The sequence below is a fragment of the Mustela nivalis genome (genome assembly GCF_964662115.1).
Source record: "Mustela nivalis genome assembly, chromosome: 10".
In the NCBI taxonomy this organism is placed as follows: Eukaryota; Metazoa; Chordata; class Mammalia; order Carnivora; family Mustelidae; genus Mustela; species Mustela nivalis.
The window spans coordinates 7,479,988-7,549,503 of record NC_139029.1 but is presented as its reverse complement, the minus strand read 5'-3'; the positions used below and the strand labels follow the sequence as shown (position 1 = coordinate 7,549,503).

At 52.1% G+C, this 69,516-nt stretch overlaps 1 protein-coding gene and 1 long non-coding RNA gene across 2 annotated transcripts; both read right to left on the bottom strand.

The window, feature by feature from the left end:
- Window positions 1–9,499: 9,499 nt before the first annotated feature.
- On the bottom strand, window positions 9,500–10,659 carry LOC309842417. The gene is made up of 2 exons (XR_014299638.1): window positions 10,113–10,659; window positions 9,500–10,008 (listed from the first exon to the last, which is right to left on the bottom strand). It is a non-coding gene; the product is annotated as an uncharacterized lncRNA (long non-coding RNA).
- A 6,756-nt stretch (window positions 10,660–17,415) lies between these two features.
- DISP3 (dispatched RND transporter family member 3) lies at window positions 17,416–66,322 on the bottom strand. The gene is made up of 21 exons (XM_082686320.1): window positions 65,891–66,322; window positions 46,384–47,488; window positions 45,290–45,509; window positions 36,857–36,993; window positions 35,837–35,971; window positions 35,390–35,550; window positions 33,995–34,134; window positions 32,897–33,045; window positions 32,531–32,692; window positions 31,503–31,664; window positions 29,353–29,466; window positions 28,397–28,533; window positions 27,115–27,299; window positions 25,167–25,297; window positions 24,919–25,091; window positions 23,812–23,938; window positions 23,095–23,240; window positions 21,064–21,223; window positions 20,400–20,513; window positions 19,752–19,918; window positions 17,416–19,123 (listed from the first exon to the last, which is right to left on the bottom strand). Exons 2-21 carry the CDS (start codon window positions 47,483–47,485, stop codon window positions 18,761–18,763), a joined length of 4,185 nt encoding a protein of 1,394 aa, XP_082542446.1. The 5' UTR covers window positions 47,486–47,488; window positions 65,891–66,322; the 3' UTR covers window positions 17,416–18,760.
- Window positions 66,323–69,516: the final 3,194 nt, after the last annotated feature.

The following is a 69,516-nucleotide window of genomic DNA, read 5'->3' as shown; positions in this document are numbered from 1 at the left end:
CTCTGTGTCCCCTTCAAAAGGTCTGAGATATGGATCTGAAGAATGGAAATAATTTTAAATAACTTTCTGTCTGCTGGACTGTGTGCCTTCGCCATGGGGCCACTGATCATTGGGTGGTGGTTTTCGTAGGGTTACATGTCATAAGAACAAAGACAAGAAATAACACCTACCATCTCCTGAGGGTTACTATGTACGATGTATGAATAAGAATTATCAAATAGCCCACATTTCATTTAACAACACTATTCTGCTTTTTTCTCTTTTACATTGCAAGTTTTGACCTCCTCAGGACTGCTTTTTTTCCCTTCTGTGCTGACTAATGGAATTCCAATATCGGGTCTTGAAGCTGTAGGTCGTTATAACTGCTGGTGAAAGAAATCTCAGCAAGATAAGAGGTAAAAAAAAAAAAAAAAAAAAAAGTCTCCATTTTCCCTGCAGCTATAGGAAAGCAGATTCTAGTCTGCATGAAAAATCCATCCTTGCAAATGTTATTTCGAACAAAAGAGTTTTATATGGCACCCTGACTTCAGAGATGGTTACAATACTCCTTAGTAAACAGTTCTCACTCTTAAAGAATCCCCCGTAATTCTGATTGACTGTCTTACTTAATAATTTATTACCCTGGTGATAATATATAAGTGGATATTTCTGTTTTCTGGAAGGCATAAATACTTGTGAGTTGTCTTTGTAAAACCAAAGGAGGAGATGAGCACTGTCTCTTCTCCTGCATGAAAAAGCATGATCAAACCCAACACTGTTGGAATTCAAATTTAAACAGGGAGTTTGAGAGAACCTTGTCTCATTTCAATTAATAGGAACAGAGTGCAGAGTTTTTACCTGGATTATCTTATTTAATCTTCACAGCTACTCCACTAGGTGGGGGCTATTTCATCTCTCTTTCACAGGTGGGACAATGAGACACAGTGAGACTAAGGTGCCAGGGAACACACAGCAGGTGGGAGAGCCAGGAGTTAGAGTCAGGCTGGCTTAGAGACCACAGTCTTAGACTGAATGCTGTGTACCTGGGGGAAGGCAGTTCTACTTTGTGGTAGAGATGGTTTGAGATGGTTTGAGATGGTTTGAGATGATTCTGGAAAGTAGAGGAAGAAGAAACTGGGGACTTCTTGAGTATCTAAGCATTCAGAGAAAGGGAGAGGAAGACCTGAGAGACAGGGCAGTTTTGCAGAGCCTGGAGGGAAGGAATAAGCACAGAAACAAACAAACAAAACGGAGCAGAATTTAGAGAGTGTTCCTGAGTCAGAATCCAGGAGACTGTAGGGGAGCAGGGGAGTGAGAGGGGCTCAGGAAGGGGCTGGAGGGGCTCTGAGAGGGACTTACCTGGGTTTGGTGGGTGAAAAGGACAGGGACCTCGAGGTCGATGCACTGACATAGTACAATGGGGTGGTGGGCACCGTTTATAAGGAAAAAGAAGTGAGTGGTAAACCCTGGACTTGGGCAGTTTAGAGACCCTGCTTCGAGAAACTTTGTTTAGAGGAGCAGCCAACACACTGGGTAGAAGAAAAGGGAATAAACAGGAGAGCTCACTAAGTGCTCTGACACTCTGCCAGGCTAATTGGGCAATAACTGAGGCCCAAAACCTGGAACAGACCAACTTGTACATTGCCTTTTCCACACAGTCACTCCGGCCAGTAATGAAAGCTGGTACATTTAGAAATGGTGGGCCCCGGGGGCAGTTCTTCAGGTGTTAGCTATAGTGCTTGTTTGTCGGATGTGCTTAGCCTTCTAATTCCTATGGGAAACGACCTCTCCAACACCACCCCCTCACACACACACACGCACACACTTCTAGTGATCTTTCACTACCTAACCCAATATACCTAGATTTAGTTGCTTAAAACAACCATTTTATTATGATTCTGGATTCTGTGGGTCAGGAATTGGGGAAACATGCAGCAGGGCTGGCTTGTCTTTGTGTATATGATATATGGGGCTTTACAAAGTAGGACTGACTCTAGGGGCAGGAATCATCTTGAGGCAATGTCATTCACATGTCTGGTAGTGGTGTTGGTTGTCCGCTTTAACCTCCCCTGTCAGTCAGAACACCTGCCCTTGACCTCCCTAAGTGCCCTGGGCTTCTTCACAACACGGTGGCCTTGAACTTCTTAAATTGGGGCCCAGAGCTTCAGAGATGAGTGTCTCAAGAGGTTAAAAAAAAAAAAAAATGAAAGCTGCCAGTTTCTTTCTTCCTTTTTTTTTTTTTTTTTTAAAGATTTTATTTATTCATTTGAGAGAGAGAGAGAGAGAGAGCTCACACAAGCCAGGGAAGAGGCAAAGGAAGAGGGAGAAACAGATTCTCCATTGAGCAGGAAGCCTGATGTGGGACTCGATCCCAGGACCCTGAGATCATGACCTGAGCCCAAGGCAGATGTCTAACTGACTGAGCTGCCCAGCTGTCCTGGAAGCTGCCAGTTTCTAAGGGCTGGACCTGGAATTGGGGAAAATGTTACTTTTGCCATATTCTAGTGGTCAAAGTAGCCACAAAGTGCCCAGATTCAGGGGAGGGGACATACCCTTGCCCGTGAGATGGAAAGAGAGTCAACGTTACACTTTAAGAGAACATGTAGGATGAGACATATTGTGGGAGCCATGAATGGAAAAATACAACCTACATATACTTAGTGTGGTTGTCAATAATGGTGTTCTTCTAGTCCGGGAGTATGATATTTTGGACCTATAGTGACCCTCTTGGCTACTGGTAGAATGATTCTAAGCTGACACATGCAGAGCTGAGAGTTGGAAAGAGACAGAGTTCTATCGACATTGCTTGATCCTCTGGGTAGAGTCACGCGCCCATCCAGGTCTTCTCCAGGATTTTCACGTTTCTGGCACAACTGAAAGAATTCTTAACCATAAAGCAAGGGAGACAGAGATGAGTGTAACACGAAGGTAGTGTAAGGACCAAGATTTGGGGCTCAAGTCTCATTCTGTGGGGGAGAAACTTCCTCCAGAAGGAGGCAGAACACCTTCCAGGAGAGAAGTAGTGGGAGACTGCTCTGGGGAGTTTCCATCTCCCATGGAGTATATCACCCCCATTTCTTCCTCTCTTCTCACCATGAATTTATCCCCCAAAGAATCCAAGAATCATGGAGATAACCTAGAAGTTGGGCAATTAAAGGTAGCTGCTTTCCATTCCTGTGACACTGAGCAAGTCACTTAAATCTCTCCTCACCTCACCAGTCTCATCTAAAATGTGGAGATCATAGGGTTTTGGGAAGTTTAAATGGGGTGACACATGGGAAACCCTGAGCACAGTCCTGGGCACACTGCAAGCTCTTCATGACTGGAACCTATTACATGAGCTCTTTGGGTGGTCCGGTTTCCTCTAATGTTGACACAAAGAGGTGTTAGCACAGAGGAGTTTCCTCCCCTCTCAGATAGCCTCGGCTCTGCCCAGCCTTCTCTCAGTGCAGCCTGTGGAACTATTAGAAATGACAAGAGGCTCTCTTACAGATTTATATGTATGGGCGCGTGGTAATTTCCATAACAAACACAGACACACTCGGGCGGGGCACATATTCCTCCAAGGTCCAGGAGCTGCATAGGGAACACCTACTAAATCAGAATGGGTGAATAAAGCCCAGATTGTCTTCCTCCCTTTCCCCATGCTAATGAGCTGATCTATTTCAATTATGAACCCAGTGGAAGGGCCTGGCCATGATGGAATTTGCCAGTGGCCTTGAAACTGAAGTAGCAATGCATACCCAGAGACTGCATGGAGCACAGGCATCTTTGTGCCTGTGCACTCCTCCTGGGTATGACCAGAAAGGTTTCGGGATAGCCAGGGCCCAGCAGGCACTTGAAGGGCCTGGCAAAAGGGGAAGGGAATGTCTGGAATGAGGTGAGTAAGGCTCGCAGAATGCACTGCTGTCCGTTCCTTCTGGAAGAGTTAAGATTTACCTGAGTGAGCTGTTATAGCATTTAAGCCCTCTCTCATTCAGTTGGTAAATTTGTGACTAGTGCTTGTGACCTCAAGTCCTCAGTTTTCCCATCCTGAAAAATGGACATAATATTACATGCTTTCCATACTTTTTTGGGATTTGGAGAGGACAAAAGGAGATTCAAAAGAACATGGAAAATTAAGGTCCTAGGGCCATTACAGATTCAGAGACTTTTTGAGCTAGAAAATCATGAGGTTCAAACAAACCCCCTACTTTACAGTTGAGAAAAATGAGGCACAGGGAAGGGAAAGGATCTGCCTGACATTCTCAAGTGCATTCATGAATGAGATGAGACCAAGTTCCGGAGGTCCTGATGCTAACTAAGTCAAGTAATCTTTAGTTTTTCCCCTCATTGCTCAGTTTGCTCCCTTCCCGGTGGTCATGTTGGATGTCAGTTCCTAAGGCTCTTATGCCTGGCAAGATTGGGTAGAGCATGGGCTTATGCACTACGCATTTGTAGTCTCCCTGGGTCCTCCAGCTGGTCTGGGAATTAATATCCCTGTTATATTAATGCTCTAAATATCATATATGTTGATGTTTTTATTCACTTCATAATTAATAGTGTATAGTCTCCCCCATTGGCATCCCATCAGCATGAGCCTACAATTCCCACTGGCTTGATGAGGCTGTTTCTCAGATGACGAGCCATGAGGAGTGGATTAAGTGCTCTGCATGTCCTTCCTCCCCAAGTGGTAACTCATGAATTGAAAGAGTGAGAAAAACTGGCATCAAAGAGGTAATAGATTCTATTTCTAGATGAGACAAGGAGCTCTGAAGCCACCATTTATTCATTCTTTCAATGGCAAATAAACCATAATATGTGATCCTGTGCATATTCTCTCATAATTTCTCACAATATCTAGTGTATGGCACTGGTTACAAGAGGGACTGGAGAAAGGGAGTATGGATAGCTCAGAGAAGTGCATCCTTAATCTTGGAGATTAAATTGCATATGGTGGGAGGTGAGAAGGGGTTATCAACACCATTGTCTCCCAGTGAACCATTGCAACAGCCTAACTTGGTCTGCTAGCTTCCTCTCCTACCTACCCAGTCCATTCTTCACATAGTCAAAAAAGTAGGTTGTTTTAAACACAAATCAGATCCCTCCCATGCTTATGATCCAAATGTCTTATATGACCCACAAAGCCCATGTTGTCAGATTCCTTCCTACTTCCTCTCCTAGTTAGAACAGTTCTCACTGTCACCACATAGCCCGTTTCCTCTACTTACTTTCTTCATAGAAATACAATGAATGGAAATTACCCTTGTTATTGATACATTTGGCTCACTATTATTTATCCAGGACTTAGCACAAGGCCTGGCACACTAGGCTCTCAATAAATATTAATTGAATGAATGAATGAATTGATTGTGCACATATGTTAAAGGAAAGATTCTAAATGACCTTGCTTTTCAATCTCTCAGAGGGGAATGTATTCTTGCATCTAGGTTTCAGAAAGAAAATAAGTTGCATCCCAGGGGCTCTGTCCTTCTACCCATGCATTCCACTGACAATTCTACATATGAGAAACCCCATTTACCTGGGCATTCCCTGAAGCATGGGTCCCTTGGGAAACACCTGCATTGGAGGAAGGAGGTGGAGGTAGAAGGGAGGTAAATGTTGGGTGTTTTCCAAACCAATCTTCTCATCACACATACATTTTTAATGCTGTCAGAATTTAATTTGTTATACAAAACTGGAAGCAGTAGTGTTGTGTGTAAATAGCAAACTGTGGGAAGATTGCTCTCTGCAAATACGTTTTGCCAGACCAGTGTATCCGCAGCAGGTTAATGCATGAGTCGCTGTCCCCAGTGCTGAAACAATAGAACCAAGGGCACCTGGTGTTCACCACCGGGGGCAGGGGCACCTCTGTCAGAGGTGCTGAAGTAGCCTCTGAGAGCTACCAGTGGCATGCGGTCACCAAGCCCGGCCAAGGTTGGGTCACTGCAGTGATAACTGTTGGAAATCATAAGGCTGAAATATAATTCAATTCTAATTTGGCATCTCTTGAAGTTAATCCAGGAGCTTCTGCGACAGCCATCCTATTCTGTTGTAGGGAGGGTATCAGGGCTACGGGACGATAAGAAATTTGGCAGCTCCAAGGGGCATGTCCAGCCTCAGGCGTTGTCAGCCACATCAATAATGTCATGAGGAAGGACAGAGGTGCCACAGATCGTGGTTCACAGCTGTACTCACCATGACATCTGTCAGTTCAGCCTTACACTGCGTGGTTTGAAGCAGAGCCTCTGCCCGAAGATCCCATGCCTCATTATCCTCATTTGCACAGTGGGAAAGTATGTTTCCATTTCCCTCAAGATGGAGAATAAAGCACAAGTTTCTGAATTTCATGGTCCTTGAGAAGTGAATGACAGGTGGTGATTTAAATTATGGGCTTATGTAGTGGAGTGGAGTGACCATTTAAAAATACTTATTAGTCATTTTGAGTAGTAGCTTGTATAAAGCACACAGATCTTCAGTATACAGCTTGTGTGTGTGTGTGTGAATGTAACCACCATCCATTTTTTGGTACCTTCTCCTTGTGCTGCCTCCCGCCTAGGGTAACCCTTTTCCTGACATCTGTCACCATTGATTAGTTTTTCTTGTTCTTGAACTTCACATAAATGTATTTACTCTTCTGTGTCTGACTTCTTTCATTCATCATTATGTCTTGAGATTAATCCATGTCACTGCATATCAGCAGTTCGTTCTTTTTTATTTCTGTGTAATACTCTTTTGTGTGAATAAACCACAGTTTATTGATCCATTTGAATGTTGATGGACATTTGGGTTTTTTCAAGTTTGAGGCTGTTATGAATGAAGTTATGAACATTCTTGTGCATGCCTTATGATGGACAAAGCACGCATGTTGGGTTTATGCCCAGGAGTGAAATTGTTGATCATGGTATATACATATGTTTCTAAAATGGTTCCATCAAGTCACAGTAATGTTTTGGGGGAAAAAAATGATTTCTACTTTCTGATTTTGCCTTTCTTCATTCTTTTAATCAACAGAGAAGATGTTCTAGGGAAGACTCTGTTTAAATAATGTGGGTTTAGTTTTTTCTGGAACATTTTATTGATCAATATTGATTCAATGACTATTCCATATTAATCTCTTCCTAGAAACCAGAGACATTCTTCTCTCAGACCTTTCTTGTCTTTGGTTATCACCTTGAATGACCCCTGATATGGAATGCGAATGAAGTGATGCAGAGCTTAGAATGAATAACCTCTCCTTGTTCCTCCACACCCCAGGTATGACATGTCTGAGAGAAGAATCTGGTCAAGAAGAGCTAAGAGCATGGTATTAACTCCCCTCCCCCTAGTGCAATGGAGGAATCTTGGGAGTTCCATACACTTAAAGCCCAGTTAAAAATCTGCAAGCAGTTTTATGTTCCAAGAATGGGATGGGGATAGGCAGCAGGGGAAATAGCAAGTGCTTCCTCCTTTGTTCTTTCCCATTCTTGTCTTTTCTGTAGATTTTATGAGATTTGGGAGCACTGTATCTACTGTATCTACTGCTAGTATACAATGTTTAGATAATTTTGAGATTCAAAATCAGACTGTATTATAGACAGCTCAACAATCTCAAGGGCACACAAGGATTATTTTACAAATTGTCCTAAACATTGATCCATTCATTAGGAGACCCAGTGCTCACAGTCTGCTTCACCTCCCTGATCATTCTCCCTGACCTTGGGGTCATGAGATGTTCCATTACACATTTACTCCTCTGTAAAATTTCTCTCTCTCAGTTGCTCTATGCTCTCCTTCTTAAACACTAGGTCTCTGTCATTCTTCTCACTCCTTTCCTCTAGACTTCTCGCTTTTCCCTCTCTGCTACTCCTCCCACTCCTTTGGTCTGGCATACCCTTTGGAAAAAAGATTTCTGGGTTCAGAACAGCCAAAAAGGCTGGTGAAAAATAAAATGAGACTCCAACTTTCTCTTGAGATGGAGCTAAAGTTTCTTATAGCCCCTTTAGAGGTAGCAATAGAGGTGGGTAATGGTTTGTGCTTTATGAAATGGAAGCAATCAGAGCTATGCCAAAAGAACCCAAGAACTTCCACCCTGCCTTTCTGAGTTGAGGTTGGAGAAGCTCTTGGCTGAGCTGAGAGTTAAAGGACTTGAAACTTAGGATGAGGAAGGATAGTAGAACACGTTTTTGGTATACCTTGACTTGGATCCCTTTGGCTTAGGGAGTTCGGGGTCAGATAGGCTTGGTGGGACAAGAGAGGATGCAGTGTTCACCCTAAGGCCCTGGGAATCTTGGAGGGTCTCATGGGTTCTTGACATGCCTTTAGGGAGTCGCTGCAAGACTAGGATTAAGAGTTTTGCCTGTATCAAGGTTATTTAACTTCTTTATCAGCCATCAAGTCTATCTGCAGGTCATACAAAAAGTGACCTCCAAATCTGCCATGACTGCAGGATTCTCCTCTGGCACATCCCATCCCTCTGGCCTGAAGATGGTCACTGTCAGCACTTTCCCTCTCTATGTAGATCAATAGGGCCCTTGGATATGACCTCAAGTTCAATTATGACTTCAATTATGGAATAAAGAGGCCGTTATTGCACACCTACCTCTTATTAAAAACACTGCACTGGGGGGCTGGCAGAGAATGGACCTGGGGGAAATCATTAGCCCACTAATTTGAAATCAATTTAAAGTGCATTTGCTTAATGGCTTAAGCATAGTGAATTATCTATAAATTGTTAATTTAGTTGAATGTCACACCAGATTTTCATTTTATAAATTGCATTTTGGGGTTTGTAAATGTATGTGTCCTTTCTCTCCCCTCCACCCATGCTTCTCTTCTTCTAAAACAAAGCTTGATAATCTATCTTCTGGGATTCAACCTATAACAGGAGGGTTGAACACAACTCAAGCCATAATAGGAGGCCTTGTGTGCTCCCACTCATTCTCCAGGAACACACTGCCCTGTGAACGAGTCTGGTGAGTGACGTATGGCCCCATGACCCCCATTCCTCCAGCCTGACAGTCAGCAAAGCCCCCAAAGCAAAACCACTCAGCTAACCTACAGCTGACTGCAGATGCAGGAGGGAGACTTTAGGATTGGAAAAACCACCCAGATAAGCCCAGCTTAATTTAATTAGTTTACAGAATCATGAGCTAAATAAATGGCTGCTGTTTTAAGCCACTAGTTTCTGAAATGGCTTATTAGGCAGCAATAGATAACTGGTATATTGAGACTCGGAGAGCTCATGCGGCTTTCATAAGGTTGCACAGCTATAGGTGATGGTCTGGTTACTACACTATGGGGAAAGGACGTGTCCCAAAGTCCCCCTGGGCAAGGGTCTCAGAGTCCCTGAGTGTGACCTCCGGAATTCAGTGATCCAGGGTACAGGGTGGGAGGAGTCTTACCTCAGCTTCGTTATTTGCTATGATACCTTGGGAGAAATCACTTCACCTTGCCGAGCCTCAGTTTTCTCCTCTGTAAAATAGGTGGTAATAGGTCTGCTTGGCAAAGTTAGGAGAAACTGGTGAGACGGTGGCTTGTGAATTGCATAGTGCTGTACACATTTTAGGGCGTCTCTCTTTTTATTGTAATAAAGTCATCGATGCTCTCTGTCCCCTTTGATCCTACCTGCACCACTGAGGCACACCACATCACTGCTCAGTGTGGAGGCAGATGCGTGCGGGAGAAACTGACTTTGGAGTCAGACAGCCTGGGTTAGAATCCCACCACTGGGTGAAGACAGGTGACTCACTGTTTTCTTTGAAAAATGGGGATACAATCCTCCTTTCAGGGAGGGTGGTAGGGAAGAAGTGGTTTCAAGGCATGTGGAAGGGCCTTGGCTATATGTCCGCTTCCCTCCACCCCTCCCTCTCTCGCCTGCCCTGCAGAATTCTACCTGTTCTCACCAAGGCAAGGCAGATCTGCCCTGAAGGCACTCTGACAGGCAGAGTGTAGTGACTGTTCGTGGAAAGCCTGGTCAGAAGCCCATCTCCTCTCCCCACACAGGCCAGAGAAGTACAAGCAGCATCTCTGTCAGGTAGGCTTGTGTAGAACAAAGGCTCCACTGATCTGCTGAGAAAACATGTCCTTCACCTTGAGTCCTTTTGACAAGAGGTGGGGGAGGAGGTGAAGGCAAGGAGGGATGCAGGGTTGCTGGAGAGTAAAAGCTGTTTTACTTGCAGAGAAGCACAGCCTGGACTTCACTCTGCCCCGGTTCCGATGAGATGGTTCCCGTTTTACAGGTAGGCAGATGGAGGCTTGAAGGGGCAAGAAATTAATTCAGTCAATAAAAATTTACAGCGAGCATGCCCTGTGCCAGGAGCTGGGGATTTTCAGCCTTTTGTCTTCACGGAGTATGCCCTTGTGGGAAGAGAGAGACAAGTAGAAGATCACTAAAAATACAGGGCAGAAGCAATCCAAAGTGCTATGGGGTCACATCCCAAGATGACCAGCCCAGCCTTGGTGCACTAATGAGGGCTTCCTGGTGGAAGCTGAGTCTGAAGGATAGAGAGGAGCTATGAAGATGCATGCAGTAGGGGAGGAACGTTCCAGGCAAGGAGGACAGTCTGAGTGGAGGCTGGAGGTGAGCCACAGCACCACATGCATCAGGACCGAAAGTTTGGTTCGGCTGAGATCTGAGGTGCAAAGTGGAGGCAGTAGTGTGAGATAAAAGTGGGGAAACTGCCAGTGAGATCCTAAAAGAACTTGAAGAACGTTCAGCTTTATTCTGAAAGTCATGACCAATGCTTCAGTCAGCTACTGTTGCAATAATGCTGCAAAACAAATTTCCCCAAACTCAGTGGCTTAAAATAACAGCCACCAGTGTCAGTTGAGAGTCAGGTGATCTATGCTGGGACCGGCTTTGTTTGGCTCCAGACTACAGCTTGTGTCGAGTCTACTCCACCTTTCGAGTCTACTCCACATATCTCTCAGCCTGCTGGAGCTAGTGGGCTCCCTGGGGCATGCCTTTCCCTTAGAGAAGCAGAAGGTCAGAGGGCAAGTCCCTTCGGACAGACGTATTTCAAATCTTTGCTTGCTTCACTCCTGCCAGCATCCCAATCAACAATTCAAAGGCATATGGCTAGACCCAGCATCAATGGGACAAGAAAACACATTCCGCCCACAGTTGGAGAAAGACTAATTGGGGAGCAAATAGTTCCTGTTTATTGAAGTGCTTTGCATCTCTAAGTACATAAATGCTACCCTGAGTTGGGAGAAATCTATTTTATAACAATGCTGATGGTCGTGATGATGGTTTAGCAGGTATTGCTATGACCAAGCCCTTGGCATTATATTACCTCATTCAAAATGCAACAACCATGCACCATGGATTATTCTATTTAATGGATGAGCAAACAGGTTAAGATAGAGCAAATGACTTGCTCAAATTCACACAGTTAATGGAGGCAGAATGAGGACACAAACCCGAAGTTCTAGGACTCCACACTGACACGGCCACAGAGCCCAGACCCAGCCTTTTCCTATCACCCTGTGCTGCCCCTCCCAAGCATTCCTTCTGCATGCTCAACTCCAAGGGGGAGAGGGAGAGGCATCCAGGCAATACCACACTCCCAATCACTTCCAAGGCTCTGATTAAACTCTTTGGCTACAGAGCAGGTGACTACCCCATGTTTCTGCTTAGAGAAGGAGGAAGCGAGGGAGCTGCTGGCCACACTAGTTCCCAGCAGTGCCTGGGTTCAGACAATCTCAGCTAATGTTTGTTGATGTCTTTTCTGAGTGGGGAGGTACACCCCTCCTCTTCTTCCTCACTGCTCTCCCTGCCTCACTCTGCCTTCCTCCAGCCCACCCTCTGCCCTGCAACCAGAGTGAGCTCTCTAAGGAGCAAATGAAAGCCACATCTCTCCTCTGCTTAGAAAGAAGAAGAAGAAGAAAAAAAAAAAAGAATCATCTAGGTACTACATTCCTGCAGTCAAAAGAATCCAGAATGTGAGAAGATTTATAAAAAATCTTCCTTCAGTTGTTGTCTGCCATATGCCTGGTACCAGCCCCCGACGCCATACCCACAGGTAACCAGTGTTTTAGCTTTTCTCGTGCTTCCTTCAGATGCATACACAAGCAAAAATGAGTATATATCCTCATTTTTGCCCCCCTTTTTAAAAACATAAACTAGCACATTTTACACACTGTTTTGCAACGTTGCCCTATTTGACAGCTGGGTGATGTTTCACATGCTAGCACTTAGCTTCCTCGTTCTTTCTTTATAGCTACAGAGTATCCTATTGTCTGAAGAGACAACTTTATTTCATTGGTTCCTGTGCTGATGGACATTTAGAAACCCCCAGTCCTTTGCTATACCAGACAAGTTTTCAGTGATTAATTTCTACATTTGACCGGTGTAAGTTTATCTTCGGGATAAATTCTCAGAAGTGGGTTTGCCGAATCAAAAGGATCGTGCAGCTGTGATTTTGAGAGTTATTGCCGAATTACCCTTCATAATGGCTGTTTACACTTTTACCAGCAATGCGTAAGAGAACCTGTCTCCCTATAGCCTTGCCAACAGAGGGTGTTATCAAACGTTTAGAATTTTATCAACTGGATAAACCCCAAATGGTCTCCTGCTTAAAGAAACCCTTCATTTTATTCCCATTTCCTTGGGATAGAGTCTAGCTTCCTTGGGCAGTCCTGGTGGTGGGCTCAGCTTTTTCCTTTCTCAAGGGCTTATTGTCAGCCAGAAAGGTAGATGTGGACACAACTCATGATAGCATGGAGCTTGACGTTCCAACAAGGAGCCAGGAGAGAGAAGAGGAAGCCTTCGTGGAGAAGGTAGCATCTGAACTGAGCCTTGAGAGACAGGTCAGAGTCTGACAAGCGTTAATGGGGGAAAGAGAGGGAGACATGGGTGCGTAGTCCAGAATGGAGATGGGGAATGTCTGGGGCAGAATGTCTTGGATGGCTGGAGGACCTTGAAGGAGATGAGCCTGATGCCAGGGTTGAGGCCAGATCATGATGGACCTTGAATGTCTTGTGTAAGAGTTGGGGCTTAAACCAGTAAATGGTAGAAATACTTGAAGCCTTTGGGGGAGACTCTTTAGTTACGACTCTTGATTTAAAGTGAAAGAGAACATTACTCAAAGTGACTTAAGGAAAAGGGGATTTATTGGCTTAAGAAAGAAAGCTAGGCACATTTAGCTTCAGGCATGGCTGGATCCAGGGGCTTAAGTGATATTATCAGAAATTTGACTTTACCCTTTGGTCTCTTTCCTCTGTTTTGGCCTAACTCCTAGGTAGGCTCCAGACTTTCCTCCCACACCTAGAAATATTGGTCAGAGGAGAGTCTACCTTTGCCATAATTCCAGCAAGTCCGCAGGAAGACATTCATTGAACTGGCTTGGGTCAGTCCATCCCTCAACCTATCACTGTGACCAGAAGATGGAATGCACTGATTGGCCAGGCCTGGGTTACATGCCATGCACACCTGGTTGGGGGGTAATGTAAGGGGGTAACTGGGGGAGGGTATGTGAGGGAGGGTGGCCTCAACTTCACCTGCACCACAGGTCTGGGACAGGGAGAGAGCCTCAAAGAAAAAAGATTAAAGTGCAGTGACCAGAAGAGGGAAGAATGGGTTTGTATGAGAGACTGATTAAAGGTGGGGAAACCAAGGAGGAAACAGTCAAGGCTGGGAAGAGGATGAGGGAACTGGAGGAAGCCCCCCTGGAGCTCCTCTGTTGGAGCTGTGGTGTGGGGGGCTGAGCGCCTCTCTGTGGCTGAGAGCACACTCTACCCTCCTGGTCTCAGGACGCAGACCTCATCTCTAAGGCAAATCCAGGCAACCTTGGAGGGCGGGGCCGAGAAAGGACATCAGGCCCCATGCCAGCCTGACCCCTAGGGACCCATGGCCCCCAGAGGCTGGGCTCCTGTTGTACATCTGTTCAGAGCGGCCAGCATTTCACAGGACTCCACTGGGCCTTGAATGCCAAAGGCAATGGTATTTAGCCTGCTGAAATGGGTGTGACTACCACCCCGAACTCCTCTAGAGGCCTCAAGAGCCAAAGGAGATTTGGTTCTTCCTGAGCAACTTTCTCTGTAGGAAGGGAGACTGGCCGGAGAGCCCTGTGCACAGGACACTCCATGTGCTTTGCTCGACTCTCTTTCGATTCAGCTGGTGGGTTGTGTGTGTCCCTTTGAACCAGATGTTCTCTCCTGGGCCAGTGTGTTGTCCCTTTTGTGTCTGGTGCCCCAAGAAGGCTCTGGCCTTAGTCCCTCTAAGGTCCAATGAATCCCTTCTTTTATGCCTTCACATCAGCCTGCAGTAAGCTGTCCTTTTGGCTCCAGAAGGCCCGTGTCTGGTGGGATCAGCGCCCCAGAGGCAAGGAAAGTGGTCCTCATCCTTCTCCAGGGACCCTCTGCCAGCCCCGACTTCATGGCTTTGTGCCCCTATGCCTCACTCCTCTCCCTCACTGCCCTCGGGTTTGTGTTTTTATGTTTGAGGGGTTCTTCTATGAAAGTTCTTTTCCCCACCTCAACAGTAAGGTCAATGAGATCGGGGTCTGGGTCTGCGTTTGCATTCCCTGTATCACTGAGGCCTGGAACGATGCCTGGCACATAGTAGGTGCTCAGTAACCAAGTTGTGGAACACATGGACGCACAGCTGCAATGTGGATTCTTCTGCTTATGAGGTGTGAACAACAATGAGAACAAGACTCAGGGGACGGTCACCGGTGGTGGGCACAGGGCAGCTTGATTTCAGGAGACTCAAATTCTGCCAGCATAGCAGAGAACAGATCAGAGCTCTGGGTGTCATTCTGTTCCCTGCCCCATTTCCCAGATTAAATAAATGTTCAGTGGCTTGTTCAAGGTCACCTGGGTAGGGCTGGAGCTAAGACTTGGACACTGGACTCTCAACTCCAGATCGGGTGCTCCCTTCTCTCAGGGCAGCACACAGATGGGCAAGCAGCTGTTGGAAGCTGGCCAGCTGTCCCTGGAGTCAAATGTGGTGCATGCTGGGAGGCTGTAGGGGACACAGAGCATGTACTTAGGAGTCAACAGCCCTGGATGGGAAGCCTGGCTCTAACTTTCGCAAGCTGTGTGAGCTCAGGCCAGTTACTTCGTGTCTCTGAGCCTCAATTTCCCTTAGCAGTGATAGAAACAGAAACATTCCCTTCTGAGGAATGCAGCGAGGATTCCCAAAAATGCATGGATAGGACCCAGGACACAGCAGGTGCTCCAAAAAAGCTGGCTCTCATTCGTACCTCCTGGCCTCCAAGAGAAGGAGGGAGAGAAGCAGGGGCTTGGGGAACTTTTGGAGGTGAGAGGGGTCTCTCTCCCCTGGGCTCCCCTTGTATCCTGTGGCCCTCCTTGGCCTGCTGAATGCCTGCACCTCCTCGCAGACCCCAGGCTAACTGCTGTGCCCAAGCTAATGAAGGGCTTCTCATTAACGCTTGGCAAAAGCCCATTAAGACCGTGAGCTGTGCATCAGTAGCAAAGGAAGGTCAAGTTTCTTCTCATGGGAGTTAGTGCTTCTGGGACTCAGTGTCAATATTCACAAGCAAGAGAAAGGGGGATTTATCTGTAGGCAAGTAGACAGCCGAAGGTGTGGCCCCAAAGAGTCACCCAAGTTCTTCCCCCAGCCCTTGGGAGGGAGAACATCACATCCCAGGAGCTGGACAGACACAGGGCCTGAAGGACCAGGACAGGTCAGTTTTGATGAGGAAATTAAGATCCAAAGTTGAGAATGTCACCCTCAGGGGGCGGGGTGGGGCAGCAGCCTGGTACTGCCCAAAGCTGCCTTCCCCTCTCGGGGCCCCGGGAGCTCATCTGAGAGATGAGCAGCTCTCTCTGCAGAGAGCTGTGAGGGGCACCAGAGTTGTACGTGGGCCGGGCAGCCCTAGTCACCTGGGGGGAGGGGACAGTGACACCAAGGCCTACCTGCTCACGACCCTCCGCAACACTCTGGAAGAAAGCAAAGGTCAAGGGGAAGGAAGTGGAGCAGCTTCTTAAAAGGAAGCGGGCTAAGTGGGGTATTCTTTACAAACGGGCATTATTTGGACTGTGTGCAAATGAGATGCAAACGACTCTGCATCCCCAGGAAAACTAGGTTGTTGGAGAGGTTATTGGCCAGGACAGTCCCTTCTCCGAGAGCCTCTGGGATGCCTTGTCACCTTGCCAGCTGCCTCCCTGTCACCCTTCCCACCTGAACTCCTCCCACAAGCTTGCCTGTTCCTCCCACAGCACCAATCACTGGAAGGAGCCCTGGGATCACCGGCCTGAACCCCTGAGAAGCCCCTTCAGGGCTGTGTGGTCCCGAGCTCCACCTGCCCGATCCTCTGCTCTTTGCTGGGCCTCCGAGGGCTCGGGTTTCACCGAAGGTTGATGGGAGAGTACTTAAGGGTGAAGTATTATACACATTCAAGGGGTTCCATCCCAGCTTTTCTAAGAACAGGCCTCTTGATTTGACCACCAACCTTCCTTGAATGTTCCCATCGTCAGACTTTGCTACAATTCTCCCCGAGGTTGTATACCTTTAAAGGCTGAGTACACCTTAGGGCAGATTGTCTAGGGTCAAAATCTGGCTCCACCGCTACCAGCTGTGTGACCCAGCCAAGTCAATCTCTTAGAGAGCCTTGGCTTCCCCATCTCTAAAATGGGTATGATAGCATACGCTCGGTAGGGCTCACGAAATGAGCTGACACATGTTGACCCCTACTGGTTCAGGGCTGAAATGTGTCCCCCCAGAGATACACTGAGGTCCTAACCCTGGTACCCATGAATGTGAGCTTACTAGGAGACAGGGTCTTTGCAGGTGATCGAGTGGAGCCACTGAGGTAGACCCTGACCTGATACCACCAGTTCTTGTAGAGGGAAGGGGACGTGAACATCACAGAGAAAAGATGGCCACGTGAAGATGGAGGCAGAGATGAAAGTAATGTGTTTCCACAAGCCCAGAAACTCCAAGAACTGCCCACAACCAGCAGGGACCAAGAGAAATGCCTGGAACTGATTCTCCTTCGGAACCTCTAGGAGGAACCACCCAGCCAACACCTTGAGTTTGGACGTCCAGCTTCCAGAACGGAGAGAATAAATCTGTTGTTTAAGCAGCCCCCCACCCTCCCCAGTGGTGGCATTTTAGTTCTGGCAGCCCCAGCAGACAGGTACAAATCCTGAGAAGAACATCTGGCACAGTAAGTAGAACCATGAATTACTTGGGGTCTGGCTTCACCATAGATGGTGGCTCCAAAGTCGGCTATTCCCCAGACAAATACTGAGTCCCCACTTGGTCCCAGGCAGGCACTGGGTGGGGACACGTTGTTACACCTCTGCCTTGTAGACGCAGCTCCCAGATAATATTTCCAGATGACCAGATGAGCTAACCCGAAGGTCACTCAGGACTCAGTTCCAGCTGTTTGTGTCCGGCTTCCTAACACTCACGGGGCAACAGGCTCCCTGCCTGCTTCTCCTGCTGCCCCTTCCCCCACTCCTCTCTCTCTCTCTCTCAAATAAATAAAATCTTAAAAAAAAAAAGAGCCCCAACTGACAAGCCAGACAAGCTCCTTAAAAGAAGGTTCACTGGGGCGCCTGAATGGCTCAGTGGGTTAAGCGTCTGCCTTTGGCTCAGGTCATGATCCCAGCATCCTGGGATCCAGCCCTGCATCGGTCTCTCTGCTCAGCAGGAAGCCTGGCCCCCCTCTCTGCCTGTGATTTCTGTCTAATAAATAAACGAAATCTTCAAAAAAAAAAAAAAAAAGAAGGTTCATCTACGGAGCCCCATTCCCACAGTGCTACTGAGGCCCCCAACCTCAACCTGGGCCCGCAGAGCACTGTGGGGCCTCGGTCCCTGGGGAGTCTGGCACCCTCCACCCACCTCCATGTCCCTTCAGCCCCCACCCCCACCCCCGTGCTGGGCTCTGGCCGCGCAGCCTGTGAGCACTCGTTACTACAACGGGAAGAACGCGCAGCCCGTGACGTTTACGACGCTCGTGTTAATGGCGGCCGTCCGCAGTGCCATTTCACTTGAATAGGAACCATCTGCTGTCAGCTGGTGGCAGGCACAGCCAGCCCCCGACCCAGGGACTGCCTCCCCCAATTCCAACCCCCAGAGTCGAGTCGGGGAGGTGGGGGCTTGGATCAGTGAGGAAGGCTGTGTTGGGGGCCCCACAGCACCCCTGGGGAGAAGGAGCCCGTTGAGGCCGGGCCAGGGGTAGGACATGCAGAACCCAGGCCAGTCTCTTGTGCTCTCTGGCCAGGACCAAAAGGCCTGGGAGGGACCATAGGACCACCCGGCGTTGGCCTCCACGAAGCTGGGGGGGAGGGGAAGAAGGGGGAGAGGGGTGCAAGGCCCCTGCCCTTGAACCCACTGTGCTCTTCCTGCAAATTCTCCGACCAAGGCACAGGGCTCAGGAGGCAGTTGGGCTCTGCCACCGAGCCTTCTACATGTCAATCAATTTGTCTCCTGGAGCCTCAGTGTTCACATCTGTAGAATGGAGGCCCTGTAACAGCCCCGTGGGAGAGCTGTCGTCAGCACTGAGGCAGTACAAGGGGGAGGTCCCTGTGGTGAGCCGGCACGGAGCGGGGCTGGGCTCTTGGGCTGTCAGGGGGTACCTGACACAGCTGCTGGCCGCCCAGCACGAGGGGGGTGGCGGCCGGTTCCCACCCAGCTCTGGCCGGGTGCCGGCATGAAGGCAGTGCGGGCCACGCGGGCAGGCGTCCGCTCCCACACTGAGCGATGGGGTGCCTTTCTCGGCCCAGGCCTGGGAACAGAACTAGTTAGAGCCGAGCCGGGAAATAACGTGCCTCTGGGGTCAGAACAAGTACCTCGTTCCACACCCGCCGGACAAAAGGTGCGCTGGTCAGGACCCAAGTGCCAGGGCTATAGGGAGGCCCCGGCGGGCAGGGGGATCTTATAGCCGCTCCGGAGGAGCACGAGGCAGGCAGCCAGTCCCAGGGCCCCTGCCAGGAGCACGGCGCCCAGGGCTTTGAGGAAGGAAGTCCTGGTCCGGGTGAAGGAGCCGGGTGCCATGATGCCGAGCAGGGCCGTGCTGACCGTGAGCGTGTAGAGGATGGACACCCCCGTGTTGAGCGCGACGATCTTGCCGAACTTGGCAAATGGGGCGATGATGCAGAAGAAGAGGGGCACCGTGGCGATGACCGTGGTCAGGGCGCTGGATACGATGGCTACTCCCACGTGCCGCACGGCCTCCAGGGTCCGCCACTGGCGCTGCGAGTGGGCGTCCTGGGTGCAAAGAGAGGGCAAAAGCTGGGGCCAGGGACCCGACGCGCCCGGGGGGTCCCTCCCTGCTTGGGGCCGGCCTGTTTCCGGACGGCCCCAGCTCTGCTTCCAGAGACGGGGCCAGGGACGGCCCCTGCTCCCCGGGCTTGGTGGGAAGATGACCTGGTTCCCTGACGAGGGTGTACAGGCAGGTGCTTAGTGGTTACTGGGACAACCGGGCTGCTGCTGGGGTGTGTAGTAGGTCCTCAGAGGCCCTGAGGGGAACGGATTTCTTTCTTTGGACCCAAGGCAGCTAAAACCATAACTGACTTAATGTAGGTATTTATGAACATTTCCACACCACCACAACTCCAAATTAGGAGAAAACAAAGCCCTTGAAAAGACCCGGAGCTGGTGCTGAGTAGATGAGCGCGTTCTCACTAAGCCACAGACGTGTGGGGGGGTGGTGGGTGGCTTCAGAGTCACGACTAGAACGGGCCACCCCGTTCCCCAGGCTGGAGAAGGAGACTTGGACTGAGGGAAGCAGGGAGACCCTGTGCTCATTAGCGGAACAGGCTGGTTGGGAGTTGGGCACCGGGGTGTCTAGCTGGCCTCGGGGGACACCCTGGGGTCAGGCCGGCAGGGCGCTCACCTCAGCCTGGTGGGGGGGCAAGTTCTCTCCGGCCAGCAAGTAGCCCTCCACCAGATGGACGCAGTAGTCCACGGACGAGCCGACGAGGATGGACAGGGAGATGGCTTCCACGGCCCCCATCTCCCAGCCGCTCCAGTACATGATGGTCACCACGAGGCAGACGATGCCTGCAGGGGGCAAGGGATGGTGGGCAGGCGGCTTGGACCCAGCTTTACCCACGCAGTCTAGAGGGGCACTGGGTGGACTCAGAGGGTCCCTGGGGGAGGTGGCAGAGCCTAGAGTGGAGCCCCCACCTCTGGTGACAGGAGGGACCAGGAGGGCCAGGGTCAGAGAGAAGTGGGGGTTCTGGGGGAAGGACAGGTGCAGCAACAGGTCACTGGGCCAGGAGCTACCGCCTGGCGACATCCGGGTCCCTTCAGGGAGCACACAGGCTGGTCCGGGACAGTCCTGGGAGCGACCATCGCATGGGGTCTTTCTGCCTGGAGTGGATGTAGGGGTGGCTGGGAAACCTTCAATTAAGGACATGTGACAGTTCAGGATGGAGAGGAACCTGCTGGCCTGAGGCCACCTTCGGGATTCCTGCCCACTCCTGGCTCCAAGAGCCTGATGCCTGCCTATTAGCCTCCCCCATCCCCCTGGCCCACATACCCAGGATGCTCAGGAGCACGGGCAAAAGGAGGAGCACGTGGGTGGTAAACACGGCCACTGCAGCCACGCAGATGAGCAAGGACAGGGCCAAGCCGTACAGGGCACTCTGTACCCCTGGAGGGCAAGAGAAGAGGGTCCTCAGCTGGGCTTCAAGGGGGGCACCTGTAAGTACCCCCCACTGCCCCTCCATGGTTCAGAGGTTGCTGGGATCCCAGAGATGGCCACCGTCAGAGCTGGTCATGTCACTCTGGGTAAGCCACAGGACCTCCCTGAGCCTCATCTGTAACACCGAGCGACAGGAGTACACCCCACAGGCCTCCTCTGGGGTTTAAAGAACACGGTCAGGCCCTCGGCACAGGATGTGGTCCCAGGAAGGGACCAGAGAGCTGCCACAATGGTGATCATTGTCACTGTTCAGGTGACCAAATTAAAGAATGCGGCTAGATGCCCCTGAGCAGGTGACCAACACTCCAGCCTCTGATTGGGGCTCCTGGCCACTGGGCCATTCCAGTTGCCCTGGGGCTCTTGGCCAGGCTGGAGAAGATGAGAAGTGCGCAATTCAGACAGGCCACACCCAGCCCTCCCTGCCCCAGGTAACCTGCTACCATCCGCCGCCGCTTCAGACCTGGGCAGTTAGGGGGTGAGGGGCTGGGCTGCCGCTTGCCTATGATCTCCATGAAGATCTGTTTCCAGTGCTCACACGTCTGGAATCCTCGGCGCAGGGCTGAGCCCTCGGGGAAGGTCTGTAGCTGCTGCTGCAGGAAGCTTTCCCAGCGCAGGTAGTCCGAGTATGTCTGGAAGGAGGACTTGCCCTTGTACGTGGTCTGTGGGGCACATGAGCCAGTGAGATGGGTAGGGGGCAGTGTACACTCACACTTCCCATGTAATGGCTGGTACGCCCTGTGGCAGGTGCAGCCGGCCCTTGGGCACCTGCACACGGACAGTGCCCCAGTCCGGGATTATCTCGCACCAGCCTCTGGGTGCATGTGTGAGCCTTACAAGGGCAGCAAGTTCTGATGCCACCAAAGTCCCCGTCCCTTCCTAACAGAACCAGTGGCAGCTCCCAGAGCCCCCAAGCTCTCACGCCCCAGCTTGTGCACACATTCCTTCTGCCCGCACAGCCAACTCCCAGCATCCTTCAAGCCTCTCATGGGCTCTATCTCCTCCAGGAAGCCTTCCTGGAAGCCCTGAGACAGGCCTCTGCTGGGCTCTGCCAGGCCTCGGTGCTTCCCCATCAGAGCTGTTGTCACGGCCCAGCGTCCTGCCCGTCTCTAGCCCCGAGCTCCGCAGAGCTGTTCCGCGGGAGGACAGGCACTCAGCCTTCTCCTGGACCTTCGCCTGCTCCCACACCCACTTCTGCTCTCCCCAAGCACACCACGTTACAGTGTGTCCGTGCACATGTGTGTGTCTGAGCGTTGGTGGGGTCGGCTTGGAAGCGACACTCTGTGGTATGGCCAAGCCCGAGAGGGGTTCTGTCCTCTCTCAAACTGTCTAGGGCCTCAGCCTCTGAAAAGATTCTGACATAGGTCAGACGTGGGTGAACTTGGGGACCGTTACGCTGAATGAGATAAGCCAGACACAGAAAGACCAGTGCTGTCAATTCTGGTTACCTCGGGGGCGCAGAGAAGCCAGGTTCCCAGAGACACTTCGTAGAACAGTGGGTGCAAGGGCTGGGGGAGGGGCGGGAGGGAGCTGGTGTCTCTCGGGACCGAATTCCAGAGGCGGATGGTGGAACTCGTTGCATCACAGTGTAAATATCCTAAGTGTTACTGAACCATTCTTCCAAAATGGTTAAGATGGTCAATTTTACAATGCATATTTTACCACAATTTTTAAAACTGCCTGGGGCTTTGAAGTGGTGTCTACATGAGCCTGGGGCTCCCGTGGAGGAGGACTGGGAGGGGCTCTGGGGCTGGGTGCGGCAAGGAAAGCAGGGCCCCAGGCCAGAGCACGAGGCCTGGTTTTCATTCCCCGCATCTCTAGGTGATGGCCCTGCTGCTTCCCGGGCCTGCCAGACAGCGGGGAGGGACATCCCACCCTGAGCTTCAGAGGAGGCCTTGGAGGCCGGTGGGGAGCCGTGATTGGCACAAGGAGACACAGAGCGCTCCAGCATCAGGGCTGGGACTGGACCCCGGGTCTCAGCACACGGGCAGCAGCGGCAGGCTCGGCAAGCCTCTGGAGCCAAGCACCATGGCCATGGGGCCTGCAGAGGCCCAGGTCAGGCGTGCTTGTGTGTGTGTGTGTGTGTGTGTGTGCGCGTGTGTATGTGTGCGCACACGTGCGCATGTGGGCCTCCCTCCTTGGGCCGAGTCCAGGCAGTGTCAGTATGAGGGAGGAGGCAGTGAGGGGTGCGGATGGCGGGTCCCCTGGCTTCCAAGCTTCTTGGAGGCGGCCCAGCACCCAGGACTGTGGCCCAGCGCCCAGCGTCCCGGAGCAGCAGAGGGGAGCGTTCTGAACTTTCGCCAGGGCTCTCCACCCCAGAGGCGACAAAGCAACACAGGCCCTGGCATGGGGGGAGCAGTCTGCATGGTAGAAAGGGCAGTGCCCTGTGGTCAGACGGCTGGCTTCACACTTGATGTTGACACCTATAACCATGGGAGCCAAGGGGAGTCACTTCAGCTCTCTGGGCTGCAGTATCCCCCCCTCCATAGAGCCGCCTCTCAGATCTGGGCCGGGCGCTGAGAGGAGAGCTCACCGACTCGAAGGCCATGGAGATCCACTGCACCCGGCCCTCCTTGACGCCCACCGCCCCGTGAGACAGCTGCCCCGGGAGCAGGTTGGGCTCGGGTAGCTCCTTGCACTCAGGATGCAGCATCTGCAGGAAGGACGAGGTGCTGTAGCCTGTAGGGAGGAAGGGGGGGAGAGAGGCGGTGGGGCTGGGGACCCTGGGAGCACGTCCCTTCCCCTCCCCACCCCGCCCCACCCAGGGCACGTGTGCACCTGCTGGGAGGGCACGTAGGAGGGGCCCTGCCCTCCCCCCCAACCCCCTGGCCTTAACATGTGTCGGTCACCAGGGGCAGTGGGCGCTTAGGTGATCTGCAACAGTCATTTGCCGCTGGGGTGGAAAAGGACACCTTGGGTCTCCTTCAGCAGAGCCCTGGCATGACCTCGCCCGGGTTAGTGGCGTCCACCCCAGCCCTGGTTGGGAAAAGCCACTCTGGCAGGTGTGCCCCCACACACGGCACACATCCCGCACACTCATGTACCTCCACACCAATCCGTGTCGGGGCACGATTTGGCTCTAGAAGTCTCACCCCCTGCCCCTCGCCCCAGTAGGGACACAAACTCAAGCAAGGACGTGTGTCTGCCGGACCCCTGCCAGGCACGGAGGTCCTCGCGACGGCCCGCCCTGGGAGGGGCAGCGCGGCCTCCCCGGGGTGTCCTCCCTCTGGCAAATGGCTCCCCCACACACCTGAGGGCAGACACTGGGCCCCGCCTGGCTTCACCAGCTCCGAGTTCCCCGCGATGGCCTTGCAGAGGCGACACAGGTGCCCAATTTCTTTGAAGAGATCAAAGCTGCTGTCATAGACGACACTGCCCTTTCCCAAGGAGACACAAGTGGGCACGGGCCGCTCAATGAGTTGGGAACTCGGTCCTGAGCCCCACCCCAAGGGGAAGAACCTCCCCAGCCCCCGGCCACCATCGCAGACATCAGACTGGAGTCTCTGCATGGTTGCCTGAGCCCCCTGCCCGAGACTGCTCTGTCCTGCTCCGACCAGCACCTTCTGCTCCCAGCACAGACCCCTAGGCTCAGCCCTGCTTTGACTCACAAGCTCTTACCCTGGGCTTCCTCCTGTCTCTCGCTGCTCCGCACAGCCAAATCTCCGTCCTCCCTCGACTGCTTTGTGTCCTCCCCGCCTCCCACCCTCCTCTGAACACCTGGGGGACTCGCGGTCGGGACAGAGCACACAGATCCGGACTATCCTGGCTCCCGAACTACTCCGGGTCTGAAATCCTGTCTACCCAGCCAGACTGACTTCTCAAGGCAGGAGCTCTGACCTTGTCACACCCACGGTCCTTCCCACACACACTCAGCACCCATCCGTGTCACACAGACCCCATGGGTCCAGCAGTTTCTCCCCCTTCCAAAGCCCAAGAGCCCAGCGCAGGGCACAGACATCTACAGGGCGAGGAGCCTACACAGAGGGGAGGGCCCTGCAGTCAGGCACAGAGCAGGGGCTGTGGGTACAGGGAGCGGCCTCCTGCAGGGAGGGGGGTGGGGGGCAGTTTACACACCTGCATCTCCCTTACCTCCTTTCTAACCCCTCACGGTGAAGGGCAACCAGCCCAGGCCCACAATGTACCCAGATTCCTGGGTGATTCTGAGAGCCCCGCCCTGATCGCTCCTCAAGAGAAACCACCCCTGAGGGCCCGTGGTGGTCCTGTCAGGGCCTCAGGAGCGGTCAGAGGAGCAAGAGGATGTGTGGGGAGCTGGGCCAGTGGCCGCCCGGGCTGGCGTTTGTTTGCACATCTGGTGCGATCTGGCCCCTTGACATCTGCCCAAAGTAGGCCCATGTACCGGGTCTCCGATGACGTGGTTGTCCACCTGCCGTGTGCGGTTGATGCCAATAATGCCAAAGACCACGAAGACCATGGCCCCTGTGTCCACCAGCGGCCGCACGGCTGGCTTCCCGCAGCCCGTGTTCACGCAGGGGTTGAAGCCGAAGGTGGCCGAGAGGCGGGCCTTGGGCACTGCAGAGGGAGTCACATCTGTATGCGAAGGCGGGGCCCAGCCTCCCGAGGCCCCACAAGCCTCCCCGCATGTACCTTTCTCACTGGGCACGTAGAAGAAGCCTTTGGTCGGGCCGTCGGGGCTGGAGCTGAGCAGGCAGCCGGGAGGCGCCGCGCACACGCGCCCGTGGAAAGGAGGCTTGTGGGACTGAGCAAAGTACACTTTCCTGCGGAGGCAAAGGAGCCTGGCTGAGGCCGGGAAGGCCAGGAGGTGCCTGGGAGGTGCGGCCAGCACAGCCGTGTGTGGCTGTGCACAAGGACAGGAAGAATGCGGGGACGGATTCGGGTCCCCACCCCCCAGCACGAGGATGTAGTCTCAGGTTGGGGGCTGGGATGTGGAGGTCACTCCTGGTCCCCCCTCTGCCAGGGGCTCCTGCTCAGCAGCCTCCTGCTCTGTGTGGGTTTCCCCACCCCTGGCCAGGAGGGTGGAGACCAGGAGTTTCCAAACTATCCTCCAGGGGGTGCAAGAGATCGCAGAGGGGTCCAGGCCAGCCTGGCAGTTCCCTGCTCCCAAGCACCCCCTGCTTTAATGGGAACAATTACTGAGCCTCAAGATTTTGTGTGAAGCAAGTGTTCCGTGGTTAGCTTGTTCACCACTGGACCTGACATAGCTCAAGGTTCTTTCTAGAAAGTTCTAAGCTCGTCCAGGCAGCCGGATCCCATTTGCTATTGTATATATGCAAAGTAAGCCCAGTCCCGGGCTCAGGGGAGGATGGGCAGAGGGACCCCTACCCCCTGAGCCCAGGTACCCTGGACTGGAAGGGCCCAGTGAGCCCGTCTTGGTCACCTTCCCCCACCTCCATGCCACTGCCCTCTGCCCCAAGGGGCTTCCAGCCTCTGTGGGTGCCCAGAGCCCGAAGGTCAGGCTCGGTCAGAGACCAGAGCCCCATGTGTCCCCAGGGCAGGGTCCGCACTATCGCTGTCCAGGCCCAGCACTGCCCCCCCTTCCAGAGCAGAGCACGTGCCAGCATTAGCAACGGCACTGGTTGACTTGTTAGCTGTTGTCTCCCGCTCGCCAGCCTGAGGGCAGGAGCCACATCTGTCTTGTTCACCACTGAAGCCCCAGCTCCAGCAGGGTGCCGGCACACACTCGGTGCCCCGCGTTTGTTCAGTGAGCAATGAAATACAGTCTCAGTGGACACATGAATGTGAGGCCCTGGTCTGAATACAGGTGCCCCCAGCCACTCGGAGCCCCCCGCCTCCCCAGGAACGGAATGCTGTCACCCATTAAGCACTCTGGGGCACCTTCACATGCCAGGCACTAGGCAGGGCCCAAGTATACAGAAGGTAAATATGACAGTCTCTTCTCTTGTCTCCTTACGGTCTGGCGGAACGGGGGTGGGGGGAGGAGTGGCGTGGGGGGTGGCATTTATTAAATATTTACTGAATTAATTATATGTAGAGAGTGAATAGTGCCTTGGAGAGGAGGTAAAAAGCGCACACATCCACTCATTTGGCCAGTGTTCACCGAGAACCCCCTGGGTGCCAGGCCCGACGCTGGGGATACGGCGACAGAAACGGTCAAGGATGCTCCCGAGGAGACAGGTTATAAACAGGTCAGAGTGATTCCAGGTGGTGCTGGGGCTGGATAAGGAGCAGGGGGAAACGCTTGGTTCTTCTGGTCGGGGAGGGAGTTCCCGTCAGCGACAGCCTCTCCCAAGAGGGGACCCTGGAGTGGACACCTGAATCCCGGAGAAAAGTCATCACACCTGAGGAGCTAGGAAAGAACATTTGAGGCAGAGGGAGCCCCAAGTGCAAAAGGCCTGAGACGTGCCTGCTACTGCAGGGAGGGGCGGAGCCAGCGTGGGGCAGGGGGCAGACAGGGGAGCGGGTCCCGGCCCATCCTCTGCGCCGGCTGGGAACTAGTTGAACACACGTGTGCATGTGGACAGGAGCCTAAAGGCACCTAAAGGTGCCTGCTGACATCTCTCGGTGGAGGGGGTGGTCCTGCTGGCCAAAAGGGGCTTATCCACGAGGCTGTTACCGCGTGTGCTGCTGTTCCTTGGCGGCCGCATAGAAGCTGAAGTCAAACTTCCAGCCCCGCTTGGTGTCGCAGGCCAAGGTCGTCACCATCCACTTGCGGGAGGGGCTCGCCGGCTGGAGCAGCCCTACTGTAGACATACAAGCGGTGAGCTTCTTGGTGAAGTTACCCAAAGGCGCTCTATACACCTAAGCAGTGGATCGACAGAGACAAGACAGGTGACTCCGGGGGGTTGCCTCGGCCTGGGCCCAGCCTCAGGCTCCGGCCCCTCCCTCCCTCCTGGGCAGCTCCCCGACCCTGTCCCAGTACCCGCAGAGGGCCGGGGCAGAGCCCTGGGCAGAGGCTCAGGAGGCCTGGGTTCGAGTGTGAAGATGGAACACGTCCTTCTCTCCCTGTCTGAGCCTCGGTCCTCCCCCCAGCGGGGCACCTACTCTGCCCGGGTCCTGAGCTGGGCAGTGAGCGTCAGCAGCGAGAGAGATGGGCTTGGCCCCTGCCTCCAGGGAGCCCCCAGGCACAACAGCTTTAGGTTCTACTGGGGGCTATGAATGTGCCAGGATGCTATGACCGGGGATACATGGGCAGGGGAGGAGGAGGGCACACCAAGAAGTGGGTCAGTGCAGGGCTGTCTGAGGGGGTGACATTTATGCTGAGGCCTCAACGAGGGGCCTGCCATGCGTTCCGCTGGAAGGAAAGCTTTCGAGGCAGCGGGAACAGCAATGCAAAGTCTCAGAGTCAGAAAATGCCCCAGACACCGCACCATTCAGATGGAAACAGAAACCCTGAACAAATGAGTTGACCCAGGACGTAACTTGTCCAAGATACACAGGTGATTCCTGAAAGGGAGAAACTGGAGGACTGGGGTGGCCCTTAGAGGCCCTGTTCTGGGGTGCCGGAGCAGCTGCCAAGAATAGTCACCTAGCTACCAGCTACCAAGCACTTCCTGTGTCCTAAGCACTACCTACCCTTACCTCATGTACCTCCAACCCTGGCTGTCATTTATGCACCCCATTTCACAGATGAGGAGACTGAGGCTCAGAGAGATTAAGCAATCTGCCCCAAGACACACAGATTATAAATGGCAGCGCCAGGACTCGAACCCAGGTCTGCCTGACCTAGAAGCCCGTGCCATCACTACTCTGTAGGTACCACAGACCTGGCTGGGAGAGGGTCCTCATTTGCCTCACAGACCCTGCCTCGCCCTCCCGATGTGGCCAGGGTCCACCAGTGTGGTTCTGAGGGCCCCTCCCCCATATTGGCAGTCCACGTCACTGCAGCCCAGGCTTACCTGGAAGGAGGGCACCTCCCCGTCCCCAGGGGACACGATCTGCCAAGGGGCGGGTAGGCTGGCGTTGAGGGAGAACCTGTACACAGCCGGGTGGCCTTTACTCTTCACCTTGGAGACATACACGGTGCCTGGGGAGTCTGGGAGACAAATGAAGGGTGGAGAAGGAGCAGACAGTCACCTTGCCTGGCTTCCCTGGACTTGGAGCAGCCCACTCTCTGTTCTGTGGCCCGAGGAGCTAAGCCCTGACTTGGGCTCCTTTCTAAATGTGGGCTCTGTTCCTCTCCACTGGACCGAACCCATGGCCATGATGGGGGATGCTGGTGGTGGACGTGGGGATGGGGTGGCGGGTAGGGAGGAAGTGGGAGGTGGTCGTGGTCACCGGGATGGGGTGGCACAGTAGGTGGCCACATTGGCAACGACGTTCCAAGTCATGGGAAGATGTGCCGTCTGGGCTAGGGTAGCTGCCCTGCTGCCTGCGATGGAGGCGGGGGTGAAGGGCAGGGCCAGAGCTGCGAATGACAATGACAGGCAGCGCAGATGGGTGACGACAGCCATGGGGTGACAAGGACACACAGAAGTGCCCCTTGGGGGAGCTAATTCCCACACGGGTCCCAGTGTCCCAGCTCTGATGGGGATCTGGGCAGGGATAAGTTACTCTTTGGGGCTCAGGACACTCCTGCCCGTCCCCAGACACTGAGGAAGGATCTGGCACACGCAGCAGGTCCATGGGAAGCCAGAGGCCTGGCTGGGGTGGTGTCAGGAGGGGATACCACTGTTCCGACTGAGGAGAGCTAGTAGGATAGTGGGCGAGGGCCCGAGTTCACCTCCCAACCCAACCCCACCTCAGTGTCCCCAAAGCACAGACCCTTGTTCTCATCAGGAACACCCTAGTACTAAGGCAGGATCTCCCAAAGCCACCCCCCTCCCTCACCAGCCAGACCACACTCCCCACTAACCCTGTGGGGTGGCCTCAGGCCGGCCGGCCCAGGAAACCCCTGAGCCCCGCTTCTTCTTCTCCAGAGACGTCCGGATGTTGTTCTGCAGGCTGTGGGGCTTCTCCTGGAACAGACCTACCCCCCCAGCTCGTTAGGGACAGCCGGGCCTCCCTGGCTGAGCCCAGCAGGGGAACGCAGAGACTGAGAGAGCTGGTCACCCTAGGGACATGGGCCTTGGGGGACAGGTGACAGGGATCTGAAAGAAACTGGATTAAACTGAACAAAAATTGCCTAATATTGAATTTGCAGGAATCTTAAGGCAAAAGGAAGGCACCTGTCTGCTCCATCTGGAGAAAGACACTGACACTTTCCCTCCTCACCCTCGCCGCGCCTCACGCCCCTCCTCTGTCAAATGGGTGATGCTGAACCTCCAGAGGGTGGGCGGCAGGACCAAACAGGACACTGCCTCTCACGCATTTAGCTGATAAATGCTCCACAAGCAGGAACAGGTAGAAATGGGACGCCATCCACCAGCTGAGATGACAGGAGACTGTCCTGTTTGGCCTCAACAACTGGGGATGAATTTTCTGGTTTCCTTTGTTGTTGTTTCATAAGAAGAATTTTACACCCTCAAAGATGCAATCTTCACAGTAATTCTCGGAGGTCACTATCATTAACCCCATATGACAGAGGAGAAAGCAGAGAGGTTCGGGGAGGTTCTGTGACCTGCGGAGGAAGTGACAGGAAGAGCCTCATTTGGATCCTGTCTTGGTGGCCCTGAAAGCCCTTTCTGCCACAAACCTAACAGGCCTCCCAAAGGGCGGTTCAGGGAGCCAAGAGGGCCAAGAGGCTGAGGGCTGGACTTGGGCCAGCGTCCTGGCCCTTCTCTGGACAATTTTAGGAGCTTCAGCACCATTGGGGGTTTCACCTAGCTAGGAAACAGGGACTGGCTTTTTGACTCTGAGCCCCGAGGGACAGCAGGTGGCCTCCAAGCAGCAGTGGTCATGAAGTCCGATGCGTACGCACGGGCAGGAGAAGAGTTGGGGATGCGGCCGGGGCTGGCTCCAATTACTGAGGCGCTCTTCAGGCACCTCTCTGAGCTGCAGTCGATTAGCGCGCATTTGGCTAATGCCATTACCGAGGGGAAGGCCAGGTTAATGCGAACACCGCCCTAATTAAATGAAGGCAATTACAGCAGTCGGTGCATCTTCTCCTAGGAGCTGGAACGACAAGCCCAGCATCCTCTCATTTGATTCTAACGGACCTGGCAAAGCTGTATGACCTTGCACCAGCCTCCCCTGGCCCCAACCCCAACCTCCAGCTCCCCCCCCTGTGAAATGAGGGCCTGGATCAGACGACCTCTAAAGCAAGGCGACATCTTCAACTCACCTCCTTGCTCATTCCTGACGCCCACACCTCATCACTGTTTCTATGGGTTTCACCTCCTCGAAACCTCTTGACTCCACGGCCACCGTGAGCATGCTGGCCCCAGGCCCGCTGTCTCGGGGTCAGATGAGGGCACCAGCTTCCTGCTTGGTCTCCCAGCCAGCTGCCACCCTCACCCTCCCATCCACATCCACACGGTGCCCAGGACACTGAATCATGGCTCTTCTCTGCCTAAAATCCTCCAGGAGCTTGCCTGACTGTTAGAATCAAATGCAGACTCCAGCCCTCCAGTCCCTGGCCCGGCCCACCTGCCTTGCCTTAGCTCCTGTGACTGACTCTCTCACACTTGGCCTCGGCCTTGCCCATCGCTGGTGCTTCCCTCTGCCAAGACCTCTTCTCTTCTCTCTCAGCCTGGCTAAGTCTTTCCCTTTCTTTGAGCCTCGGCTTAGACACTGCCTCCTCCAGGAAGCCCTCTGTGATGCTGAGCTCCCCAGACTCCCCGTTCTCCCTCCATCACAGCTACCTACTATTCCAATGCTGGCCCCTAGCAGGCAAATGGACTCCCAGAGCTCAGGAAGCCTGTCTGGCCCACGACAGTTTCCCCAGCACTTGGTAAATACCTGTTTCAAGAAATGGGGAAACACTGAGGCTCAGACGTGAAATGATTTGCTGAGGTCGCACAGTGATAGGAGCCTGGACCTTGCATCTCACAGGCTGACAGTCTTTGAGACCTGAACTCCAAAGAGAGCAGGGAGCTGGGGGGGAAAACCCCACTGAACTCTCACCTGAGCAGGTGATACAGGATATGCCCTCGGCACTCAGGTTGTACTTGAGGTCCAGTAGCACCTGGATGTTGGTGTCGGGCCGGAAGAGCAGGGGGGCCCGGCTGGCGGGGCGGAGCCGGCTGACGAAGACCAGGGACAGGATGAGGACAGAGATGAAGAGCCCTGCCAGGAGAGGAGGCACGCTAGGTGGGCCCGGGAGGCTAGGGAGGGTCCTTCACAGCCCTGGGGAAGAGCTGCTCCCTTTATGGGGAGCAGTGTGGGGGGGGCAGGGTCCCCAGGGAGCTAGCAGAGGTGTGGCACGGCAGCTTGTGGGTGAAGCTGGTCAGGGACTGGTCCTCTGGGGTTCGGGGCTGGATGTTATTTGTGTCACTTGGGGAGGCAGACGAGAAGCTGCAAGGTTGCACTCTTGGGCAAGAGAGTACCTAACAGTTTCTAAAGAGCCCACACGTCTGCTTAATTATACACAGCCCTAAATACAGTCCGTGATTAGAATAATATGAGACTGACGCGCTACCTACTGTGCTAACGAGGCACCTCGTGATTAGAATAATAACAGCACTGAGCCTTTATTGGGCACTTACTGTGTGCCACACCCTGGGCCGAGTTCTTTCCTTGCACCGTGGTTTGCCCTCCGTCTGCCCTAGTAGATAGATACTATTCTTATCCTCAGGAACAGGTGAGGAAACTGAGGCTCAGACTGACTGACATACTCCAGGTTACCCAGCCAGTATATGGTAGAATTAGGATTCCAACCTGGCCAAGCTGGTCTGACTCCAGAGCCCAAGAATCTGCTCCACAGCCCGGTGTGATGACTGGCACACAGCGGGTGCTCCATCAGCAACAATTATGGGGGACCAGCTCCATTCCACACGGGAAGGGGAGATGCGAGACGCCAACCCAGGATCATTTGCAGGAGGGGTGCTGGACTCCCACCGCCAATGTGTCTTTTGGGGGAGTCTGTCCCCCATACCTTAGGCACTGGGGAAAAGCTGCCTGTCTGAGGGGAAGGAGGCAGAGACCCCACTTACCCACGATCACCCAGCGGCTCTTCACAGCGGACCACAGCGCCCAGTGGTGCAGCAGCTCCTGTAGCTGGGCAATAAGCTGGCCACGGCTGCCCTGGTCGGGGGCTGGCTGGAGGCTCTCGGGGGGCACAGACACCAGGGCCACATCTCCTAGCTCCAATGACACTGCCAGGACAGAGCAGCAGCCCCTCAGAGGTCAAAGGCCACCCTGGTCCCCATCCTCTCTAGGGAAGCCTAAATGCTTGATGAGGATGCCCGAAACCGTGAGCACCAGCCTGTCCTCACACTGTCTTGGCCAAAGTGACCTCCCTGACAGAGGCAGGCTCAGCTCCCGCCGGGGTCAGCAGGGCAGGTTGAGGCCACACTCACCTGGCTCCTCTTCAACATTCAGCAAGGGAATGTCATCGTCCAGGTAGGGCATGGGGCCCTGGGCAGGGCTGTCCCCAGCCCGCTGCGGGGCGGCGAAAACGTCCCCAGGAAAGTGCAGGGAGCTCTTGCGGCCACACTTCTGGTGGCAGCTGCGGAGACAGTGGGGGGGGGGGGATGGGTTGAGCCCCGAGGGCCCTAGGTATGCAGGGCAGGTGGGCAAGGCCCCAGCTACCATCCTGAGCCCCAACATGCTGCTGTGGACGTCTCCTGGGGGACATTCAGCACGGACTCCCAGGAGCCCATTGCCTGATCTCTTTCTGGGTCCCTCTCCCGCCCCCTCCACCCAGACCTCCGGTGCCACCACACTTCCTCTAGGGAGACAAAGGGTGACGGCAGCCATGATCCAGGGAGAGGGTCTCCTGCCCTGGTGCGGCCTGTCCCAAGCCCAGAGCGCCTGTCCTCCCTAGTACCCAAGCCCAGCCAGCCACCCGGGCCCGACTCCCTGGGGCCTCCCGCCCTCCCTCTTGTCCTCTCTTACCTTCCCAGATCACTCAGCCTGCAAGACCCCAGCCCTGCACCTTCTGGCATCCCACTATGTCTAAATTTTAGATAGACATAGTCAGTGCACTATGTCTAAATTTTACTCCACCAAGGCGAGAATGCGAGAAGCATTTAACATGGAGGCTGGCGTGGGGGCCATTCAGACCACTGGGTTGAAATCTTGCCTCTGCTGCCTACTGAATGGGCGACCTTGAGAATGTCGCCCACCCACCCCCAGCCCTTGCTTTCTCATCGGTAAACAGGGAGAAACAAGGGAACCTAGCTCCAAGGGTCCTGGGGGGAATAAGGTCTTATATAAAAGCACTTGGCCCACTTCCTGGCATGGAGGAATGTTCCCAAATGGTAACTACCTGGCAGGGTCCTCTTCTCCCTCCTCGTGCCTGCAGGAGTGCCCAGCAGAGAACTGGGCACACAGAAGGTGCTCCATAAAGGATCAGAAAGCTTGCAGAAGGGGGGAGTTGCAGGCGTTCCTGGAGGACCTGTTATGGACATTCAGTGGGAGGAGGGCACGGTCCCTCCAGCTCTATGGCCACTCACCTGGTTTGGCAGGCGCTCTCTAACGGTGCCATGTAAAGGCTCCAGATGCCCAGGGCAGCCGGCATGGTGAACAGCACAGCCAACCAGCAGCAGGACACGATGAGAGACATGAACAGGCCAAAGTCATGGACGGCTGGGATCTGGCAATGGAGAGGTACAGGTGGGCTGTGAGGCTGCTCGGGTCCAGCATCCAGGGAGCCAGCATCCCTGCAGCCAAAGGCTCTCTGGACCCCAGACCACTCCCAGAATGCAGGGCAGGGGGAATGAGGAGGCCGAGGCTGCCAGGAGGACCTCAGAAGGCAAGGGACTGGGGGAAGCTCAGGTCCACACTGCGCCTTGCTGCCCACAGTGACATCTGGCACGGAGTAAGCGCTCGCTAACGGATGTTACCCGAGTGACTGGGGCTCAGAGGAAAACAGCCTGTTAGAGCAGGCCACAAGTGAGTGAGGGAAAGGGAGAGAGTGCTCACAGGTGCTCCCGGGGCTGCGGAGCAATGGGGTGTCCCAGGGACACACACAGGGATGTGGCGGTCAGAGGGAAACTAACCAGCAGCGTGCAAGCCTTTGCTGCTTATGAAAAACTTGGACAACCAGCCTGTTTCAGTCCCTGAATAATCCACAGAGGAGGTGAGTGAGGCCTGGAGGTCCTAAGCTCACACAGCCAGTCACAAAAGGAACCTAGAACCCAGCTCTGCCTGTTTTCGGGACACAGTTCTCTAGCGAAACCTGGATACTCCCAAAGCATCTAGTGGTTTCTAAATGGGATACTTGGCCTAGGTCCTTAAATGTTTTGAAGGCTCGGGTGGGCTCACTGCTTTTCGGGTTCTGTCAGCACCAAGGACCTGGCCCAAATTCAGTAACTCAGATCCTTCTCCTGAGCCCAACTCAGGGGCCTGAAGGAGCCTGGGGCCAATGAGAGGGACATTGATGAGAAGGATGACAATGTAGGGTAAAGCTGCTGGGTGGGAAGAACTCTGGACTGGGGGTCTGTGGACTTGGTCACGCTCACCACTGACCAGCTGTGTGACCTTGAGGAAATCACGTTACCTCTCTGGGCCTCAGTTTCAGTATTAGGAAAAAAGGGATGTAATTGTACCTTTCTCATATGTCTTAAAAACTAAATGTGGAGGAGCTTTGCAAATTGTCACATACCCTTCAGGGCAGAGGTTGGATTACTATTAATGAGCATTCATAATAAATACTATTTGTATTTTTGTAATTTCTCCATTTGTTAATTTCTGGCAATCATCCAGGAGCAGGAACGGAGTCTAGGGACATGGCAGGAGCCTCGAGGCCAAGGCTGTGTGGCTGCAAGAGAAGGGGTGAGTGGGAGGAGCGAGCCAGGGTCTATGGGCATAAGGGGGAGGCTGAGCCCGGGACAAAGGCCATCTCTCACCTGGGAAAAAACATTAGCTGCGTAGGCAGCAGCTGTGGTCAGGGAGGTGAAGAACGTGGCCTTGCCGGCCGTCTGGATGGTGTGGATCATCCGCAGCTGTGGGTCCTCCAGGTGGCTGGCCTGGCGGTAGGTGTTGACGAACACAAAGACGTCGTCCACACCTATGGGCGGTTGCCCCAGGCCGGCAGGGGCAGGCTCAGAATCACGTTGCTTTCTCCAGAATCAGACCCACGCTGGGCCTGCACCAACCCTGAGTGGCCCCCCAAGAGGTCAGACTCCCAGACAGTCCTACTTCTCAGCCTGGAGTTTGGAAAGGCCCATCTGACTTGGCAACCCCCCCGCCCCAGAATCCAAGTCCCACCCTCCACGCTTCCCCAGGATGAGGGCCCTTATTCCAAATCTTCACCTCCTTTCCACCCTTCCTGCCATGCCACAGAGGCAACTCACCGATGCCCACTATCACGAAGGCAGCCACCCCATTGAGGATGCCCAGGTACTGGATGCCGAAGACCACATGGTACAGGAAGAGTGCCACCAGGCAGCTGAGGCCAATGCTGGCAATCCCGAAAAAAGACAGGAACACTGGGCAGGGCGAGAGGTACATGGGTTAGAGTGGGAGGGTCAAACAGACCATACACCCTTTGGGCACACAACTGGGTCCTGCCTCATACCCTGTGTCCCCACAGAGTACCCTCCACTGCCCGGGTATGCCCTGAACAGTTCTCATGCCCAGAGAGAAGGGTCCAGGCAGGAGGCCAGAGTGGCAGAGGGAGCCATCTGAGTGGGTGGTTCACAGGCCCTCACCTTCGTAGAACTGACCTCAGTTGCTGGTAGGGAATTATTATATATTTCACATCTGTCACCCCAACAGGGCTCCATGGGGCTAGTAAATGTGTCTGTGATGTTCATTACTGGATCTCTGGTGCCTCAGGGCACCTGACACATAGTCAGTGCTGAATTTGTATTTGTTACGTGAATGAAAGGATATCTTTTCCATTTGTGAAGGTATGATGAACCTGCCATTTGCTTGGGCAATAGAGAGTACCTACTGTATACACAGTAAGAAGCAGCCAGGATATGTGGGAAGGTAGTGTTAAGGTGAACTAAGGGACAAAAGGGCAGCTGACCTGAGACTATAAAACATGCAATGGAATAATCCATAAAGGAGGGCCCGATATTCCAGACCCCCAAAACAAAATTTTTAGCAAGGAAACAATGGTCAAAGGGTACAAGGTTAAGCATGCAGGGTCCTGGGAGCAGGGGCCCTCAGGTATGGCCCGAGCTGAGTCTGGACTACAGTCCACCTGCCTGGGGTTGGAAGGTGATCTCTGAGCACCCCGCTCCACCAGCTCTGACACAGTGGATTCAAGACGTGGCATTCTGGAGAAGGCAGGTTTTGGTGGGACAGGAGCACACGGGGAAGGGGGAGGGGAGCTGGCTCTTGCTGGGCCTTCTGAGGAGGCCTACCAGAGCAGGAGGTGAGAATGTAGACGAGGGCTGCGATGCAGCTGCTGCTGATGAAGGCCAGGAGCATGTCATTGTTGAAGGTCCTGCGCACCTCATAATCAAAGAGGTCCGTCCCCCCGTATAGAACCTGGACTTTGCTGGAGGGGTGGAGAGGAAACACAGAAGTGGGTTGCAGATGGCTGTTGACATTTGGAGGAACAGGAGCTATCCATCTCTGTAGTGGCTCTTTACTTTGGCTCTATGTTGAATCACCTGGGGACTTCCAAAAATCCTGATGTCCAGGCTGGACACTAGACAAATTAAACCCGAATATCTGGGGTGGGGTCGAGTCATCAGTGTTTAATCCCAGGTGATTCAAATGTATGGCCAATGTTGAGACCCTGCTTGACACAGACAATAGTCAATCACTGTCGAATCCTTTGTCATCTCCCAATCCTCAATATTCACTGCAAAACCCTAAATTCAAACCAGCTTCCACACAGCTATTCCATGTGTGGAGAATACAAGCTATTCTTAATAATAACAAAAAAATAACCAGCTGATCACATTGAGTTTTAAAATACAAACAGGAGGGACATCTGCCTTTGGCCATGATGGAGTGATAAGATGAAATCTAGATTTACCCTCCCCCTAAAATTAACAACAACAACAAAAAAGAAAGAAAATATATAAAACAAGATTCTGGACACGAGACAACACAGGATGATGATACCTGAGAGATAAGAAGCAAAATGGATCCTGTGCTTATCTTCACTTATCACCTTGAGAGCTGCTGGGCTCCCTGCAGCATAATGGGTTATATATCTCATCCACCCAAAGGAGAGTGAAACTTCCCCAAACTTGATGGAAACTATAAGCCTGCTGATTCAATAAGCTCAAGCAACTAACTCCAAGTACAAAAAAAAAAAAAAAAAAAAAAAAAAAGAAAGAAAAGAAAAGAAAACCAGAAAAAAAAACCCCAAAACCATGAAATGACAACAATGCCCATCATAATCAAATTGCTCAAAACCAGTAATCAAAAGAAAGTCTTAAAAGCAACTTGAGGAGAAAGACCCATTACATACAGAAGAACAAAACTAAGGATGACTTCTCATCAGAAACCATGCACATGAGAGGACAATGGAACAGTACCTTTTACCTACCAGGAAAACAGCTGACTCAGAATTTTATACCCAGCAAAACTATATTTCAAAAGCAAAGGCAAAATGAAGACTTTTTCCAAATACACAAAAGTCCAGGACATCTGGACTACAAGAGATGTCAAAAGAAGTCCTTCAGGTACAAAGGGAAGGATAACAGATGGAAACATGGATCTACACAAAGGAATGAAAAGAACTGGAAATAGCAAGGCATGAACAAATATGTAAAACTTTCCTATTACTTGTTTAAGTCTCTTTATAAGATAATTGATCATTTAAGCAAAAATAATAATGTAGTGTGGTATTTATAACATACATGAAAATAAAACACATGACAAAAATAACATAAAGGCCAGGAGGAAAGAAATGGTAGTATACCACTGTAAGGCTCTCACACGATATACAATATGTATAACATCATCTGAAGGTATGCTGTGATAATCTAAGGTTGCATACTCTATGCACTGATGCAAGCACCAAAATAAATAAAAAGTTATAGCTAAAAGGCTAACAAAGGAAATAAAATGCAATAATAAAAAATAATGAATTAGTCCAAAAGAAGGCAATAGTCCAAAAGAGAGGAAAAGGGAAACAAAGAATATATGCTAAGTAGAATAAAATATGAGAGATTTAAGTCTTACCATATTAACAACTGCATTAACTATAAGGTCTAAATACCCCAATTAAAAGGCAGATACAGTCACACTAACTTTAAAAAATTAAGACCTAGCTGCTACAAGAAATGCATTTTATGATTTTTTGAAGATTTTTTTAATTTAAGTAATCTCTACACCCAACGTGGGTCTCTAGCTCATGACCCTGAGATTAAGAGTTGCATGCTCCTCTGAAACCCACTTTAAATGTAGACACAAACAGGTTAAAATCAAAAGGATAGAAAAAGATATGCCATGTTAAGTCAAAAGAAAGTGGAAATAGTTATGTTAATAACAAATAAAGTAAATTTTAGAGCAAAGAATATTACTAGGGATAAAGAAGACAATTTCAAAATGATAAAGGGTTCAATTCATCCAGATAACACAATCAACCAATTTGACCTAATTGATATTTATTAAATACCCCACCCAACAATAGCAAAATATGTGTTCTTCTGAAGGGCACAAGGGAATATTTAACAAGACAGATCACAAGCTGGACCATAAAACAAGACCCAATAAATTTAAAAGGACCGAAGTCATACAAAGTATGTTCTCTGACCACAAAAGAATTAAATTAAAAATCAACTACAAAATATCTGGAAAATCACCAAATATTTGGAAACTAAATAACATACTTTTAAGTAGCCCATGTGTCAAAAAAAAAAAAAAAAAAGAGAGAGAGAGAGAGAGAGATCAGAAAGGAAAATAGAAAATATTTTGAGGTGCACCTATATGGCTCAGTAGGTTAAGTGCCTTTGGACTCAGGTTATGATCCCAGAGTCCTGGGATCAAGACCACATCAGGCTCCCTGCTCAGTGGGGAGTCTGCTTCTAGTTTTTCCTCTCCCTCTGCCCCACCCCCCTGCTTGTGTTTTTTCTCTCTGACTCAAATAAATAAAATCTTTTTTAAAAAACTATTTGAATTGAATGAAAATAAAAACACAACATATGAAAATTCATGGGATGTGCTAAAACTATATTGAAAAGGAATTTTATAGCAATAAATGCCTATATTGGAAAAGAAGAAAGGTTTCAAATTAATGACCTCAGCTTCTACTTGAAAAAGTATAACAAGAGAAAATTACATGTAAAGTAGACAGAGGAAAGGAAATAATGAAGATCAGAAAAGTTAATGAAAAACAACAAAACCAATAGAAAAAAAATCAAAGAACCCTAAAGCTAGTTTTTTGAAAAGAATAGTAAAATTGATAAACCTCTAGCCAGACTAATCATGAAAAAAGAGAGAAGATACACATGAAAGAGGTGACATCTCTAGTTCCTATAGATATTTAAAAGATAATAAGGGAATATTATGAGCCACTTTATACCAACAAATTTGACAATTTAAATGAAATGGACAAACTTCATGAAAGACTCAAAACTACCAAAGCTCATCCAAGAAGAAATAGAAAACATTACTATCCCTATGTATATTTCTTAAATGAATTTTTTTAAAGTTGAAATATCCCTGTGTGTGTGTGTGTATTTTTTAAATATGAAATAAAGAAATAGATTGATGAAATAGAACATTGAGACCATAAATAAACCCACATATATAAGGATAATAGATTTTTGTCCTAGGTGCAAAAGCAATCTTTGTTAAAGGGATGATATTTTCAATAGACAATGTTGGAACAATTAGATACCTGTATAGAAATATGTGGCATCTCCACACACTGGTTACTGCTCAGCATCTAAAAATAACAAACTATTGATACCTATAACAACATGGATATAACTTAAAATAATTAGGATGAAAGAGGTCAACTAAATGAGTGCATACTGTATCATTCCAAGAATATAAAATTCTAGAAAATGAAAACCAGTATACAGTAATAGAAAATGGAAAGTGGTGCCTGAGATAGGGGTGGACAGACAAGAAGGGGGAGGATGGAGTCATTAACCAGGGTACAGAGGAAACTTTTGGGGGAGGTGGATATGTTCACCATCTTGATTATGGTAAAGGTTTTATGGTGTATTCATGTACCAAAACTAATCAAGCTGTAATTTTTAAGCATATGCAGCTGGGTTGTATGCCAATTATATCTCAATAAAGCTGCTTAAAAAACCAAATGGAACATTTAAAAGCCAAGTAGAAAAGATCTTTGGATTATCTACTTTGTTGAACTAAATAGGTTAATGGATCTTTCATTAGAGTAGAACACTGAAAGATCAAGCAACTCCTTAGTTATTAATTAATTAATTCATTCATTTGTATAGCATTTATAGAGTGCCTTTGAAGTTCTAGGTCCTATCTTAGTTGCTGGCTATAAAAAGACACAGGCCCAAATTTTTACTCTCAGGTATAAAGGAATAGCTCATGGAAAAAAAATATTCTTGCCAAGAACTACAAAAAGTCAGATAAAATAAAAAAATAATCTGAGGACAGTAGAGAGTATATGAGAATAATGAGGAAAGGAACTCTAGAAAGATTCTGGAAAGAGAACTTAGGAAAGGTAAATTGTCCTTCTGTGGCTGTTTTCATCCTGGAGGCATCTGCTGATTCTGAACACAGGCTGAAGGCTAAAAATTAAGTCTGGGAGTCAGATGAATTAGCAGAGTTTTTGGGCAGAAACCTTTAGACCAGCGGAGTAAAATGTCAGTTTCTTTCTCAGTATTTGTACTGAGTACTGGAGCTGCAGGAAGCATTAGGCTAAAAGTCTAAGCAGAAACCTCTGAAAAGGTGACATGGAGCTTTGTTTTTGTTTTTGTAGTTTTGAGAAACAAATATTAGAGTTTGTAACCTGTCAGGGGAAAGAGTTGTGCAGAATACACCAGGTTCCCAGTTGAAAATTCTAGAGAATCAAGAGCAAACAAGAGGCAGACTGAGACTTTGCAGGGCTGCAAAACAGCCTTGACTCAGTGAAATGGTTGGCTACTTAAGGTAATCAGTTACAACTCTGCCTAGTGGAGAGAAGGATAAACTTTCTGTGCATGAAAAAAATATCATCTGGACTTCTTTGTTTTTTATACACAATGTTCATCACTCAATAAAAATTACCAGGCATTGGGTGGCTCAGTTGTTAAGCATTTGCCTTCAGCTCAGGTCATAATCCCAGGGTCCTGGGATTGAGCCCTGCATTGGTCTCCCTGCTCATCGGGAAGCCTGCTTCTCCCTCTCCCTAGCTTGCGTTCTCTCCCTAGCTCTCTCTCTGTCAATTAAATAAATAAAATCTTTTAGAAAAATTACCAGGCATACTCATCGACAGGACCACATGACCAAAAACCAAGTGAAGAACAGATTACAGAAACAAATCCACAAGTTATCCCTATATCAAAAGTCAATGGATAAGGACTTTAAAATAATGATAATTAATATGTTTAAGGAGAGAAAGGATAGTATAGACAAAGTAAATAAAACTGAAGAATTTCGCCAAAGATTTAGATCAATAACAAAGGATCAAATGGAAATTCTCCACAGAAAAATGTAACATTAACCTTCAAATCTCAATAGACATTAATTAGCAGATTAGATATAACATAAGACTGGAGTATAACAGTGAACTGGAATATCTAAAACACAGAAGGAAATTAAACACAGAAAGTAACATATACCAGAACATAGAAAAAAAATTAAAACCTTGGGAAGAGCACTGAAAATACATGGAACTCAGTGAAAAGATCTAACATTTGTGTAATAAGAACTCTAAAAAGGACTCCTAAAAGGTAAAAGCAATATTTGAATAGGAAATACCCAAGAAACCCTTAAAACAGATGACAGTTATAAACCTACAGACTGAAGAAGTTCTGTGCACCCCAAGCAGAACAAATACAAAGAAAACTACACCAACATAAATCATAGTTTTCCTACTCTTGCTGAAACCAAAGCAAAAAAGAAATCTTAAATGCAGCCAGAGAAAAAAGATACGTTTCAAAGGGGCAACGAAAATATTTACAGCTGACTTTTCCACAGAAATGATGGAAATCAGAACACAATGGACCAACAACTTTAAAGCAATAAAAGAAAACTACCCATTTATAATTCTATACAAGCAGAGATATGCTTCAGAAATGAAAGTAAATTAAAGATGTTTTCTAGGCAAACAACACAATTTATCACCAGCAAACCTGCACCAAAAATACACAAACAAACAACAAACAAAAAACCCTACTAAAGAGACTTCTTCAGATACAAGCAAAACAATTCCAGAGGGAAACATGAAGTTGTAGAAAGTAATGAAAAGCAACAGGGAAAGTAAATATGTGAGTAAATATAAATGAGTACTGATTCAGTAAAGTAATAATGTAATGTCTTACGGGGCTTAAATGTACATAGAATTAAAATGCATGCAACAAAATGCAAAGGCTGAAGGGATATAAGTGCAGTGAACATGTTCTAAGATTCTAGTATTATCAAGGAAGTAGTAAAAGAGATTATGTGTACTATTTTGCAATAAGTTAAGATACATGTTGCCATCTCTTGGATAACCAATAATAGAATAATAAAAGGATCTGATTATTCTACAAGAAGATACTGAAGCCAAGTCTACAGGGATTCTGCTTGTCACCAAACCTATGAAGCTCTAAGGGGATGGGAAGGGGGGCGAGAGGCTTTTCTACGCAGGTGGAGGTTTTGACTCAGCAGCCGATCATATTACCCATAAGGAACTGTCCATATCTGAAACCCTAAAGATCCTCCTCAGCCAGCCCCTCCCAGCTTCCCAACCCAGCAAAGCACCTTTCTTAGGAACACTCCCATTTATTCATCCATCCACCCATCCACTCACTCATTCCCAAGACAAATCCCTATATGGGGTTCCTGGCACAGGGGCTAAGCCTGTAGAAGTGAGACAGGAACAATCCCAGTCTCAACAGACTCCCAGTCTACTGAAACGTAATGACACTAGACTTTCTTAAACTTTAATGTGCAAACAAATCTCCTGGGAATCCTGCAGGTCAAGGAAAGGCCTGGAGAGTCTGCATTTATAACAAGCCCTGGGTGATGCTGACGCTGCTGATCTGAGGGCTGCCCTTTCAGAAACAAGGAATTAAACAACTAAACGACAGACTGTCAAGGGCCATGATGGAACTGGAGCTCAGAGAGGTGCAAGAACTCACTGGGACTACCACAGCTAAGCGAAGTCGCTGTTATGTGACCCCAGATATGTCTACCTCAGTGTATGCTCTTTCCTGCCTCCTGTAGGGAGAAGTAAGGGCATGGTGGAAGGGGGCCGAGTGGGCTTTTGATCTGCCCAGGCTGTATTTTAATGGATGAACAGGGGGTTCCTTGGCAAAGAAACATGACTGGGAGAAGGTTCCGAGTGCAGCGACTGGCATACAAGCACAAAGGGTAAGGAGTCCAGATTAGAAAGTCTGGGTTTGGTTTTGTTTTGTTTGTTTGTTTATTTTTGAGAGAGAGCATATGCAGAGAATCTTTTTTTTTTTTTAAGATTTTATTTATTTATTTGACAGAGAGAGAGAACAAGTAGGGAAGAGAGGCAGGCAGAGAGAGAGGAAGGGAAGCAGGCTCCCCAGCGAGCAGAGAGCCCGGTGCAGGGCTTGGTCCCAGGACCCTGGGATCATGACCTGAGCCAAAGGCAGAGGCTTTAACCCACTGAGCCACCCAGGCACCCCAGAAGGAAGAGAATCTTAAGCAGGATCCACACCCTGTGCGGAGCTCATCTCAGGATCTTGAAATCTGACCTGAGTGGAAATCAAGAGTCGGATACTTAACTGACTGAACCACCCAGGCGCCCCAGAAAGCCTGGATTTTCATGTCATTCCACCATTTATCATTTTGGACAACTTCCTTAACTGTGCTGTGCCTCAATTTCCTCAACTATAAAACGGAGATAATCAGAATGGCACCTACCTCGCTGGGTCAGTGTGAAGATTAAATGAGATGTGTAGAAGGGGCTTTTGCCTGCTCTGTGCCACATAAATGTTAGCTGATTTTCACAGTCATTGCTCAATGTAGTTGCGCAAACTAATGGATGGGTAATGGAGGGAACAAGGGTATTTCAGGCAGAATATTTCCTCCTATGTATGGGGCTGGCCTGTCAGGGCAAAGGACTGAGAAGCATTCCAGTTGTCCATCAGGACTGACAGATGAACTAGCTAATTCCCTTTCTCATTGTATTCGTAGACACATACCCCAACGTCTGAAAGACAACCAGAGCACTCACTGCCTGAGAGCACCTTCGCATCTCTTGGCTCATCTCCTAATGCCTCCAGAAGGGTATCAGGACTTACCATTCCTATTTTACAAGTAGGGAAACTGTGGCCTAGAGAAGAAGAGCGACTCACCAACTATCTCCCTGGGTAGTAGATGCAGAGAGGCCAATACTCCCTGGTCAAGAGTCTTTCCAGAAAGCCCTCTAGCACCATCTCAGGAGAAAAGCAGTATTCCACACCTCCAGGGGGCAAGGGCTTCGGGACTCCCTGCCTCTGCCAAAGCTGTGATGTTCAGTACCCATGAGCACTGATCAAGTAAAGGGTTTATCAGCTGTCAGAGTGACAGCAAGGATGCACCTGGCTCTGCCCCTGATTCGGGAAGAGAGACTTCCTAGGGAGAAGGTTGAGAATGTGTGATCTGGGGTTTAGGAAAAAGAAGCCGGGGAAGATAGTTTCTTGCCCAAACACAGCCCTTTCCTGGTATACACAAGGGCAAATACACACTGGTGCATTTGGACCTCCTACCTAGTAGACTGCTTGGCCAGCATGGCCACGTAGGTGACCACAAAGCTCTGAAACTTGGCCCGCTGCTCCTCCCAGCGATCGTCCACCGAGTAGTAGTTGGGCAGGGGTGCTCCAAACAGGATCTCGCTGCGCAGGAGGGAGCTCTTGAGGTTTTCTGCGGAGAGGCCCTCGTCCACATACCAGTAGAACTCGGGGTGAGTCATGGCCAGCTCTAGGGAGCCTGCAGGGGCGGGGGCCCAAGGAACTCAGAGGGTCAACAACCCCCAGCCCTCCATCAACATCACCCTGCCCTCCTCACCATCTGACTCCTCTCTAAGGAGGTAGGCATCTCCCCCTCAGGCTGCCTCCAACTGTCCCTAACAGGACAGAGAGAGGGTTTAAAGAACTCACTAACCACGAGCGGCAGCCCCCTAGACCTACTCAGGCAGCCCCCAATAAATTCACATTTTATTTGCATGTGAACTTCGCCTGATACCAAGGCTCAGTCTTTGCAGTCCTAGAACTCCACCTTCCCACTGCAGTCCCCCTTCCTCTCCCTAGAACCCTGTCCATGTGTCCCTTAAAAGGCACACCTAAGCCCCCAAGCCCCTCGACCATTCTCTAACCCTCTTCACGTCTCATCCCCAAATTACCTGCAACGAACCCCACCTTGGTCTCCCTTCAACCCCAGTCTCTTCCCCTGGTTAGATGCCCAGTCCTCTGCCACCACTCCCAGGCTTCCCTCTAACCAGCCTCATAGGCCCAACCCCATCCCATGCTTTCTCTAACTCCCAATTTCCCTCAACCCCGGTAGGCGTCCAAACCTCCTTCTTTGCCTCCCTGGAATCCCATCTCACACCCAACCCTGCTCCCAGCCCTTCAACCTGTCACCTTCAGGTCACGCCCAGCAGGCAGCTCCAGCCTGACTCCGCCCCACGGCCAAGTCCCACCCTGCCCTCCTTCAGCTGTGAGTTCAAGGCCCGGTTTCCCATGCGCCTCTAAAGCACCTTGTCTCAACCCCAGGAAAACCCAACCCCCAGCCTCACGGAGGCCCCGTCCCTGACGCGCCCCCTCCCCATCCAACCCCACCCCCAGCCACACACAGGTCTGCTCACCCCGGATGTCAGCCAAGTCCTGGCCCATGCCATCATAGTAGATCTTGCCGCCTCTCTCGGTGGGGAAGAAATAGGTCATGAGCGAGCTGGGTGGGGAGCAGTAGGAGTAGGACCCTAGTGGAAGGTCTTTGAGCACCTCGTGGGGCTTCCAGCAGAACTCCCGGAAGCCCGGGTGGTCCATGATCTTGCGCTCAATCTCGTGGATTGTGACCAGCCGCTCACTGGTGAAAATGTTTCGCTCTGCGTCGCCGCGGGCCAGGAAAATGAGCTCGATGCGCCAGTGCGCATGCGTCTGGGTGTTGGCACTCACATAGGAGCGGGAGTAGTCCCAGCGTGAGGCACCTCGGCGGGCTCGGCTCTGATTGGCCGCAGCCACAGCAGGGGGCGGGGCACTGGGTTGGCACTGCCCATTCTTCTCCAGCCTCTGGTTCATTGGGCCTTCACTCTGGTTGGCTGCCAGATCCGCCGGGGGTGGGGCCTCGCGCCGAAGACGCCCACTCCGATTGGCTTCTGGCTTCTGGTCCGCAGAAGTGTCGGGAGACAGGCCTGGGCGGCGGCGCCTTGGGGCCTCAAGGACTGCCGGTGGGGGCCTGGGGGCCGGCCGGGAGCGGTTTCCCAGATGCAGCTGCTGCAACTGCTCTGAGATAAGGCGCTGGAGCGTCTCAGAAGTGAAGTCGGCCAAGTCGCGCCGGTTGCGCCCCCAGGACCCAAACTGGGACTTGAGCGCCAGCGCGAGGGCGTCAAAGCGCTGGGAGGCCTCGTGGTTGCGGATCTCAAAGGCGTTGTAGGAGATGTCAATGTCCAGCGGCGGGTAGTAGAGGAACATGAAGGCTGACAGGGCCATGGGGATGCTGCAGCCCAGGAAGAGCACCAGCCCCGCACAGCACGGGTTTGTGAAAGCCCAGCCCAGGGTACTCCAGAAGCCCGAGGCCGGGGGCCGGGAAGGCAAGGTCCAACGCCGCCAGCAACACTGTCCTGCTCCCCCAGCTTGCGGCCCTGGCTTCTGGGCCCTCCTCAAGGCCTCCTCTGTTGCTTCCTCCTCCTCTTCCTGCTCCTCCTCTGGCCACACATCCTGCAGCAAAGGGTCATCCTCCGAGTCCATAGCCTACAGGAGACGGAGAGGGTCAGCAAGCTGGAGAGATGGAGAGGATGGTACCCCGTGGCTGCAGTTGCCCAGCCCTGGGGATTGACCCTGTCCACGAATACTACGATGGAATTACAAATCAAGCAGGCATTTAACTCAACTGAATCTAATCACTCATACACAACACAGAAAGCAAAAAAAAAAAAAGTTATTTGTCCCTCACCTCCCCCATCTAGATCTTGACTTTCAAGGTCACAGAAAAGGGAGAATCACAACCCAGTTGCAAACGGAAGAGACATCTCTTCCCATGTAAGGGCTCTTCGAAGGGAACTTTTACTGCACATGATTTCCCAGCTTTTGCTTCATGCTCTGATTTCAGAACTCATGGCCAATGTGAAGTGTTACTCCATTATAATCACTTTTATTTAATCAGCAACTCTGAAGTACCTTGCAGAAGTATCAGGGTAAAAGGGAAAGAATTTGGGTCCTGGTCATTTGAACCTTGGCAGCAGGGAAAATCCCTCTGAATCACAGAGTCCTTGTCTATAAAACAGAGGTGGCCATCCCTGCCCCACACTGTTGCAAGGTAGGTCAAGGGTTGGAGCGCACTGCAGTCTGTGCAGTATATTACTCATTACGTGTCACATAAACGGATTTCTTTGCTCCCCTCTGGGGGCCGTCATGTGCTCAGTTATTGCCATGGGGCTCTGCCAGAGCTAGATGCCTGTCACGGCGCTCCTCAAGAACTCTCCATGGCTCCCCACCCCCTCTTTGAGACGCTGCAGCTGCAGCCACTGTTTGTCAGACTCAGACCACTTAACATGCAGCTCCAGCAACGTCAAACCTTTGGGCATGAGCCGGGGCCAGGCATCTGTCTCCCCAAGACTTGGGCACAAGCAGCAGGAGGGCCTGGCAGGAGAGGGCAGGCTGGGCAGCCTGAGGACTCCAGCAGGGTGGCCCGAAGGCAGGAGGCCTTCCAGCATCCCCGGGCATGGCCTGTCCCCCTTGTCCCTCCTGTCCTCTGTTTGGACGGAGAGAGACTCATTATCAAGTTAGACGCCAGGCATTGAGAAGAGGAAGCTAATTATGCCAGAGCTGGCTAATTAATGCTGCCTTTCCTATTAACATTCTCTAGAGTGCTCCATTTCAATTAGACGGTCTGTCCAGGAAGAGAGGGGGCTGCCGACAGCCCAAAGAAAGTGAGGAAGAGAGGGTGAGGGGAAGGAGGGAAGCAGAGACAGAGAGACAGGAAACGGGAGAGATGAGAGACAGTTGGAAAGAGGAGACGGAGAGGAGAGTAGAATTGGGTGGGGGCGGGCAGGCAGAGATGGGAATAAGGAAACAAGGGGAGAGAGAAACAGAGTGGGGCGAGGGTAGGTGGCAGAGGAGGAGAGCAAAGCAGAAGACTTGAAAGGGAGAGAGGCCTAGAAGGGGTGGGAACAGCTCGTGTAATATGCAAGAGTCCTATGATGAGATAATCAAACTTTCCATTTGCCATGCCCTAAAGCAAGCCTGCCGAGGGGATGCTATCTGCTCCGGGGCCCAATTTGTATTAGCAGAAACTCCTGAGTATGAACCAGAGGCAGCTCAGACTCTCCCTACTTCCGAAAGGCAGAACGAAGTCGACCTTTGGAGGTGGGGGCAGGTGGGAGCCTTGGCCCCACTCCCAGCCTTGGAAGGAGGATGCCGATGGCGTATGGTGGAGGAACTGGGGTCACTTTTGCCTTTTTTCTGGGGTCTACCCACCCTGTCCCCAGCTTTCGGGATGTACAGTTTATAATATATTGACGTGTGGTGGTGATGGTCCAAGGCCAGGATTCTGGGCCATAGCTTCATTCTTTAAGAGATTTGGGGGATCCTCTAACCCACTGCTGCTGCACCAGGAATGCCACTCCCTTCCCCAGGTGTCCGAGTCTAAGGCATCTTTCAAGGTCTTGCTCAAGTGTCACCTCTGATAAGAAGCCTTCGCAGATCTGAAGCCCCCAGCTGCCTGCCTAAGCTTGTCACCACACCTGGGGGGTAAAAAGCACTTAGGGACAAGGAGGGAGAGGCAGAATATCAAGAACTATGGCTTTGGAGGCAGACAAACCTGGGTGTCGATCTCAGCTGTATGACTTAGGGCAGGCAGTGTAGCTATCCTGAGCCTCGGGTTTCCCATCTGCAAAACGGGGCTAACAATACCCTTCACAGAGGTGTTCGAATGATGTATATGGCAGGCTGACCACAGTGCCTGGGAAAAGACTACTTTTCTCTTATGCCCTGCTTCTTCCCAAAGGCTGTGAACTCCTGCAAGACCCACATGGCCCTTTGCTTCTGCCACAAATGGCCACAGCAATCTCTCTCATCTCAAGTGTTTTCTCATGGTATGACTGAGACTTCTCCTGCCTGGAAGTAGTGTCTGCATTCCTTCCCCTCGAATCCAGGAGCGTGGCGGGGTGTGGTGGGAGGGTGGAGACCACAGCAGAAGTGGTGCTCTGAGACGTCTGAGACAAAGGGAAAGGCAGCTCCCCCCGGGCTCTCTTGGGACACTTTGTCCTTGGAACCCAGTTGCCATGCTAGGAGGAAGCCCAGACTAGCCCAGGAGGAGAGACGACAAGTAAGAGCTCCTGCTAACAGCATCAACCACCGCACACATGGGAAAAACACCTCTGGTCAAGGAGTAACCCAAGCCTTCAAGTCTTCCCAGCAGAGACCCAGGTACCGTAGAGGAGAGCTAAGCCACCCTCTCCTGTCCCCTGTCCTGACCCACAGAGTCCATGAGCAAAATGCATTGGTTGTCATACATCCCTAAGCTTGGAGAGGACTGCTGACATAGCAACTGGGACAATTGAAACGGAGCCCTGTCCCCTACGTGTGACTCCATGCCCTGCAGACAACATTTGCTGGATTTAAATGACCAGAAAATTGGGCACAGCCATTCTGCCTCCCGGTGAGAGCACCACAGCTGGGTGGACATGAACTGCAAGAGAGCAGGGACTTGGCTGTTATGTTCCCTGTTGGGTTCCATGTGGCCTAAAGTACTTGGTTGGGGGGCGGGGAGTAGTGATCAGTGCTTAGCAGATACTGTTGAATGAAAGAAGGCAACCAAATCTCTGGAGAATCTGAGTTAGACATTAGATAGGACCTCCCCCTGCACAGAGGATAGTCACTCAACAGTGTGGTGACTTCTTCCTTGGGCGGGGGGTGGGGGGGGCGGCGGGGATGGGGGAGGATCTTGAGGAGGATGAAACAGACAAGCAAGAATTAGACTCAGTGAGTTGTCTATGGCGCCCCCTGCCCCCTCCATGCCCACCTTCTCAGTCCACCCCTGAAAAGAAAAGCTGTCACGTAGGAAATGATACAAGATTGGTGGTCGGCCACACTGGCTTCAGACCTGGCTCAGCCACCAACTTTCTGTGTGGCCCTGGGCCTGTCCCTCCCTTCTTGGGGCCCTGTCTCGCCCATCTGGTCCTGGGATGGTGAAGATCCAGGTCCTGCTAAGTGTGACATCCCTACAAATTGCTGAGAAGTCTCAGTCCTAGGCCAATGGGGGGGGGGATCTGAGAGACCCCCCCTCAAGTCCAGGGAGGCCCAGCTGGCAGGTGGGGGGCTGACAACAATGCCTCAGTGGGCGACCACCTCCCTGGGCCCTTCTACAGGGCGGACAGCAAACTGCACACTTATTTTCCTTTCTCAAATGATGGGAATTGATCAGCTTAGCAAGAAGCTCCAGCTGCTCCATGGAAAGGAGCTAAGGACTGCTCCACAGTGCCCATCATGAGCTGACTGCTGTCGTGCCTTTATGGTCTCCCATTAGGGTTGGCTCTTGGGGGGTGCTTCTACTCAGTAACTAATGTCCTCTCTCTCCTGCACTCTCTCTCTCTCTCTCTCTCTCTCCCTCACACACACACACACACACGCTCACTCGCAGAGGTGGCCAGAATTAAACTCTGGGCCTCCCAGGAGCCCGTGAGCCAAGGAGGGCACACATCCACAGAACAAGCTCTCCCTCCTCTTGGGAGGAGCGAGAGGGGCAGCTGCCTGCAAGGAATGGCAGACCCTTGGGGCCTGGGGAGGAAGAAGATGGCCCACTTCTAAGGGCCAAGTGTGGGGCAACCCAAAGCCACATTTGAAGTATAACCTTAATTTTATAACAGAAAAAAATTCCGCATGTAGACGCATTAAAAAAAATTTATAGTGGTTATCTCAGTCTGGGAGGATTATGGGTGATTTTTATTTTCTTTTTTATACTTGTCTATTTCCAATTTTTCTGCAGTGATCAGGTGCAGCCTTACTTTCAGAGTGAGGAATCACTGTTATTTAAAAATAGAATGTGTGTGTGTGTGTGTGTGTGTGTGTGTGTGTGTGTGTGTCTGTGTGTCTGTGTATATGGAAGAGATTTTGGGCACAGCCTTCAACTCTTTGAGGAGTTACTATAATCAGCCTGGGAGGAGGGTTCTGTCCACCAAGGAGAGAAAATGAGGAGGGGGTGACTGAGTTGCAGCAGGAGAGACCCTGGTTAGACAGCAGAAGGAACTGGCCAGTGCCCGATGAGTGAGTGAGTATGGAAATCTCCTGCTCGCCTGAGATGAACAGAAAGGTCTTGAAAATGAGCAGGGAGTAGATCATAGCTCCCTGGCCCCAGAAGGGACGTCAGAGCACAGCCAGTCCAACTCCTTCATCCTCCAGCTCGAGAAACTGAGACCCAGTGAAGAGAAGGGACTTACCCAAGGTCTTATTTCAGTGGCAGAGGGACTCTTGGCTTGGAGAGCTCAGTCCGCTCCATCGTCAGATTCGGGGGAGGGTGGGGTTGGCAGTCCCCGGGAACAACCAGGCATGTGCACCCAAAGAGCCAAATGGGGAAGCTATTTTTAAGGTCTAAGGAAAGAAACATTCTTCAAGTCCCAAGCCAGATGGACTCCCCCACCTGGATAGAATGGGACTTTGATGGGAGGCAGTGTTGCCTCAAAGACACCCCCAGCCCCCTCCTTGCTCTCCTGTAGAGCAGCTCCCAGGGATGAGACCCCACGCCAGAGACTGCCTGCAACCCTGATTATAACTTCCCTCCTCCCCGCAACGGGTGACAGAAACCTTCCTTCTTCATTCCCTTATCCCAGCCTGACTATTAAAATGTAATAAAAAAGATCACATTAGACATGCAGATTTGACTTAAAATACGTATATGTATATATAATTTAACGGCAATTAGGAGCTAATCAGCTTTTTCTTCCTGTCTCGGGGTGTTTTGCCTCCCTGGTGCATGCAGCAGCACTGGTCCTTGGAAACATCTTGGGGTCTTTGATTCTCCTTCCTTTCGGCTGAGCAATTTGGGCGCAAGTTCAAAATGAGATAGTTTGTGCTGAACAGCTCCATTTTCCCCTGATGCTGGAGCGGGGACATTATGTCCTTCTCTGCTTCCTGATTCTGGGTCTGGTCCTTTTGCGAATTCAGCTCATCTGAGGCAGAGAAGGGAGGACAAGAGAAGGGAGGTCCCTCTTGAGCAGTAATGTCCTAAGTCCTCATGCCCTATCTTTTGAGAATCTGCAACCCCCTTCCACCCCCGCCAGAGGCCCCAGCTCTGTGCCAGCCATCCTGAATCCTAAGCCTTTCTCCAAGACTGGGGCACTCCATCTCAGGCCAGGAGACAGCAGAACTATTAGAGACAAGGTGGTGAAACTGGGGCCATATCACACAGACGGGGGGAAGACAAGAGCCCAAGGTGCTCAATGCGGGAACTGCCACCCATGAAGATAATCATAGTCTAATAATCCACTGCTTGTCTACCAAGAGCAGGTGCTCTATCCACTCTCTCTGGTACTCACATCAGCCCTGCAAGGGAGGCATTACAAGTATCCCCGTAGGACAGCCAGTAAACAGGTTAAGTGACTCCTTGTGGTCACACAGCAAATAAGGGGTGAAACTCGAGTTTGAACCTCAGATCTTCAGATTCTGGTGCCCGTGATCTTTTTTTCCACTCCAGGTAGCCCTTAAGTTCCTTGAGAGCTGAGATGTCAATACCCATGGAGGAAACCTACAGCTCTTTAGCAAGCCTACACCGGCCCCACAAGACCCCAGATCACTCAGGTGTCATCAGTTCTGTTTCCGGTACATGACAGCTCAAGGCATGACTTAAAGAAAGTCCCCACCAGTCTCAGAAACCTGGTCTTCCCTTCGGTGGGAACATGGGTTGGTGGTTAATTTTCTGTGGCTGGGCAAGGGGACGCACGCCCAGACATCGGACCAATGTGTGGCTGTGGAGACTGAGTAAAGCAAAAGACCCTCCTTAACACGGGCTTCATCCAATCAATGGAAGACCTGGAGAGAATAAAAAGGCTGAGTGAGAGGGCACTTCTGTCGGCTGCTGGGGCTGGGGCTTCGGTCTTTTCCAGCCCTCAAACTCTGCCTAAAACATCGGCTCTTCTGGGTCTCAAGCCTGCTGGGTTTCGGGCAGGAATTTAGACCATTGGCTCTCCTGGGTGTTCAGGTGGCCCAGTGCAGACCGTGGGACCTCTTAGTCTCCATACTTACCTGAGCCAATTATTTTATCTATAATCTATTCATCTTATCTATCCATCCATCTATCTTATCTCTAATCTATCCATCCATCCATCCATCCATCCACATCACATCGGTTCTGTTTCTTTCTAATACAATTTCCCTAGAGGCAAAGTGGGGGTCATGCAGGGAGCCCCAGCTCAGCAGCTAGATCTTAGGTGTCTCCTAGCGTCTTCTCTCCAAAAGCCCCACGTCTTACCCAGCATCTCAAATGAAAATGGTTAAAGAGCCAGGGAATGACCTCCAAATCCGTAGACAGAGGGGCGTAGCTAGGTAGCTCTCAGGATACGTCTGAGCCCTTCTCTAGCAAGAGGACCCGAAACCCCCCACCCCTACCCTCCCTGCCCCAGGCTTGAGAGAAACCTGGCTTTGCAGCTGTCGCTGAAGCAAGCACCTGCACCTACACCCCTCAGACTTCCTGTCCCCCAAGAAACACCAGCCTCATTAACTAAATGTGCCAGTAGAGGGCAGGAAGTTTAGAGGGATGCACATGGCCACTTCCCGCAAAGAAAATCTGGGCTTATTTACCGGGAGTCAGAAGGAGTGGGAGAGGGAGTCGCAGGGGCTCTGCGGTGAGCCTGTCTAGCCTCTCATTTCCCAGAGCAGGGCGGGCTGCTGCCATGGGGCTCATGAAGGACAGCTGCTCTCCCCGGGTTGACAGCTGGTGAGGAAACTGGGCACTGACTCGTAAGCCCAACAGCTCAATATATATCCGGCAAACAAGCTTTGCTCTGGTCAATATATCACCGGGGGAAACGTCCCAGCCAGCACCAGAGGAATCCAGTATTGATGGTTACAAGAGCACCGCAACCCTCTCCCGTTCTGTGTTCTCTCTAGTGGGCTCAGGGGGACCAAACGCATCCCCCCATCACTAAGAAGATTATGGGGTATGAGAGCACTGGGGCCTGATTCTGGGGGGTGGCGGTAGGGAACTAAGCACGGACTTTGCAGTCGGATAAACCTGGGTTCAAACCTCTGCCACCCGCTGGGGGCCTGGGGTCTCAGTTTCTTCATCTGTACAATGGCAATGGTGACACCCTGCTCGCCGAGTCACAGCTGCCAGTACGATCGTGATGAGCTTCAGAGATAGGGAGAGCCCCAAATCTGGGCCCTGCCCATGAGCAAGGGTGGAAGTTGGCCAGAGCCAACTCTTATTCTCTACCACCTTAACCCTCAGACTTTAACATGGGTCAGGCACCAGGTGCACCTATTCAAATGCAGATTTCTAGGGCAGACACCAGGTCCAGTCAATCAGACTCTCTGGGGACGGGGTGGGGGCGATGGGTGGGGTGAGGCCCAGGAACCTGTAGTCATACCATCTCCCTGGATGATTCTGCGGCAGGTGGTCCAGGATCCTTTGAAAGACCCTGCTACCCTGGTCCCCTCCCCAGTCCCCAGGGACTTCTTCAAGGAGGTGGTCTAACCATCGACGTTTCCCTGGCCAGGGCCTCACACTTGCCTCTCTGCAGGCTTGCCATACCCCTGGTCCTGAGGACGGACTCGGGCTCCTGGGTCTCTGGCCAGGGCTTACTCCTCCAAGCGCCTCTTCCACCGGCGGTGGAGAAGGACGAAATGACAGCCTCTGGGCCAGGAACAGGATTCTATGTCCAGGGAGAGGGACCCAGACAGACCGCCCAGATCTGCCAACCAGCTCTTCAACGAGCAGTGAAAGGAAATAGAAGGCCAAGGGGCTTACTGTCTGGCAGAAGCTGTGCGAGGGGCTTGGGCAGGGAGCTCTGATTGAACCGAGCACTGCCATGTGCCCAGCGCTGGTCACTTCACTTATCTATGTCATCTCTGATCCAGCCGCGTCTCTAGGACGCAGGGTGCACGGGTTGGGGGGTGGCTGCGGTCTGGGCCTCTGCAGGGTAATGTCAGAGCCCCATCATTTTAGCCTCTGTGTTCTACTGCTGGGGGGTGTTATACCCAGACTGACCCACTTTTGCCTGCCTCCCCACTTTCCCCCCCACCTCTTGCTGCCTAAGAGTTCAGGCCTCACGACCCAGACCCATCAGTCCTGGCTCCTGGAGCCCGCCAAGAAGCCTTGGCTTCTCTGAAGAAAAGGCAATGAAAGCTTAATAAAATGAGTAACACTTACAGAGCCCATAAAATACAGCCAGGCCCCTGGGTGCCCCCTTGCCTGAAGGGTCGGAAGGTTCCTAAAAACCCTCACTATATGCCTTGGGCAACGTGTCCCCCTCCCACCATCTCTTCCCCACCCCGCTGTCCCTGGCCATTGTCTGGACTTCAGTGTGAGCCCGGAGGACCCACTGGACCCGGTAGCCAGTCAGCAACCCAGTCCCTGGACCACTAGGTGAATTTTAAAATATAGTAATAAAAAGATCCCTACAAAAACGACCAATAACCATGGCCATAAAAGCCAAATTGGATTCCTTCGTAGATGATGAGCTTGGGGTCCTTCTCTCTCTCTCTCTCTCTCTCTCTCTCTCTCTGAGACCTGATTAACAAATATGTAAAACAATTCCCCTGTCATCTCTGGTTCCAGCCAGCTCTCCTGGCAGCTCAAAGCTCAGGGACAAGGAAGGAGGCAGAAGCAAGGATTGCCATCTGGGGCAGTAAATGCAGCCCCAGGGGCTGGGATTAGGGATGCCCCCTGCTACTGGCTGTGTGACTGAGAGCAAGTTGCTTACAACCCCTGAACAGTCCCCCATCCAGGCAGAGATGCTCTCAAACCCTCCCTCTTTGGATTCTCAGCCTCTGCTGTAAGACACAGAGACAAAGGCTAGGGAGAGGGCTCCCTTTCATCCCATTCAGAAGCTGTTGTACAACTGGGGGGCCCTGGGGACATGCAGGGAGGGTCCTGCTGTGACACCAGCTAAGCGGAGTGTGCCCGGTGCCATCAGCTTCCCTGAAACACAGCAGGTGGCCACCTGTCAGTTCTTAGCTCCAGGGTGACTTTGGAGACTCTATCTCTCCCCTCCCCCCAGCACACCCAGACCACATCTGTGGGTCCAGGCACATGGCAAGACCCTTCTCAGCCCCTCACCACAAAATGCAAAGCACATAATGCAAAGTGCTCAGATCCACAGAGAGGTCACAACAAGTAGCCTGGGATGGAGCTCTAAGAAGGCTGGACCACAGCCTGACTGCCCAGGGCTGGGGGGGAGGGGCACGGGAAGGGTGAAACCTCAGGGCAAATGTCCCCTCTGAACCCTCAGGGCTCCCCCAGCCCCTGCTGCCAGGTTTGGGGCTTGCGGAGGGACAAGGGGGCCAGCACCGGATGAGAGAAGCGCAGCACAGAGATGCTGGAGGCTCCTTGTGTCCCCAGGCCAGAGCCACCACTCTCCCGGCCCCTCCCCCTCCCACCCAGGGAGACCGAATGGGTCTTGTGTCTATGCAGCAACTTACAGCTTGTAGGTCATTTTCACACGGGTTTCCAAGTCTTAGGAATCATTTCTAATTTGCAAACAAGAAAAAGGAGGCTAAAAGAACTAAAGGGATTTATTTGAAGCAGATTTCTGATAAGCCTGATATATCTCACTATAGTCGATTTTATTTGAGTCTCACACGTTTGAAAACGCAGTTCTCCTCGTCCCCACTGGTGTGCACACATGTGAGCTCCTTCTTGCTCTCTTCGTGTCTCTCTCTCAGTGTCTGCCCCCAGAGTTTTCTGGCCGGTGTCTAGGCTCAGCTCTGGCCCCAGGGAAGGGAGGAGGCAAGCCTCAGGGACTAACAAGCAAGTTCATCAACTTGGGAGTCCGGGTGGAAACGCAGCTCCGGTGCCCACACAAGTCAGTGGCTCCGGGGAAGGGCTTCCTGGCTACCCTGACGATGGGCAACTCGGGTGCCTATAGTGGGGGTCGAGGGATCAGTCTAGGAGGGGTAGCTTGTACCCCTGCATACATGAGGCCAGCACAGAGGCCCCTTACAGGGTGGGGAGTCTGACACTGGCTCTTCGCCTCAGCCCACACTCGGTGAAGGTGTGGCTACCTACGGAGACAGGAATTGAGGGTCGGAGCAGAGGGCCGGGGGTGGAGAGCAGATCTCCAAGTACCCTCCCTCCTCAACTCTGTTGCCTTTCCCATAAAATGCTTGGGAGATTCAGGCTCCCGGGGAACTAACAGCGGCTCCCAGCCCCAGAGGCCAGGAGAGACTCCAGTGAAGCCACCTGGGCTCAAGAATCTCAGTCGCTCTCTGCCCCACCCCCACCCTGCTCAATGGCGCAGTGTTAACCGAGTCAGTGGGAACTCTCCCCCAATCCTGTCACAATCATGGGGCTCTGTCTCCTATCTGCTTGGGCCCTCAGGCTCGTCTTCCTTCCCTTTGTCAAATGGGAGGGCTAGACTCAAGGAGCTTTCAGATACACCGCCCAGTTGTCATCTGGAGTCCACAAAGGGCCAGGACACAGAAGTAGGACAAGAGAGAAAATGGGGTGGCTTAGGGCTCAGGGAGCAGCTAGGAAGGTGAAGAGCATCGCAGATTTCTCAGGGTGCTGGGACTGTCACCTCTATCAGCTTTGCAACAACCTGGTTCCAATCCGTGCCATGACCAGAGCCAGAGGGGCCCTGTGACCAGAGGGTCCAGCAGAATGGGGGCAGCGGTAGAAGTGAGAGGACAAGGTTCAAGGACTCAGGCTCAATCTCCCTGATCCTGTGCTGACGGGTGCTCTGGGGACAAGAACAGGTCCCTTCCCTTTGTCAGCACTTGGCATCAGGCTCTGTCAGATCCAGGGCCTGGCAAAGCCCTGGCAAAGCCCACTTCATTCATTCACTCATCCCCTAATTCATTCATTCAATGTCTTCCTTCATTCACTCATTGGTGCTCGCTCTATAAGATAAAGACTTGCTGTTAAATCGTCTTTACTTGAACTCCTTTTCCCCAGAAGTCTCTCTCAAGCTTCCCAGCCCAGACCTGTTCTAGTGCTCATCCATGCCCATGAATGCCTCGGCTAACACATCCCTGTCCATCACAAGCTCCTGGCTCTGTTACTCTGGAACCACACAGAAAGCGCGCTACAGTCCTCCGCTCTACCAGCTGAGCTATCGAAGGGGGTACTGTTACTCTGGAACCATCTGCTCAAAGCCTCTGGAAGACTGGGTCAGAAAGCCAGGAACCCTTACAAAGAGCACGCAGCACCTACTTCCCTCAATGCTTCTCCAGCTTCTCTGCTGGAAGAAGGGAAGGCGGGGTCTCCTCCTCTGATCACCGACACTGTTCCAAAGCCTGACTTCTCTCTAGCCTACCCTAATGTGTCTCAGTCCTGGAGGGCAGAGAGGAACTGAAACCAACATCCTGCCTTCGGGAAGTCACAGGATGATGCTTCAAAGCCAGCAAATACTTTTCAACCAGGGATTTCATACATGCGGTCATGTCCAGAGGGATCCAAGTCCCAGCTGTGTCTACATGGAATGAAAAGGGGGAAACATCTGGAGGAAAGCCAGACAAGGCCTGCCAGTCTGCCAGATGTTGCACACATCTGGACATCTGAAACATGATCTATGTGGCTGCTTGGCAGTCAAGAAGCAAATGGTCTACCCATGTCGCCCTGTCAACTAGGACACAGCCCCGTACCTACAAATTGCTCAGATTACTGAAGGGTCCAAAGGCACTTTGGCTGCAATCTTAAGAGACCCAAATCAAGTTACTACAAAGGCCGAAGCGTCGGTCATCGTATGGTGGCTGCTCTTACAACACCTGAGTCCAGCCTGCCCGCGTCCCACTGCTCACCGGCAAGCTGCTTCGTCTCTCTGCGTTTCACATTCCTGATCCTCAAAGTGGAGTAATAATAGTGATGTCCTCATAGGCTGCTATGAAGATGGAGTTGTAACACCTATAAGCTCTAAGCCAGTGCCTGGCAGGTAGAAACACTCCAAATCTGTTGGCTGTTCTTAGCATCATCGTCATCATCGGAGGCGTCACCTGGCAGAGCCCTCCCAGCCAAGAGGATGCGAAATCCTCCGGAGAATACAAAGGCCACATGCCCCTCCCCAAACATTCCAGGAACACCCGTTGTTCGCCAAACCCTTTGCCCAACTCAGCCCCATCTAAGCTGCCTTTCCCAGAGACAAGAAGATCCCCACATTCTCGTCCGTAATAGGAGTGGTGTCCAGCTAGGAGTACAGTCTCCCCTGTTGAGAAGGTTTGGCACTGTCCAGGTTCCAGGATACGCATCGGGTGCCTGGACAGATGGCTGGGCCGGGATGAGCCTTCCCCACCACACCCCATCTCCCACCAAGACATCAAGCTGGGAAGGTCACCCAAGCATGCTGCAGGCACCACCGGTGGGAGGCTTTTCTTCTGACCCTGGAATGACTGCTTGATTGGATCATGTCCTCTGAGCCCCAGAGGACACCTGGGTCTCTCTTCTACTTCTGGCAGGGGACCTACAGGAGCCATCGTTTTCATCTATCACTTCTGCTCCAAGTAGGAGATGCTGGCTGGGGGTGGGAGGCTCTGGTGAGCCCTACAAGGACAGAGACAGGCTTTTCCAGTTCTGCGCCCAGTGTCTGGCACACGGTGGGGCTGCCTGGGAAGACACGTGTGGGATGGGGGACTAAGGAGAAGACTTTTTCTGGTAGAGGTTTAAGCCTCTGGACACTGTCTCCCAGGACATCACTCCCTGGTTCAAGGAGCACCCCTATAAGAGTCCTAGATGGCACCTGCTGGCATCAGAATCCAAGCCACTCCTTCTCATTGTCCCCGCCACCTCCTCTTTTCCAGGGGTCACGTTCACCGCATAAAGCAAGACCCTAGCTCTGCCACGTGATGGCTTTTTCTGAATCTCCCAGGTTCCCAGTCTGGTTCCCTCAGAAAGAGGAACAAAGGAAGGAAACAGGATGCTAGAAGCAAGGGCACGCTCTAGGGCTTCCGCCTGCCCAGTGGGTTTCCCCCTGAGTTCAGGGAGAAACATACCCAGACCTGACACTTCAGTAAAGTCCCCCAGGGAATGGTCCCAGGACCCTGAGCCAGGCTTCTTCCTTCCAGGTTTTGGCAGAGACACAATTCTTCCTGGCACAAATGCCAGCAAGTGTGACAAGACCTAGAGGTATAGTATAAATAGCTTGCTGCTGCCCATCAGCTCCTCCTTTCCTTTGGCTTTGGTTCCAGATTCTCCCCCTTCCTACCCACAGAAAAAACTTGCCAGTGGGGGGCTCTGTGGGCTCCACCTACCTCTTGGTTAGCTGTGTGACCTTAGGCGAGTGAGTCAACCTCTCTAGCCTCTGTCCCTTCAGCTGTGAAGTGGAGTAAAAATACCTGCCTCTGGGTTGTTGTGGGGATTCCATCAATTAATGCGTGTAAAGCATTTAGCACAGTGTCTGGCACATGACAAATATTCTGTATTGTTATGATCATGCACGGTTGGGGACCTGGGTGTGTGAGCAGGGTCAGGCTCGAGGTGGGGGTGCCCTGTGCAGAGGAGAGGACTTGGTGTGACATGCAGTGAAAGCCAGCCGCGCTTCACCCCTGTGCTTGGAAAGGAAGTATTACAGTGACCGCCTGCGTTGGCTCAGCTCCTTCCGTGGGGTCCCCTGGATGCTTCCCACACACACACACCAGCCTGGCTCCCTGGCATTCAGGTTCTGCTACCAATGTGTTGCTGCATGATGCTGGGCAGCTCGCTCTCTCTGAAGTCACTTCCCCATCTGCAGAGGCCTCTTAAAGCCCTGACATCTCACAGAGTTAAATCATTTTTCCCAATTCAAGCTTTAAAGGAGTCTCCCACCTGAGCCCATCCACAGGCAGATAGGTTTGGGCTCCCGTGGTTGGGGACAGAGTCCAAGACACTGAGGCAAAGTCCCCACTCCCAGCGCTAGCCCAGAAAGCACAGGTACCCACCGCCGGTCCCTGAGAGATGGCCAGAGCTGAACTCGGGACACAGCCCTGCCCTTCACCCATCACCCTTGGAGGGGCCAGCAGAGGAATTCACATTCTTTTGAAAATCATCATGTAAATGGTTTCTCAACAAAAACTGTTCATTCAATGAATGAATGAATGGATGGATGGATGGATGCCAAAAACAATGCGGAGTACTGGGCAAAACGGGGACTTTCGGTTTATTTGATAAAAATCCCCCATTTGGCCTCTCCTCAGTGTATGGCCTTGGGCAAGCCTCTTCACTTCTCAAACCTTGGTTTTCCTATATATTAAATGGGAATAATGATCCCTACTCCACGAGGTGGTTATAAGGTTGATGGAACAGTATATGTAGATGCTTAGTACGTACCCAACAAATGGCAGCACCATGATCCGCACTGTTACTACCGGCCTGCTTCTCCCCCTGGAAGCCAGAGGACCTGAGGCCATTACCCTTGAACGGTGCCCATTTCCAGAGAGCTTTGATGCCCACACAGAATCACAGCCCTCCCACCCATGTGCCTTCAGCTGGTGAGGGGCAAAGAGTCCGTCTGGTCTCCCTGTGGCCGGGCAGCGAGCTGGCTCGCTGGGGAGCCTCTGCCACCTTCCCTGGGCTGTCCTGGCAGCATCCACGCCTCTGGCCTTTGTCAAGCAGCTGGAGTGTGAGGCACACCGCCTGCCCGTGAAATGCGACTTTCAGAAAACATGCATATTTGGGAGTTGGTGCATGTTTCTATTTCGGGCTGACACTGCTCTCTGTATTTATTTTCCCTGGGCTTTGCCTTTGGAACCCAGCTCAGAGGGGCGTTTTGACAAACTCTGACACTGCTCCCGGCTCCTCTGGCAGGAGACATGCTCTGGTGGGGGTGGGTGGGCAGGGGGAAGAGGATTTGAAATGACAAGCTTTCTCTCAGCTAGGACCCACCAACAATCAGACACCCCTGCCTCACTGGTCCAGCCCTCGGGATCTCCATATGTGGGTGGGGGCAGGAGTAGAAGAGGTTCAGGTGGGAAAACAACTTCACAGAGTGGGGAGGAAAAAACCAAAGAGGCTAATCATGATCAATACCAATAATGTTATTATCAACCACGGCTGTCACCACCACCACCACCATTTTTGGGTGCCTGTTTTTATGACTCACAGTGGCCTGGAAGACTGCCCTTAGGGAAACCACCTCGTCTATCAGCATCTCACTGTGCTCGTCTGTAAAGGCGATTTTGCAGAACTCAGCTCACGGGGCTGTAAGAAGTGGCCACTCAGTCAAACGGCAGCAGTGACTGTCTTCCCTCCTGGCCTCCGATCTTGGCCAGCTGCCCATGATCTGCTGACTTGGTCCAGGTCTTAGGGCTAGACCCTACCCACCAGGCAGGCCTCTAATGGTGTTCTCAGCTAGTGTCTTCTCTGTGGTCATTTACAACCAGCCCGGAGTTGACCTTAACTCAGACAACTCCGTCTGCCTTTGGATGACCAGAGGAGTGAAGGGGAGAGGAAGGGACAAGATAAGTGTGCTTAAACTGTTAGAGAAAAGGGGTTAAACCATAATTCTAAGGCTCTGAGGCTCAGGAGATCCCAGCTGAAGTTCCTACTCTACTACTCATTCATTCATTCATTCATTCACCAAGCATCCACCAGCAGAACCAGGGGTTCTTGCAGAATCAATGTCTGCCTCAACAGAGAATGTGCTTCGGCAATGTGACCTCAGGAAAATTACTTGACATCTCTGTTCCTATAAAGAAAGTCATCTGAACATCCCTCATTCAGGGGACAGGATGAATTCACCAGTGGGGTGTGCCTTGAGCAGGGAGGTAAGTTACTATAGCCTCTGAGGTTAGAACCCTGATTTTCAATCCCACCCAGACTCAAGAGTGAGTTAATGTTCCCCATTATTATTAGGATTAAATAGGGACCCTTGAGGTTCACTTCAGCCAGCCCTGTTCTTGCACAGATGGGAAGCCTGAGGCTCAGCGAAGGGAAGTAACTTGACAAAGACACACCGGGAGACTGTGGCCAAGCTGAGACAAAATGCAGGTCTCCTTACTCCCACTCCAGTGCTCTTTCCACCACATCACACTGGGACTCTTCCCTTTCCAACAGTTTTGGATATTAAGGGCAATAGCAGAAGAGGTATCAAAGGGCAAGCCAGAACATGGGTACCAGAGCCTTCAAAATCCCCATGGGATGGGGGCCCTCCAGAACAGAGGAATCCTGGCCCTTTGGAGAGACTGTTGGGGCTCTGGGACATCCGTCCCTAGACATGTTCCCAGGGAGGGGCCGGAAGCTGCTGAGGCCATGGGCAGGGAGGGAGGCAGTGTCAGACTTTCACAGAGAGGGTAGTGAGGGGGGGTCTGCCTGGAGAATGGAGTCAGCTCCCTCTAAGATCAGCTGTGTCCATACTGGAGCAAAGACTGACTGACGGGGTCAGACCCAGGCTAAGGAAAGTTGGTGGAGCGTGAACTGAGAAAGATGGTGGGGTTGGGGGGAACAGAGAGGTACACAGGAGAGGAGCAGAGAACAGGGAAACAAAGAGAAAGTGCAAGCAAAAAATGATGCAGAAAGAGTGGCGTGTACCCTGGTACACATTTGTCTGGAGTAGGGTCTGAGGAAGGGGAGCAGGTCTGAGGGTGGTGAGCTGAGCAAAATGGACTCTGAGCCTAAAATCCAGATTCTGTAAGGCCAGGTTTCTGCCCATAGCTTCCAGTGGGCCACAGCCTTCTCCTTCTGTTTGGCAGATGCCTGGCTTTCTGCTTAGGTCTGCATTGGGGGTTGGGGGTGGGGGGGATTGCTTTCCCTCACCAAGAAAGTGTGTGTGTGGTGTGGTGTGTGTGTTGTGTGGGGAGCCTAAGTAGCTCTGTGAATCAATGGTTATCTCTGTGAGCACCCAGAAAGGAGCTCTGGAGTCAGGCTTAGGAAGATGTCCAGAGACAGCAGGACCTGGAGGAAGAGGCCGCACAGATGGTAGTGTCTGTGGGAAGACCTGAGTTTGCCCACGTATGAGTGGATGGATCGCCCCTCTGTGTGTGGACTGTGAATGGATATATATTTGCATGTGTGGACTGTGAATCTGTGTGGGGATTGTTTGCAGGTGGTCTGTAGGTCGGTGTGAGTGTGCGCGGGGACCCTGGGTCCCTGGGCGTGTGCGCGGGGGTTGTGCGTCTCCAAGGCAGGCTCCCGGCGCTGTCCGCGGTGCTGAGCCGGGGCGTGGACGGGAATGGCACCTGCGTCCAGCCTCAGGGGGGCTGCCGGACAGGGGCCTCGGAAAAGAAGTCTCCAAGTCTTCCTTGGAGGCGCCTTTTCAGTCCCAGTTACGGATCTCCCCGGGGAGTTGGGAAAAGTTCTCTCCCAGCGGCAAGGTTGGCTCACGGAACTCCGCGCTACTCGCAGGAGGAATCTTACCCCAAGCCTCAGCGCCACCACTGCCCCGCTGCTCAGCCCACCTCCACCCTCACTCGCCTCTCCGCAGGGCCCGGGGACCCTATCGCATTTGGCTTCATCCGCCCGCCCAGTCTGCCTCAGAGCTCCCGCGCGCCCGACAGGACCTGCAACCAGGTTAATTGCTTTCCAGGACTCGGGAAAGGTCCAGCCGAAAGCACGAGTGCGCTAAGGTGGAGAGTGGGTGGAGAGGAGGTCATTAACCTTTTCCTCCCTCTGCTCTAGCCTGGCCGAGATCCGGATCCCAGGCGGCTTCCAGACTGACACTCAACTTTTACGGAATCAGTCATCCACCCGCGAGGACGAGCAGGGGGCTGGAGGTCGAAAGCCTCCCCGGAGACCGGAAATCTCGCCAACTGTGGATGTCAAACTGACCCACGCAGACCGAAGCTGCTCCAGCCCCGGGACGAGTTGGTGCGCAGCTGGGGCCCGGCCGCGGGGGGCAAGCTCCGGGCTCTGCCCACCGCCAGCTGGCTTTCCTGGGGACGCCAAGGCCTGCACCCGGGGCTGGCTGGAGAGCTAGAGAACTTCACACACAGCCCCGTGCAGGCCGGGGTGGGGCGGCGCGAAGGGCTTGCACCTTTCTCCGAGCAATGCATCCCCCAGCCCTGACCCGGATGGCGCCCAGCGGCCGTCGCACTCACCTCGGCTGGCCAAGCTGAGCTGGCTGAGCCGCGGGCGCTGGAAGAAGGTGCACGGGAGGGGCTGGGGGCTGCGGCCACCCCGCCGGGAGGACTTGTCCCCTCGCGGAAGTCTCAGTGAGAAGCTCTTCAGGGCTGCAGGAGGCCGGGGTTCCCCGCTCCACTCCAGAGAGCACAGACCGCGCACAGCCTGGTGCTGATCCTGGTCCCCAGCGCGCAACCCAAGCACTCAGCGCCGCCGCCGCCTTTTATTCGCCGCCCGCCTTTGTTTGGGTCCCGGCTGCTACCACGGGGTGTGGGGGTGTCCGAGGCAGGCTCTGGCGCTGCACTGCCCCCAGACCACGGGCGCCTCCGGCCTTCGCGCCGCCTGGCCTTGCGTCAGTGGCCGGTGAGGGCCTGCGGTCCGCCGCTTACTGCTGTCTCTGGAGTCCGCCGCCAGGCGCCGCGGTGGCCGCCTCTCCCCCTGCGGGAGCCGCGCGGTGGTACAATCGGGCTCCGAGTGCCGGCGGGCGGGGCTGCGAGAGGCGTAGCGACCCCTGGGGGTCGATGCACGCCTCTGCAAACGGCCCAGGCCGTGACTCCTGCCCCGCCCCCAAGTTTCCTAGGTCCCCAGCTCTCTCTCTGGCCTGCGCTCCTGACTCCCCTTCCGCACAGCCTTGGCAGATCACCAACTGCCCGGACACTCGAGGGCATCCCCGGGTCTTCTCCGGAGGGAGCTGCCAAACCCGGGCTCCTGGCGCCATCCCCTCTTCCCTCCTTTATTCACCTTCCTGGCACCAGAGCCCAGAACCATGCCAACTCCTGGGACCGGGCATCCCTCCAGCGTTAGCACGTGGTCTGCCTGACACCCCTGTCCAGAAGGCCACAAGGAGAAAGGACTGGGCAGCAAAGGCCAGTGCCTGGCCCATTTCTGTCCATCAGGACTCAGAAGGCATAAACATCGGTGTCACCTGGGGAGAGCTGAAGGGGTCGCCTCAAAAGTGGGGTAGCCATAGGGTGCCAGCTGCAAAATGCAGAGGTTTTCCTTATGGAAGCCAGGAAGAAGGGAGGCCACCACCACTGTTGTGTGAGGGGTGAGCCGGATTATCATACATCCTCAGCGTGTGTGCGGAGAGGAGCAGGGAGTACAGAGATGGGGGAAACACACTCAGGCTACAGCAAGTTCCCAGCTTCTGGGAAGGATGAGAACAGGAGAGAATTCTAAAATGAAACACTAAGCCCCACACTCACACACAGGTACTCAACCCATGCTGGTTTCTCCAGCCCTTCTCTTTAAAAGAGGAAAGCTGAGTTGAGGGGACCTCTAACTCCAGGGTGCTGAGTGGAGCTCCTGCCCTGTGGCCCACCTGTCATTCCTGCTCTGTGGTGTCCAGTTCCTGGGAGCTGTACCTGCTGGCTCGCTGCCAATTAGACACATTGGTATTTATGACCCTGGATGCCTTGAGAGCTCCTCTATGCAGAAGCAAATGGCCCGAGCCAGTGTCCCTGCCCCAGCACTCACTCCCCATGTGCTCAAGATCCTCAGGGGAGCCATTGCCAGACTGGCCAAGCCTGTTAGGAAACTCCCAGTGGCTTCATATGGCCTTGAAAACATTTAGGGTTGGAAGCAGCTCCTGACTCAAAGGGTGTCACCCTGAGCTTGAGGGGCGGGGGACAGACACAGGAGGTCTCTCCTGAGAAGTGGGGAGTATGTGTGTTGCTTCCCCCCAAGATCAGTGGCCATAGCTGACATAGGAGTACAAAGGAACAGACCTAGCACCACCGTGCACACTTTGAGTCTCTCTTGCCACATCCCAGAGGGAAGCCAGAAAATGTGGAGCCATGGGAGAGGGTGGGAGGAAGGAGAACAGGGGAAAGATTGGTTTTTAAGGGAGCAATAGGGGAGATACAAAATGTGTTCCCAAGCCCAGCTGAGAGCAAAGGGTTTTCTTTGCTGGGTGAATGGCTTACTCTTCCCAGTTGGTTCCTGGAGTTGTTGCTTCCAGAAGTCTTCTTAAAGTTCTCCAAGCCTCCAGGACTGTAGCTCTCAGTCTGACAGATCCACAGAGAATGCCACTGGGGAGCCCCCAAAGTACGGTGCCACCCCCAGCCCACACCTGGGGACACAGCCCTCGATCCCCTGGGAACTACTTTTATCGGGACGGGGGTCCTAGCTTCATGCCACCTAGCTAGCCACAGCTGTAGCCACCCTAACCACACCCTCCTCCAAGCCCTCCCTGCCTCTGGGGGTCTCCAGATGATCTCCAGTAGGGGATGGGCTTGCTCTGCCCTTGTCCGGGGATTTCTGGGTACTGAGGATGCAGAGGCAGAGGCCCACAGAGTGGGGGAGGAGGTAGGGAGTGTGGTGCCCAAGAACACTGAAAAGATGCAATTTTCCCAGGCCATCAGCAGAGTTTTAAAAATGCAAATGGAACTGGGCCTTTGAAATATGCCTGCCATAAAGTGGAACTGGTGGTGGCAGCGGGAGCTGGCGCGGGTGTGGAAAGTCATGAGAAGCCTCCTCGCGGGGCCTCATCCTCAGGCTTCCTTCCCTCCACTCCCCACTCTGCCTGTAGGACGTGTGTTAATGGGGAACTGGGGATGTTGGACTCAGAGATCCCTGCCCAACCTCAGGGCACCTCCCTAAAGCCTCCTTTACCTCAGTTATCTGTCCTGCAGAAAGGAGGCAGAGACTGAGATTCTCCATCTCCCACAGTCCATACTCCCCCCTTACCTCCCTACGCCCCCGCCCCCCAGCCCTCAACTCCCCCCCCCCCCCACCGCCCCGTGCCCTGCTCCAGTGCTGTCTGCTGGAAGTTCTTCCTGGGTCTGATTTAAATGCCTCTTGGTGCCGATAAGCAGCTTCCCTTATACTCTGTCTTCACGACTAATTCAAAAGCTTCTTTTGTAACGGGTTTGAGCTATAAAGGGCTGCTTTGTCCTTCATTCCCATCCCTTTATTTCTGTTTTCATTTTCTCTCCAGCTATGTCTGAAGCAGGGCTTCTGAGCCCAACCTCTGAGTCCACCACTCCCAGTAAAGCCATATTTCTGCTCCACCCCTTACCAGCTGTGTGACCTTGGGAAAGTCATTTCACCTTGCTGAGCTCAGTCATTTTGTCTATAAAATGGGGGTGGGAGAAGTACTTATCTCATAGTAGTGGTTATGAAGAGTTTATTAAATGAATGAATCTCAGTGTGCAATAGCATTTAGCACAGTGCATGGCACAAACCAAACTCTAAATAAATGTTTAGGTGGTGATGGTGACGACGAGGAGGAGGAGGATGGCTTGCTAAGCAAGAGATGGTCTGGAGATGTGTTGCTGGAGGTGACCATAACCTTTCTCATTTCTTCGCCCCACCCCCGATGAGATGAGCTGTGTACAAACCAAGTCTCTCACAAGATGGTTGAGCAGCTCAAGGGAAGAGTATATGGGTAGGATAGGAATTGTCTATCCTGAAAACTATGGAAGAGTAAGACAGTTGCTCCATTATTCCAGCAACTAGGAATAGAATAATTACATTTAAAAGTAATTCCTTCTTCAGTCTGCTAACACACTGACTTTGGAGCTCTTGGCCCCAACTAGTCTCACCTCTCCAGGAAACCACTGAGTAGAGGCAAGTGGACTTTGGTGTGCTGGAAAGAGTTCTG

Coding starts and splice junctions, on each gene's coding strand:
- DISP3 (XM_082686320.1), bottom strand. CDS start 47,485: ATGGACTCGGAGGATGACCCTTTGCTGCAGGATGTGTGGCCAGAGGAG. Junction 31,665..32,530: donor GAGCCGCTGGGTGATCGTGG/GTAAGTGGGGTC, acceptor CTCTCCTGGCAG/GGCTCTTCATCTCTGTCCTC. Junction 28,534..29,352: donor GCCTGAGGCCACCCCACAGG/GTTAGTGGGGAG, acceptor TTTGTCTCCCAG/ACTCCCCAGGCACCGTGTAT.